The following is a 72,089-nucleotide window of genomic DNA, read 5'->3' on the forward strand; positions in this document are numbered from 1 at the left end:
CTTGTAAGGCCAGCCTAATTGTGATGAGCTTCTTTAGCTTTTGCTTGCCTGGAAAACTCTTTATCTGTCCTTCAATTCTGAAGAAGAACTTTGCTGAGTAGGGTATTCTTGGTTGGCAGTTGTTTTCTTTGAGTATTTTTTTTTTAAAGGTTGGCACCTGGGCTAACAACTGTTGCCAATCTTCCTTTTTTTTTTTTTTTCTACTTTATCTCCCCAAACCCCCCTGTACATAGTTGTATATCCCAGTTGCAGGACCTTCTAGTTGTGGGATGTGGGACGCTGCCTCAACGTGGCCTGACGAGTGGTGACATGTCCGTGCCTGGGATCCGAACCCTGGGCTGCCGTAGCGGAGCGTGTGAACTTAACTACTCGGCCACGGAGCCATCCCCTCTTTGAGTATTTTGAATATGTCATGCCACTCTGTTATGGCCTGCAAAGTTTCTGCTGAAAAATCTGCTGATAGTCTTATGGGGGGGGGGGGTCTCCTTTGTATGTAACAAGTTGTTTTTCTCTTGCTTCTTTTAAGATTCCCTCCTTGCTTTTACTTTTGATACTTTAATTATGTGTCTTTGTGGAAGTCTGTTTAGGTTCTTCTTATTTGGAGCTCTTTGGGCTTCCTGGATTTGGATGTCTGTTTTATTCCTCAGGTTTGGAAAGCATTCAGCCATTATTTCTTCAAGTAAACTTCTGCCCTTTTCTCAATAAACATTCATTAGCTTAATTAATGAATAAAAATTCAAGCATGGTATTGTCCAGAGAGGAAAACTCTCTAATTTTTTTCAGGTCCCAGAAGAGGGATATAGAACAACATTTAAACACCTTGTGCTTAAGTGGGATGATCTAATTATAACTTGATGAATTAAGCGAAATTATTCTAAAACTCATCTGGAATAATAAATGAATAATCAGGGGAACTCTTTTTTTTTTTTTTAAAGATTTTATTATTTTCCTTTTTCTCCCAAAGCCCCCAGGTACATAGCTGTGTATTCTTAGTTGTGGGTCCTTCTAGTTGTGGCATGTGGGACGCCACCTCAGCATGGCTCGATGACCGACGAAACCCTGGGCCGTCTGCAGTGGAGCACGCAAACTTAACCACTCAGCCATGGGGCCAGCCCCACAAGGAAACTCTTTAAATAGAAGAACAAAGACACAGACTTGAGCTATGTAATGTGCATTTGCTAAATTGTTTAAGGATATTTGGATCCACTATAGAAAATAAAACAAACAGAAAGGACAAAACTCGTAAGATGTGTTAAGCACAGATATATTAGTCAACTGTGAGACTTGTTAGACTTGGATGAAGAGAGTAAATCATATGTGTGTGAACATAGAAAGGGATAGAAGGACTAAGCATAAACTAAGTATTTATGACACTCTGAGAGTGAGTGCCTCCTTAAATTTCATACCTTATAAGCCCCTTATAGTCCCAACCCTGTTCCCTAAGCCTGAATTTTCATGATATATTAAATGTATATGAGGTATGTGATATTTATGAGGTCCTAATTCCCTCAGTGACTGGTAACAGTCATTCATTCTGGCCCTATGGGTCCTCTACTCCAGAAACATAGATAAAACCCATGGCCGTTCAGCAGGGTAAATGGAGAACTACAGCTATTGGCCAGGCATATTCACCACTTCACCTCTCTTATGGGGAAAGTGAATGACATTGGCCCAGGCACCTTCCTTCTGATGGGGCCTCTTTGATTCCTCAGAACCACACCATTAGCAGGACTCAGGCAGTGTGGTCTTTTTGTCCACTGGCACTCTACCCTAAGTGTGTTAACCTACTTCATCTCTCACTTTTGCTTCACATCATGTGCTTTAAATTTATTTAATAAACCATGTAATTTGAGTATCTTAAACTGGTCTGTGAGCTTTTCTGTTCTAAGACCTTGGGGATAACTTGCTGGTAGTGTAATTAGAGGCCAACATTGCATCAAAGTAATCTCCCATATAAGATACTACAATATATTACAATATATAGCACAGAGGTTAATAGTACAGGCTTTGGAGCTCTGTCACCAGGGATTAAATCCTGGATCTTCCACTTACTGCTGTGTCACCTAAACTCATTCTGCCTCAGTTCCTAAATTTGTAAAATAGGGATAAGAGCACTAGCTCATAATGTTATGAGGATGATATGTGAGTTCACATGTAATGGGTATAGAACTGTATCTGGCATAGTGTAAACTCTTATTGTAAATTGGATCTGGTTAGACAGAGTAATGGAGTAAAATACAGATTCTAAAAACAGACACAAGTATATATGGTAATTTAATATATGATAAGATCTTTTCAAATTAATGAGGAAAGAATTACAGTTGGGAGTAATCTGCTAATCATTTGGAAAAATGAAAGATCCATCCATATGGCAAACTTATATTAAAATAAATTCTTGATGAACCAAAGATTTCAATGAAAAAACAAACTACAGGAACACTAGAAGAAAACATAGGCACCATGGAATAATCTACAGAATTATGACGAAAAAATATGTTTAGATCTTAAACAGCAAGACTGTAATAAGATCTACAATCAAGACCAAGCGTGTAAATAATTAACATGCCCATACAAGCAGCAATACATGTTTTGCAGGAACACATACAAATCAAAGTGTGTACAAAAAACACTTCAGAATGATTGACCATGGGAAGTGGAGGAAAATTAACGGGGAATGGGGATGCTAAAAAATATCTATTAAAACTAAAAGGAAAATACAAATTACATATAATAAGTATAAAAATTATTTAAATACAGTTGATAGTTTAATTTCTTGAGTTTTTTAAACTTTCAGTAAATATCTTTTAAATAAAATTATTTGTAATTGTGGTGTTCAGAGTTTGTTTGCCAATGTAAACAATTAATATTACCCTTCATATATTTTATGTGTAGATCCAGAAATATACAAATATACAAGTACTGTGAATTGTTTAATATCATAAAATGCTCCTCAGCTGCCACGTGCAACAGTTGTAAATATCATACAAACCATGAATGGAACGTGAAGAAAAGCAAATAAATGGATGTTCAGCACCACTGGAAATGATACCTTCACTATGCAAGCATATGAACAGGTTACCTTGTCTTTTTTCACCTAAGCACTTCCACCATTCATATTCTCCCACACAGTGAAGCATTACCTGCCTCCAATCTTGGCAAGAGCCCGCTCATAACTCTTCAGGACATTCAGATACAGTCATCTTTTGTTTTTAAGACAAACAGCAAAAGATATGGAGAAGTATTCTATGGAGCTTGAAAGGCATTAGCCAAGAGAGTGTACGGTTAGGGTTCAGAGTTTACGGGTTATGTTTACCAGTAGTCGACACTGGACCTTGAGTGACAACGCATCCAGACACTTGTTAATATGTATAAAATATAAGGCCATTTAAGGCGTTTCCCAGGACAGGAAATCCTATTGCCTGAGGCTGAGTAAGTCTCATTTTATGGCCTTACCCATTTCCACTCATCAGCTCAGGGCAGAAGAAAAAGAAAGCAGATAGGTTTGTTACCAAAGTCTGAGGCTTATCAAAGTAGGAATGCATGAGGTTAAGGAAATAACACTTTCTGACAAGGAATGAGGTGTATTTTTGAAATAGCAGAACACAATGTGAAGCCAGAATGAGTCTAATAAACTGAGGAAATTGAGAGATTAAAAGACAGGAAATTCAAAGACTGATGAAGAGCAGATTTGGGAGACATGGTGAAAAAAGTGACTGTGGCCAAAAAGTAGAATTTTAGAATCTTATATCTTAGAGAGGAAATATTTTCAACTGCGAGTGAGGTTATATAACCTGGTAGATGAAGCAGTGTGAGAAACATGCCGGGTACTTAAAAGGGTCATTGTCCTGGAGGTAGATGTCATGGAGGATAATGTCTGGGAATGGAAAGAGAAGACTGAATCTCCTGCTAAAATAAACAAATGAACTTCAATTAAGTAGGCAAAAAGGAGAGATCACCAGCGCAAGTGCAAGTACAGCCCTGCCAATTACGGATAAGGAGCAAAAGAAATTGTTGGGAAAGAGCCCAAAGCAACATGACAGGTTTGAGGTGACAAATAAAAATGGCAAGTAATAGGATATATTGGAATATATGAGGAAGCCATTTGGTGTAAACCTAATTCGGCCTGACCTTGTCTTTCCAAAAGGGCCTGACCGAGGCCGTTGAGCATGCACTGTATATCTGCTTTAGATATTCCCTATGGCAAGAGCAAAAGGCCCTTGAGATAAAGGCGCAACTTCCCTCCCCCTCCCAACATTGGTGTCTCTTTAAGGATTAAGCATCTTTCCTTAGGCTAGAAAGTGATTGCTGCGCTCACCTGTGACGCCCAGCTTGAGACAATAGACTTGCCTCCTGCGAAGCCCACCAAGATAGCAGACCCACTACCTGCTGTGTCCATGAAGCGCTGTGCCAACAGGGCAATCTTGTGACTATTGTGGGAGGGACATTTCAATCATATGTGAAACACCCTCTTTGAGGGTATATAACCACCCTGTTTACCCTCACTTCTTTGGAGTGCTCTGTTCCTTTGTGGAAAGACTCTCCCGGGTTATAATCCTAAAATTTAAGCTCAGAATAAACTCACCCAAATTTTCATTTATAGATTAGTTATGGATTATTTTCGTCGACAGAGTTGAGGGAACTACCGAAAAGGTCAGATTCCATGAGTGCTAAGAGTGGATTTTAAAGAAGTTTTCTCTCTGATGTATTTGAGTAGCAGTCTCGAGACTAGAAAGAAAGGAGGGCTAACAAGCAAGGAGAAAAGAGGGAGATGTAAGACAAATGCAATTCTGCAATTAGCAATATGAGAGAGAATTAACTCCAAAGCTGTCTGGACGTCAATCAACTTTTCAACTGTCTAGAGGTAGAGGCAGAGGAAAGGAAGATCCACAAAGATCCAGTCAAGGTTGACTGTTGGAAAATACAGCCCTATCCAAAACGCAGCTACCTCCGGCACTGCCGCCTCTGGAGGAAGGCTACCTACTGGGAATGGAACTAGTAGGCCATTTGTGGTTTTCTCTTTTCAGTTCCAGACAAATTCGCTATGAAGAGTTTAACTGCTCTCGGAGCCTGGATCTGGACTACATACAGACCCAGCTGGGAGAATTTTAAAGGGAGCTCGGTCGCTCACCCTGCAACCTGAAAGAAGGGCCATCATAACCACACAGGTGAGGTGCGCTGCTGAAGGAAATCCAGACGCTCCTCCGCCCGCCCCCGGTATCCTCTCTGCTCTTCTGCTGAGAAAGGGGCGGCGGCGGTGCCTTAGCCCTGTACTTCCCGTCCTTAGCACGCATTAGAATTGCCTCCTCGACCCCGGAATGCCGTCCCCACTCGCAGAGTTTCAAATTCTGTAGGTCTGGAACGGGGCAGTATCTGCATTTTGACCAGGTTCACCTGTGCCGGTCGGGACCAGCTTTGTGAGCACTAGTTTTAGGGTAGGTCCGGTCAAAGAACCCGGCCCCCTCCCCAAGGTGTAGGCTGGGCTTGCTAGGTGTTCCCAACTAGTCTGGAGGGAAGGGGACACTCCTCGCGCGTCCTCAGCACCCGGCGCGCTGCAGCTGCGGTGGCGGGCCGCGCGGGCTGGGCCGTGGTGGGCGCGGAGAGGGAAGGACCCGCCCTCGCCTGGACCCTCTGGAGGGGGAGTCCGCGGCGGCGGCGCGGAGCAAGCGCGCCAGCCTCACTGTCGCGCCAGCTTCCTGGCCGCGAGGTGGCCCTGCGCCGCGTGGGCCGGGAAGGGCGTCCCTGTGGGGTCCAGCCTCCACATTAGCTGCGCGGGCAGGCGGGCCACGAGGGAAAGCTCTCCGCACTCCAGGCGGCGCCCCAAACCGCGAGCTGGCACGACTCCGGGGCCCCGGGCTCGCTGCCCGTTCCGTGCTCCGCGCGCTGGTCCCACGCTGCGGACCCGAGGGAGAGCGCGTCTGCCCCAGGCTCAGGCTCGGCTGCCCCGGGCGGCGGCGGGGGGCGGGGATGGGGAGGGTCTCCCAGGGAGGGGGCGGGTCCGTGGGGGCAGGACGGGTGCCCGGGCGGTGGCCGGGGCGGTCTTCTTCTAAGCCTGCAAGGCCGCCGCGGGAGCCGCCCGATCGTGGTGCGGAGCTGCCTGGCGCAGGGTAGGTGGGCGCCGGCCTGGGCGCCCCATGGAGCCCGGACACCCAGACGACTACCCCGAGACCCGCTCAGCACCTCCCGCGCTGGGGGGTTCCCTCCCAGTCCTGGGCCCACTCCACAGCCAAGTGCACCGTCGGTGTAGACGGCCTCCTGGGGTTTTCAGCGAAGTCGCCTCAAGTTCTGGATTTTTTTCCTCTGGGCCCTTCATTTAGGTTCCCTTGAGGTTCTGCCTTGTCCCTTCGGTCATCTCCCCGGAAAGCTCTGAGCGTCCTCTGAGCTCACCCGTCTCCCCGGACTCTTCCAGCCCACAGTGAGGAGCTCCCTGTCCCTCGAATCAACCCAAGAGGGTTGTGCGCGCGCTTCTTCCCGGTCTTTGTCCGGTTTAATCTCCAGACCCCCGTCTGTTTCTCCTCTGACCTCCCTGCTTTCTACTCATCCTAGCTCTGCCTAAGGTAATGCTCATTAGGCCCATGGTAAAGCTGAAGCGTATGGAGGCGACATAGATTTTTGAGTGATTCTGGCAACTCATAGAGTTGTTCAAAAGACGTTTGTCGAGCACCTGCTGTGATTCAGGCACTGCTCTGGGTGGTGGGGACACAGCCCTGCGCCGGGCATCGTACTTCCCCCATCCTAGATGTTTGCAGCCCGCCCAACTTTGCAAGGTTGCACTGGGTCAGCCTACCTTAGACTCATAGAATTTTTGGTACGTGAAGGAAAGGGTATTTGCCCCAGGGCGAGCAGCGTAAAGAAAATAATGGACCACCCATTGAGAAGTGTTCTGGGAACTGATGAGATGGCTCCTACAGTAGCACAGAATTGGAAAATTGAGTTGGAGATAAAAATTGGGACCTACCCTACACAGGCGATCCTTCTACATTCCAGCCAGTGTGCTCTACTAAGCAGCAAATTATTCAGTCCGTTCCTTAGCAGTTGAATGATTCTGGCAAATTTCCCAGAGATTCTTCTCTCTTGACAAGCTTCTTTGACTGAGGCTTGATCTTCTCTAAAATGTAACTTGTGTCTGAAAACCCAGTTATTTAGCAGGAGGCCCTTCCACGCAGCTGTTCTCCTTCCGGTTACTGGACACGGCCTTGAGGTACTGTCTGCAACGCGTGCAGGTGGTGCAGAAGTCCAGGGACAGCTATGCAGAATTCTGCCTTCCAGTGGGGCCACCTCCATCTCCCTCACCATCCTCCATGGCCAAGGCCTCTCCCACCTCCCGCCTCCATCGCTGCCTAGGGGCTGTCTGACCTCTATTCCTTGTGTCTGCTTAGTATGCAGGCCTTCCTGGTGAGACTTGTGGGCCTCCTGGGCCTGTCTTCAGGGTTACTGGTAACCGCTCAACTGGGAAGAGACCTCTCAGCCAGGTATGTTTGAGAAAGAAGGGTTGGGAAGTTTCTCTTTACAGTGGAGCTGTGCCCAGGGCCCCTGGGTGTCTCAGGGGTAACACACGTCCTTTGTCCTTGCAGGGTGAATCAGACTTTCCTGACTCCCTACCACATGAGGAACCGCCATGTGGGTCTGAAAGTTGAGGGCTCAAACTTCACACTAGATGGCTTTCCTTTCCTGATCATCTCGGGTACCATCCACTATTTCCGAGTGCCCAGGGACTACTGGAGGGACCGCCTCTTGAAGCTGAAGGCATGTGGCTTCAACACTGTCACCACGTGAGTGCCCCTAGTAATTATTTCAACAATTTATAGGCTGAATTTCTAGTCCTGAGACTTTATTAGGCCAGTCTGAGAGTTCACCGTTTTAGTACTTTCCTCAGTGTTCTAGGATGGCTCGGTTTCCACTTGGTTCCTGAGAATCTCCTGTAACTAGAGCCTGCCCCAATTGCTCCGACAGGCTCTGTCTCAACAGGGTCTCTACAGACTGCACATAAGGGTCTAACTTCCAGAGGCAGTGGCAAGTACAGATGGCTGCAGCCCCAGTGGTCCCTGACTCCTGCAGCCGTCTGGGCACAGCGGGCCTCAGCCCTCCCTGGATATCCTCACTTGCCATGGAAGTCATGGCCCCGGTGATGAGTCCCAGGATAGGACACTGTTGCAGAAAATCTGTCTTTGAAGATGGGTTTCATTGAGAACCAGGCGTGGCAAATAATCTCATCATCCTCATTCCGGAAGCTGAAATTGACAAAAATAAGTAATTTCTTTCTTGCCTTCTTACGCTTAGAAAGTGCTTATCCATTACTGTGTTGATAGTCAGTTTTAGTTATGTCCTCTTTTTCAATGTTTTCCTTTTTAAAATACAGGTTTAGAAGAAAAATATCTGGAATTTCATTTGGTGAACGATGGGGAATGATGGTTAAAGCATTTCCCCCTAAACTGTCATAATACCTTTTACACATCACATCATTTTTCCTCATTATTTTGTTGCTTTTTTGTAGCAGTGATTCAGGCATTGATGTTTCATGAACTATTAAAATCTTAAAAACATTTGTGGACCTAGTAGGACTGCCAAGTTTGTTTGTTTGTTTTTAGTATCCTTGCTTAGAAAAATAAAAAGCATCACCATTATTTCATAAACTGTAAGACATTCTAGGTCATTCAAAGAGGAAGAAGAGCATTATCTCAGAATAAAGGCAGCCTTATGCGTTGAATACATTTAGCATTATAAAAAGACTGCATTGTCTTTTTTTTTTAATTAGTAGCTAGTCAGCCGTAGTCTTGTAGAGACAGACCTAGAGTCGGACAGAATGAGATTTACTGACTTTCAGGAGGGGTGCATTCCAGAGGAATTGTGGAGTGCCAGTCTCAACAAAGGGAAGGGGAGAAGGGACTTCTGTGAGATCAGATTCCTGCCGGGAACTCCACAGGGAGTCTAGGAGCAGCAGGGATAAATCCTGGACTAGTTGTTTCTGATGTAGGATTAGAAGCAGCGGGAATTAACTAGGGACTGGGTGCTGGCATGAGGTGAGGGCAGTTTAGCAATTGGGTCTCCCTAGAAATAGACGGGAATAGCAAAGGGGGTCTGGGGTGCCGTTGGTGAGAAAGCAGTATTCACTCAAAGAGGTGACATGTTACAACTGCTAAACTACGTTGGGGGAAACAGTGTTTCCTATTAACTTTTCGTGTGGCTTTGTCTGTGTTTACTTCCCAGTGTGAAAACAACAGAGCTGGTTTTTCTTTTTTAGCCAAGGTAATTTTCATTCTTTAATCTTGAACAGGTTTTCAATCATTAAAGACTTATGGATTCACAAAAACTTTGCCTCCGAGTCGATAGATGTTGACCAGTGTTTGAGAACACTCTGCCGGGTTTTGTCTCCAGGCTGTCGTTGGTTGCATTGCATGATCTATTTGTTCTTGTACCATCACAGCACTTTTAGTTTATGATATGGTTAGGTATAGATTTTTTTATATTTATCCTGCTTTGTGTTCTCTGAGCTTCCTGGATCTGTGCTTTGCTATCTGTCATTAATTTGGGGAAATGTCAGCCATTATTTCTTCAAATATTCCTTCCTTCCTTTCTCTTCCTAGTCTCCTTCTGGTATTCCCATTACATCTGTGTTATAACATTTAATAATTGTCCCAGAGTGCTTGGATATTATTTTCCTTTTTTCCATTCTTTTTCTCTTTGCAATTCAGTTTAAGAAGCGTTTATTGTCATGTCTTCAAGCTCGCTGATTCTTTCCTTGGCTGTGTTCAGTTTCCCAATGAGCCCATCGATGGTGTTCTTCATTTCTCTTTCGGTGTCTTTGATCTCTAGCATTTCCTTTTTGTTCTTTCTTAGAGTTTCCGTCTCTCTGCTTGTATTACCCATCTGTTCTTGTTTGTTGCCACTTTTTCCTTTAGCATAGTAACCACAGTTGTTTTAATTCCCAGTCTAATAATTCCAAAATATCTGCCATATCTGAGTCTGGTTCTCATTCTTGCATCCAATTGTCCCTTTAGACTGTTTTTTCTGTTTTGTGCATGCCTTATAATTTTTGTTGAAGGCTTGACATGATGTCTTGGATAGAAGGAACTGAGGTAGATAGGCCTATGGTGTGAGGTTTTACGTTTATCTGGCTGGCATTTACACCATGTTTCCTGTTGGCTGTAACTGGTCTCAGAGGTTAAAGTTTCCTCCTGTGTCCTTGTTTTTGTCTCCCCTGTTGTCTTTGTTTTTTCCTGGTGATTCCTTCTTCAGTAGGGTCTGAATCTTATAGTTCCTTTAGCTATAATCCGCTTTTATTATGCAGGAGGCTTATTGATGTGGTGGCAAGGTATGGGCTGAGGGTGAGACTGTGCTTTAGTCCTATGATTAGTTCTCAGCCTTTCTGTGAATCTGGGGTGGGTGTTTCCCATCTGCCTGAAGGCTGTTGTTCCATCATGTGGAAGGCTGGAATGTGCTAGATTTGGATATTTCCCTTTCTCCATATGGATGTCTAGAGAGGTATTTCCCTTCCCCAGGCTGGTTAGGCTCTAGCAAAATGGTTTCCTTTGAAGGCAGAGGTTTTTTGAGGAGAACAGAATGCTCTGGACTTATTTTTAAATGACTGCTTTTCCCCTCCACCGCAGGACACAGGAGGGGATTTCTCTTAGATCTTCGTGGTGAGAATCTGCTAGGGCTTCTGGTGGTAAACTGCATGAAAGTGTGGGGGCTCCCTGCAAGACTGCCCCATCCTTCAGAGTTTGTAACTCTCCAGCCAGTCTATACTGAGCCTCCAGTAATTCATCAGTTGCAGTTTAAGTGTTCCTACCAAGGGTGTAAATTCCAGGCCAAGAGCTGGCAGGATGGAGACCCCAGAAGAGCCAAAGTTTCAGTCTGAGTCTGAAGCAGGAACAGGCCAATGTCCCAGCTCACAGTCAGGCGGGAGGAGTTCCCTCTTACTCAGCCTTTTTGTTCTATTCAACTCTTCAGTTGACTGAATAAGGCCACTCACATCAGGGAGAACAACCTGCTTTACTCAGTCTACAGGTTCAGACGTTGCTGTCATCCATAAACACCCTCACACACACACCCAGAATAACGTTTGACCAATGTCTGGGCACCCTGTGTCCAGTCAAGCTGACACAGTTATACTGGCTGTCTCTCTGTCTCTCTCTAGTTTTCAGGGGAACGGTTTCCCCTGTGACCTCAGTTCTCTGATGGATAAAGAAACATTTCAACAGCTTTCAGCTTTTTCCCTGTTGTGAGGATGGGAGTGACAACTTCCAAGCTCTTTACTTGTTGGACCGGAAACTGGAAGTCTTTATGATGCTTTCTCACAGTTAAAGAAAAACTTGCTCATTTTTTCTTTTTTTTCCTCATTGGGGGGTTTGGACCTACCAAGGATTTGGACCTTACTGTAGTGGATGTCGTTAATTCCTTTTTTCCCCATTCTTCTTTATTTTTAAAGTAATATTTTATTGAAATTTAACATGTATACAATGTATAAGCATGTAGCCCAGTAAATTTTAGTAAAGTGAACATACTTCTGTAACCAGCCCCAAACCTTGTAATATGCCAACATCTCTGAAGCTCTCTTATCCCGCTACACTCATGACCTCCCTCTAAAAGGTAACTACTATTCATTCTTCTAATGCAGATATTAATTTGGCCTGTGTTTGAACTTTATGTAAATAGAATCATACAATATGTACTCTTTTGTGTCTGATATCTTTTTCTCAAGATTGTGAGATTCATCCATAATTCCATATATTTTAGCTTCTTTATTCTCATAACTGTATAGAATGTATAGAATTCCATTGATAATCATACCAAAATGTATTCTTCTTGTGGATAGACATTTGGGTTATTTTTGGGTGTTAGCTATTATAAATAGTGGAGCCATGAATAATTTTGTACTTCTCTCTTGGTGACACTGTGTAAACATTTCTGTTGGATATATATCTAGGAATGGATGTGATGGACAATGGGGTGGGTATATGTTCAGCTTTAGTAAAAATGTCAACTAGTTTTCCAAAGATTCTAAAGACTGTACAAAATTAGTGGCCTTATGTGTGTTCATGCTGTGTTGCAACCATCTCCACTATCAATATCCAGAACTTTTTCGTCATCCCATACTGAACCTCTGGAGCCCCTGAATAATAACTCCCCCTTCTTTCCTCTCCCCAGTCCTTGTAACCACAGTCCTACCGTCTGTCTCGCTGAGATGGACTACCCTAGGCACCTCGTGCACCTGGAATCATGCAATATTTGTCCTTTTGTGTCTCACTTATTTCACTTAGCATAATATGGAAGCTTCATTTATGTTGAGGCGTGTGTTGGACTTCACTCCTTTTTAAGACTGAATAATATTCCATTGTATGTCTATACTATATTTTGTTTATCCACTCATCCGTGGATAGGTACTTGGGTTGTTTCTGCCTTTTGGCTGTTGTGAATAATGCTGCTGTGAACATTGTTGTGTAAATATCTATTTGAGTCCTGCTTTCAGTTCTTTTGCGTATATGCCAAGAGGTGGGATTACTGGATCAAATTGCGATTCTGTATTTAATTTCTGAGGAACCTCCTGTTTTCCACAGGAGCCACACTGTTTTACGTTCCTGCCAGCATTGGAGGAGCATTCCAATTTCTCTACATTCATGCCAACACTTGTTTTCTGTTTTTGTTTGTTTTTTAAATAATAGCCATCCTAATGATTGTGGATCATTAGGCCTCACTGTGGTTTGGATTTGCATTTCCCTAATGGTTAGTGATGCTGAGAATCTTTTCGTGTGTTTATTGGCCATTTGCATACACTTTTTTGAGGATATACCTATTCAAGTCCTTTGCCCATTTTTGAATTGGGTTGTTTGTTTTTCTACTGTTGAGTTGTAGGAATTCTTTATATATTCTGGATATTAATCCCCTATCAGATATGTAATTGCAAATATTTTCTCCTATTCCGTGATAGTGTCCTTTGATGCACAAACATTTTAAATTTTCATGAAGTCCAATTTGTCTGTTTTTCCTTTTGTTGCTTGTGCCTTTGTTGTCATGTCCAAGAAATCATTGCCAAATCCAATGTCATGACTCTTTTCCCCAGTGTTTTCTTCTAAGAGTTTATTTATTTAAATTGAGATTCATAATAGTTTACGTCATTGTGAAATTTCAGTTGTACGTTATTTCTTGTCTGTCACCGCACAAGTGCTCCCCTTCACCCCTGTGCCCACGCCCCACCCCCCTTCCCCTGATAAACACTGAACTGTCTTCTTTGTCCGTGTATTTGTTTATATTCCGCATATGAGCAAAATCATATGGTGTTTGTCTTTCTCAGTCTCGCTTATTTCACTTAGCATAATACCCTCCATGCCCATCCATGTTGTTGCAAATGGGATGATTTAGTCTTTTTTAATGGCTGACTAGTAGTCCATTGTATATATATGCCACATCTTCTTTATCCAGTCATGGGCACTTGGATTGTTTCCTTGTCTTGGCTATTGTGAATAGTGCTGCAATGAACATAGGGGTGCATATGTTACTTGGATGGTTGATTTCAAGTTGTTTGAGTAGATACCCAGTAGTGGGATAGTTGGATCATATGGTATTTCTATTTTTAGTTTTTGAGGACTCTCCCTACTATTTTCCACAGTGGCTGCACCAATTTACATTCCCACCAGCAGTGTGTGGGCATTCTCTTTTCTCATCCTCTCCAACATTTGTGGTTTTGTGTCTTGGTAATTATAGCCATTCTGACTGGTGTTTGGTGATATCTCATTGTAGTTTTGATTTGCATTTCCCTAGTGATTAGTGATGTTGAGCATCTTTTCATGTGTCTGTTGGCCATATGTATATCTTCCTTTGAAAAATGTCTGTTCATATCCTCTGCCCATTTTTTGATTGGGTTGTTTGTTTTTGTTGTTGTTGTTGAGTTGTGCAAGCTCTTTATATATGTTGGATATCAACCCCTTGTCTGATAAATGGTTTGCAAATATTTTCTCCCAGTTGGTGGGTTGTCTTTCCATTTTGTTGATGGTTTCCTTTGCTTTGAAGAAGATTTTTAGTCTGATGTAGTCCCATTTGTTAACTTTTTCTTTTGTTTCCCTTATCTGAGTAGACATGGTATTTGAAAAGATGTGGCTAAGACCAATATCAAAGAGTGTACTGCCTATATTTTCTTCTAGGGTTTTTATGGTTTCAGTTCTTACATTCAAATCTTTAATCCATTTGGAATTAATTTTTGTGTATGGTGCAAGATAGTGGGCTACTTTCATTCTTTTGCATGTAGCTGTCCAGTTTTCCTAACACCATTTATTGAAGAGATTTTCCTTTCTCCATTGTGTATTCTTGGCTTCTTTGTCAAAGATTAACTGTCCATAGATGTGTGGTTTTACTTCTGGGCTTTCAATTCTGATCCATTGATCTGTTTGTCTGTTTTTGTGCCAGTACCATGCTGATTTGATTACTAAAGCTTTGTAGTATGTTTTGAAGTCAGGGATTGTGATGCTTCCAGCTTTGTTCTTGTTTCTCAGGACTGCTTTGGCTATTCGGGGTCTTTTGTTGCCCCATATACATTTTAGGATTCTTTGTTCTATTTCTGTGAAGAATGTCATTGGGATTCTGATTGGGATTGCATTGAATCTGTAGATTGCTTTAGGTAGTATGGACATTTTGACTATGTTTGACTGTGAACATGGAATATCTTTCCATTTCTTTATGTTTTCTTCAATTTCTCTTGATAATGTCTTGTAGTTTTCAGTGTAAAGGTCTTTCACCTCTTTGGTTAAGTTTATTCCTAGGTATTCTTTTCTTTTTGTTGTGATTGTAAATGGGATTGTATTCTTGGTTTCTTTTTCTACTAGATGGTTGTTAGTGTATAGGAATGCAACTGATTTTTAAAATTGATTTTGTGCTCTGAAACTTTGCTATAGTTCTTGATTATTTCTAATAGTTTTCTGGTGGATTCCCTAGGGTTTTCTATATACAGAGTCATATCATCTGCAAATAGTGAAGTTTCACCTCTTTCTTTCCAATTCGTATTCCTGTTATTTCTTTCTCTTGCCTAATTTCTCTGGCCAATACCTCCAGTACTATGTTGAATAGGAGTGGTGAAAGTGGGCACCCTTGTCTTCTTCCTGTTCTCAAAGGGATGGCTTTCAGTTTTGCGCCATTAAGTATGATGTTGGCTGTGGGTTTGTTGTATATGGATTTTATTATGTTGAGATACTTTCCTTCAATACTCATTTTGTTGAGAGTTTTTGTCATAAATGGATGTTGGCTCTTGTCAAATGCTTTCTCTGCATCTATTGAGATGATCATGTGATTTTTATTCCTCATTTTGTTAATGTGGTGTATCACATTGATTGATTTGCACATGTTGGACCATCCCTGAATCCCTGGAATGATTCCCACTTGATCATGATATATGATTCTTTTAATGTAGTGTGTATTCTGTTTGCCAATATTTTGTTGAGGATTTTTGCATCTAAGTTCATCAGTGATATTGGCCTGTAGTTTACCTTCTTCATCTTGTCCTTCTCTGGTTTTGGTATCAGGGTAATTTTGGTTTCATAGAATGTGTTAGGAAGCATTCCATCCTCTTCAATTTTTCAGAATAGTTTGAGAAGGATAGGTAATAAATCTTCTTTGAATGTTTGGTAGAATTCTCCAGAGAAGCCATCTGGTCCTGGACTTTTGTTTTTTGGGAGGTTTTTGATTACTGTTTCAATCTTTGTACTTGTGATAGGTCTATTCAGATTCTCTGTTTCTTCTTGATTCAGTTTTGAGAAGTATCAGTCTAGGAATTCACCCATTTCTTCTAGATTATCGAATTTGTGAGCATGTAATTTTTCATAGTATTCTCTTATGATCCTTTGTATTTCTGCAGTATCTGTTGTAATTTCTTCTCTTTAATTTCTAATTTTATTTATTTGAGCCTTCTCTCTTTTTTTCTTGGTGACTCTGGCTAAGGGTTTGTCAATTTTGTTTATCTTCTCAAAGACCCAGCTCTTAGTTTTATTAATTCTTTCTACTGTTTTTTAAGTCTCTATTTCATTGATTTCTGCTCTGATTTTTATTATTTCCCTCTTTCTGCTGACTTTGGGCTTTGTCTGTTCTCTTTCTAGCTCTGTTAGGTGCATTTCAATATTACTTACTTGAGATTTTTCTTGCTTGTTGAGGGGGACCTGTATTGCTATGAATTTCCCTCTTATGACCGCTTTTGCTGCATCCCATAAGAGTTGGTATGTTGTATTTTCATTTTTGTTTGTCTCCATGTATTTTTTAATTTCCCCTTTGATTTCTTCAATGATCCAATCGTTGTTCAATCAATAGCACGTTGTTTAGTCTTCTCATATTTCTGAGTTTCCCAGTTTTGTTCTTGTGGTTGATTTCTAGCTTCATAGCATTGTGGTCAGAAAAGATGGTTGGGATGATTTTAATCTTCTTGAATTTATTGAGGCTTGCCTTGTTACCCAACATATGGTCTATCTTTGAGAATGTTCCATCGGCACTTGAAAAGGATGTATACTCTGCTGTTTTTGGATGGAATGCTCTATATATGTCTATTAAGCCCATCAGGTCAAGTGTTTCCTGTAAATCTACTATTTCCTTGTTGACTGTTTGTCTGGATGATCTGTCCATTGATGTAAGTGGGGTGTTGAGGTCCCCTACTATTATTGTGTTGCTGTTAATTTCTCCCTTTAGGTCTGTTAGTAATTGCTTTATGTACTTTGGTGTCCCTTGTGTTAGGTGCATATATATTAAAATAAGTGTTATGTCCTCTTGGTGGAATGTCCCTTTTATCATTACATACTGCCCCTCTTTGTATCTCATTGTCTTTTTTAACTTCAAGTCTACTTTCTCTGATAAAAGTATGGCAACACTTGCTTTCTTTTGTTTGCCATTAGCTTGGAGTACTGTCTTCCATTGCTTCACTCTGAGCCTATATTTGTCTTTGTAGCTGAGGTGCGTTTCCTGGAGGCAGTATATTTTTGGATCTTGTTTTGTAATCCGTCCACCTAGTCTGTGTCTTTTGACTGGAGATTCAATCCATTTACATTTATATGTTAGATGAGGGCTTAATGCTGCCATTTTATCTCTTATTTTCTGGTTGTTCTATGTTTTCACTGTTTCTCTTTATATTCCTGATGGCTGTTTCATTTTGTTGGTTTTCTGAGGGGGATTTCTCAGTTTTCTCTCTTTTGTGAATTGTGGCTCTGTTCTGATTCTTTGTTTAGTGGTTACCGTGAAGATTGTATGAAAGATATTGGAGATGAGATAGTCCATTTTCTTAAGGCCTCTTATCTCCATTAACCTAAGTAGGTTCCTTCCCTTTCTTCTCCCTTTCTGAGTAATTGCTGTTACAGATTGTTCTGTGTTTAATTTTGTGAGTTTGTAGCTAAGTTGAAGTGTTTGTCATAACTTTTAATGCTTTCTTTCCCTTTTTCTTTTAAGTTGTAATTGAGTCTTTGCCTCCCTGTTCTGGTAGAGAAGTGCAGGTTTTTGATCATGTCTGTCTATTCATTTCCTTGCTCAGAGCTTTGTAGACCTTTGCCTTTTTGTTGCTGGTGTGAGGGCATCTTTAATTATTTCTTGTAGGGGAGGTCTAGTGGTGATGAACTCCCCCAGCTTTTGTTTATCTTGGAAAGCTTTTATTTCTGCATTATATCTGAAGGAAAGTTTCACTGGATAGAGTATTCTCGGCTGAAAGTTTTTGTCTTTCAGTATTTTGAATATATCATTCTACTCTCTCCTAGCCTGTAGAGTTTCTACTGAGAAATCTGCTGAAAGCCTGATAGGGGTTCCTTTGTAGGTTATTTTCTTCTACCTCACTGCTCCTAATATTTTTTCTTTATCACAAACGTTTGCCATTTTTACTGTTATATGCCTTGGGGAAGGTCTTTTAGGCATTGATGAAGTTGGGCATTCGATTAGCTTCATTTATCTGTAAATCTGAAACTATTCCCATGTTTGGGAAGTTCTCAGCAATTATTTCTTTGAACAAGCTCTCTGCTGCTTTCTCCCTCACTTCTCCCTCTGGAATACCTATAATCCTTGTGTTGCTTTTTCTAATTGAGTCAGATGTTTTGTGAAGAATTCCTTCATTCTTTTAAAGTCTTAGTTCTGTCTCTTCCTCTACCTGTAGAATTTCTACATTTTTATCCTCAAGAAGACTGATTCTTTCCTCCATAAGATCAGTTCTATTTCTTAATGATTCTAGGTTATTTTTTATTTCATTAATTGTGTTTTTCGTATCAAGAATTTCTGTTTGTTTTTTTTGTAGTTTCAGTCTCTTTGGTGAAGAGATTCGTTTTATTGTTGACCTCCTTGAATTGTCATTCTGTGTTTTCTTGTAAGTCATTGAGTTTCCTTATGACTGCTATTTGAATTCTCTGTCATTTAGGTTGTATACTTCTGTGTCTTCAGTGTTCGTTTCTGGAGAATTGTGATTTTCCTTCTGGTCTGAATTGTTGCTACAGTTTCTCATGGTGGTTGATGAACTAATCTTTTGTCGGGGCATTTGTGGTATTCTTAGGACGCAGAGTCCCCCTGTTACTCCTAGGGGGAAGCAGGAGCAGCGTTTCTGGCCCCAGCCAGTCTGCTGGAAGCTGTGGGGGTATTATGGGTGCTTGTCCCACCCTGGGGTGCATTCAGGCACTTGTGTGGACTCTCCTTGTCAGGCAGGTCTTCCTCGCTGGGCTAGGGCCACTCTGTGGCACCTCAGGGGCACTCTGAGCTCCCCCCCTCCACCAGAAAGTGAACACAATTGGGCTCAGAGCTACCATGCCTATTCCTGCAGCTGCCCAGGACACATTCCCTCTCTGGGGGATCAACTGCACTGTGAGCGCTCTGCACGCCTGGGAAGCATTTGCCCCAGCACGGAGATCCACTGAAGTCTCTGTTTACAGTCTGCATTGTTTCTATGGTGCCACTGTGCTTGGCGGGTGGGGCTTCCTCGCTGGGATCCAAGCTAAGGCTGCTCCTTTGCGGCATAGGGATGCGGTGGGCTCCTTCTCTTCTAAGAGTTTTATAGTATTAGTTCCTAGAATGTGAGCTTCATGAGGGCAGGAAGTTTTTTGCCTGTGTTGTTGAAGTTAATATCCTTGGTGCTTATAACAGTACCTGACATGTAGTAAGTGCCCCAAAATTAGATCTGAATGACTTCTGTATATTTCTTTATTTTTTTCAGTTTTTATATTAACTTTATAAAATGAGTTTACTTTGATTTGACATGGGTTATATAGCATGGGGTCTTGAAATTTGATTCTTATAATTAGGAATATAATTTACTAAAAACATTTGATGATGGTGTTAGTATAGGAGTTTGTGTGTGGAGGGCTATTGCAGTTTTCACCAACATTTTCTAATTAGGTCTTCTACTTCTATTCAAATAGATAATTTCCGTTTTTTTAAAAAACATTTACACTTGCTAGAGATTTCCAAATTTCTTTGTACACAATTTTGACATAATATTTGATGAACTGTTTTCATATTGTTTACCATATTAGGCCTATTCCTTTTTTTTTTTTTTTGAGGAAGATTAGCTCTGAGCTAACATCTGCTGCCAATCCTCCTCTTTTTGCTGAGGAAGACTGGCCCTGAGTTAACATCCATGCCCAACTTCCTCTACTTTACATATGGGACGCCTGCCCCAGCTTCACGGGCCAAGCGGTGCCATGTCCGCACCCGGGATCTGAACTGGTGAACCTTGGTTCGCCAAAGTGGAACACATACGCTTAACTGCTACGCCACCAGGCTGGCCCCAGTCTAGTGCTTTTTAATTTCCAATTCCCCAAGTTTTCCTAACTTTATTTTTAAAATTATTTTTCAGCTTTATTGAGGTATAATTGACAAATAAAATTGTAACATTTATTTAATTGAAATTTTTTTGTGTACAGCACAATGAACTTTAATGTCCCCTTTAGGGGAGGGGAGCACACTTGCCTTTTTGGAGACACCCAAAGGTTGTCTGGCACTTTGGTGCAGGAAGGATTTGATCCAATCCTTTGCTGGCTTAGGGAGCTGAAAGGCACATAAAGTTGGTGGCTCAAACTGCTCTGGGCTGGGGTTGAGCAGAAGGTGGACAAGAAGGTGGTTTGTGCAGATGGGCAGAGCATGAGTATGGGCTCAAGTTCTTGTTGGCAGAGGTCCTGGGTGGATGCTGGGGCAGCTAAGGGCAGCTTGAGCACTGAGGCTGGGTAGATGCTGTGGTGGTCCTCATCTGCACAGTCCACCAGTTTCAATGCTCTGGAACCACAGCTGCATCTCTCTCTGGGCCTCCTCCGTAGAGTTGCTGGTGTGGGTGACATGCTGGTGTGGGTGGTGCTGATGTGGATGCTGAAGTCTCCCTGATGGTGCCCAGGGCAGCCTCAGCTGAGTCAGTGTGGACCACAATGGGGCCGTCCCAGACCATGGCCCAGAAGACCATGACCACTGTAGGGCCAGAGCTCCTATAGCTGGTGAGGGATAGGTAGAAGGGCTTCCTCAGGAGTTCGCAGGTCATGCTAGTGCTCAGCAAGTGTGCGTCCCTGGCGCCAATGGCATCTTCAGCCCCACCTGCTTGAATCCCCGCCTTTCAAAGCACTGAATCTCATTCCTGATGACTTGCCTCTGCACCCCATCTGGCCTCACTGTGACCAGAGTCCACTCTTGGGTCCAGGAGGGCCCCCCTGAGCTGGGGTGCATGAGCAGTCTCAGGCTGGGCAGGTGGGCCACACAGCTACCTGACAGCAAGGTGCACCTGAAGAGGCTGCCCAGGCTGCCTGGCCACTGGTTGAGCACTGTGAGGAGCACTGCCCCGATACCTCAGCCCCCACAAAGGAGCAACTGTAATGTATTTAAAGTGTGTAAAGTGATGATCTGATATATGTATATACTGTGGAAGGATTCCCACCCACAATCCAGTCAGTTAACACATCCATCACCTCACTTATTTACCTTTTTTTGTCTGTTTTGGTGATAATACTTAAGTTCTGCTTCCTTAGAATATTTCAATTATACAATACAGTACTATCAACTGTAGTCAACATGTTAAACATTAGATCCTTATACCTTATTCATCATGTAGCTGAAAGTGTGTACGCTTTTGCCAACCTTTCCCATTTCCCCCACTCCTCAGGCCCTGGCAACCACCATTGTACTCTGTTTCCATGAGTTCTATTTTTTTCCTTCTTTTTTTATAGATTCTGCATATAAATGATACCATATGGTATTTGTCTTTCACTGTCTAGTTTATTTCACTTAGCGTGATGCCCTCTGTGTTCATCTATGTTGTTGTGAGTGACAGGATTTCCTTCTTTTTAAAGGTTGAATGATATTCCATTGTATATATGTATACCACATTTTCTTGATCCATTTATCTGACGTTGGACTCTTAGGTTGTTTCTCTACCTTAGCTGTTGTGAATAATGCTGCTATGAACATGGGAGTACAGGTATCTCTTTGATATAATGATTTGTTTCCTTTGGATGTATACCCAGAAATAGGATTGCTGGATCATGTGGTAGTTTTATTTTCAGTTTTTTGAGGAACCTCCATACTGCTTTCCATAGTGGCTGTACCAATTTACTTTCCCACCAGCAGTGCGCAAGGGTTCCCTTTTCTCCACATCCTCACCAACTGTTGTTATCTCTTGTCTTTTTGATAATAGAAATCTTAACAGCTGTGAGGTGATATCTCATTGTGGCTTTGATTTGCATTTCCCCGATGATGAGGGATGTTGAGAACCTTTTCATGTACCTGTTGGATATTTGTATATCTTCTTTGGAAAAATATTTATTCAGGTCCTTTGCCTATTTTTTAGTTGAGTTATTTGGTTTTTTGCTGTTGGGTTGTATGAGTTCCTTGTATGTTGTATATTAAGCCCTTATCAGATTTCCAAATTTTATCATATTTGCAGGTTTGAAAATATTTTCTCCCATTCAGTAGGTTGCCTTTTCATTTTGTTGATGATTTTCTTTACTATACAGATGCTTTTTAGTTTGATGTAGTCCTACTTACTTATTTTTGCTTTTGTTGTCAAATCCGAAAAATCATTGCCAAGGCTGATGTCAAGGAACTGTTTTTTCCAAGGAGTTTTATGATTTCACATTTTATGTTTAAGTCTTTAATCCATTTGAGTTGATTTTTGTATGTGGTGTAAGATAGTGGTCTAGTTTCATTCTTTTGCCTGTGGCTGTCCAGTTTTGCCAACACCATTTATTGAAGAGACTGTTCCTCCCCCACATATATTCTTGGATCTTTTGTCATAAATTAATTGACCATATGTGCATGGGTTTATTTCTGGGCTCTCTATACTGTTCCATTGATCTATGTGTCTGTTTCTCTGCTAATACTATACTGTTTTGATTACTATAGCTTTGTAATATAGTTTGAAATCAGGAAGTGTGATGCCTCCAGCTTTGTTCTTCTTTCTCAAGATTGCTTTGATTATTCAGGGTCTTTTGCAGTTTCATACAAATTTTAGGATTTTTTTTTATTTCTATGAAAAATTTCATTGGAATTTTGATAGAGATTTCTTTGAATCTGTAGATTGATTTGGGTAGTATAGACGTTGTAACAATATTAATTCTTCTAATCCTAGAGCATGGAATATCTTTCCATTTATTTGTGTTGTTTAATATCCACATATTTGTGAATTTTACAGTTTTCTTCTTGCAATTGATTCCTAGTCTTATACCATTTTGGTTGGAAAAGATGCTTGATATTATTTGAATCTTCTTAAATTTATTAAGGCTTGTTTTGTGTCCTAATGTATGATCTATGCTGTAGAATGTTCCGTGTGTGCTTGAGAAGATTGTGTATTTTGCTGCTGTTGGATGAAATGTTCTGTATGTGTCTAATAGGCTCATCTGGTCTAATGTGTCATTCAAGTCCAATGTTTCCTTATTGATTTTCTGTCTGGATGATCATTGTTGAAAGTGGGACATGAATTAAATTATTTTTCACGGATCCTAGATTTGTTGCCAAAGTTCTTATGGAAAGTTCTATGTCTATGTTTTAAAATTAAATTCCTAATTTGTTCTCTCTTTTCTAAAAATATACAGTTATTGCTACAGAATCTTGCAATGGTATACTTCCTTTTTACCCTTCCCATCCTTTGTGCTCTGTTGTGTCATGTGTTTTGTTTTTTATAAACTACAAAATTCATAATACGTTATTATTTTATTTTGCTTTGAACATCTAATTATATTTGAAAGAAATTTAAACTGATAAAAATATCTTATTTACCCACATGTTTACCATTTTTGGTGCTCTTCATTCCTTTGTGTAGACTGCAATTTCCACCTACTATTATTTTCTTCTGCTGAAGAACTTCAACATTTCTTATACTGGAAGTCTGTTGGTCATGAATTCTCTGACCTTTTGTTTTTTGAAAAATTTATTTCATCTTCAATTTTTAGAGATAATTTCACTGGGTATAGAATTCTAGGTTGACAGGTTATTTTTTTTTTTTTAAATTTCAGTACCTTAAAAATGTCTCTTTGTCTTCTGACTTGCTCATTATCTGATGACAAATCTGCTATACTTCTTATGTTTATATATTCTGTGTATAATTTGTTGTTTTTCCCCCTCTGGTTGCTTTAAAGATTTTCCCTTTTTCATTGGTTTTCAGCAATTTGATTCTGATGTGCTATGGTGTAGATCGTTTTTGTTTTTTTTAAAAAAATTCTACTTGTGTTTCATTGAGATTCTTGGATCTGTATGTAGATAGTTTTCATCAAACTTGGTAAAATTTTGGCTCTTTTTCTTTTAATATTTTTGCCTCCTTCCTTTTTTCCAGGATGCCAATTACATGTATGGTAGACTTCTTGATAAGATCCCACATATCATTGATGCTTTGTTCATTTTTATTTTCAGTCTTATTTTTTTCTGTTTTCTGTTTTGGATAGTTTCTATGTTCTATCTTAAAGTTCGCTGATCTTTTATTCTGCTATATCTACTCTGCTGTTATTCTCACCTGGCATATTTTTCATTTCCTGCTGTTGATAGTATTCAGATATTTTTAATTTCAGATCTTATATTTTTAAAATTTAGAAGTTTCATTTGGTTTTTTTTTTATACCTTACGTTTTTCTTTTCATTATGGTTATGCTTTCCTTTACTTATTAAAGATATAGTATATATTTGTTATAGTGTTTAATATTCTTTTCTACTGGTTTCATCCTGTATGTCATTTCTGGGTTTGTTTCTGTTGCTTGATTTTTTTTTTCTGGTTATGCATCATATTTTACTGTTTCTTTGCATGCCTAGGAATTTTTAAATGGATGCTGTGTATCATGAATCATGTATTGTTGGTTGCTGTATTTCATTTTATTCATTTAAATAATATTTATAATCCAGTCCTATAAACTTTTCAGCTCTCTCTTTTTTGTCTAGTGATTGTTTTCCTTTTTCGCTGTTTCAGATGTGGATTTAAATTTTTTAGGTGTTGTCATGAGCATTTTCAAAAAGAAATTTGTGGTTGTATCCCACATTACATACACATCTATCTCACCTGAAGTCCAGAATCACGGAAAAATATTGGCTGCTTGGATCTTTTCTGGGCAAGTGAGGGAGTAAATTTTGAAGCTAATTCATGGTGCACACACATAGAGGTTGGGCTGTGGGTATATTCAGTCTCCTTCACACTAGATGTTGCCCAGGTGCCAGAGGAAAACTGAGGAGTCAGTATGGGATCACAGTGGGTAAGGTGAAGGGTATTTATATTTTTCTTTTTTCCGTTGCAGACATGTTCCCTGGAACCTTCATGAGCCAAAAAGAAGCCAATTTTATTTTATTGGAAACCTGGATTTGAAGTACGTCTTAATGCTCAAGTTGTCTGTTTCTCAGGCTCAGAGACAGTGTTTGACTCTGTGGGGGTCAGCTGAAGCAATAGGGGCACCTTACTTTCTGCTTTAGAACCCTCAGGAAGCTCTGATGATTTTGTTCCCTGGATTGAAGCCCTCTTGAGCAGCGATTCTGTCATTTGCAGTGGAACCCAGACCTTAGTGTCTGTGGTGTATTTTACTCACAGTGTGGTTTAGAAAGTGCCCATCCAGGGGCCAGCCCTGTGGTGTAGTGGTTAAGTTTGGCGTGCTCTGCTTCAGCGGCCCAGGATTTGGGGGTTTGGGTTCCAGGCATGGACCTACACCACTCCTAAGCCATGCTGTGGTGGCAGCCCACATACAAAACAGAGGAAGATGGGCACAGGTGTTAGCTCAGGGACAATCTTCCTCAAGTAAAAAAAAAGGAAGATTGGCAACAGATGTTAGCTCAGGCAAATCTTCCTCACCAAAGAAGAAGAAGAAGAAGAAGAAAGTGTCCATCCAGAATCTGCAGTTTTAATCTATCCTAAGGAACCTTCTGTCTCAGTTATAAGAGGAGATTTCCAGGCAATAGTTTACAGGGTTTCTAAGACATGACATAGTAGATTGATTATTTATTCAAAAATATGTATTAGACGTCTGCTATACTTCTGATATTGTCTTTGGTGCTGGAGATGGACCAGATGATACACTTTGTGCTGTCAAGAGTAAGGATTCTCTGTAGAGAGGAAGCAAACAACAACATACTAATGACACACAACCCAAGCTAGGGGAATGGACCAGGGAAGACAACAGTGAAGTTACAGCTGAAGGAAATTAGAACGTTGAGCAGGGGTTAACTAGAAGGGGCTGCATGGTATTTCAGGGAGAGGGTCCAGCAAGGGCAGAGTCAGAGATGTGAGAGAACAATTTAAATTAATTAAGGAGATATTAGCTGCTATAACAGGTAAGTCTCAACATCTTGTAATGATAAAGGTTTATTTTCATTTAAGTAAAATCTAAAGTAGGTATTCCTGGTGAGCATATGTCTCCTTCCAAGGAATAATTGAGGGATATATGGTCTTTCTATTCTTTCTATCTTATGGCTTTACCATCTTCATCACATACTTCCAAATTTGCCACTACGCTTGTCTGCATCAAGTCGAAGTCAGTAATTGGAAGAAAGAGCACGGAGAATTTTCGGGGGGAATTTGAACACATTGCTTCTGTTCATATTCTGTTGGCTCGAAGTCAGTCATATAGCCACATCTAAATGCATGGGAAACTGGGAAATGCAGTTGAGTGGTGTGGTCAGGAAGAAAAGGGAATGAGTTTGGTGATTAACTTTCTACCACACGTTACATTTTCTGGGAACTGCGAGTAATGTGATCTGGCTCTCCTAATAGTTTTAAGTGGAGGAACTGTCAAAAAATAAAGCTGGAGAGATAGTGGACTACATCTTGGCTTTCTATATCATGCTGCAGAATTTGGAATCTATTCTAAAGGCACTGGGATTCATTTGAAGAATTTTAATTTGGGAAGTTCATATTTGCATTTAGAAAGATCACGCCAACAGTATTTTTAAGAGGCAGAATAACATGGGAGTTAAGGTCTCATTTCTGGAGGCGCTCTGCCTGAGTGTGCTTCTGGTTGCTTCATTTACAATCAATGGGCCCTTGAGGAAGCCCTCACTCCTTTAATCTTTTATTTTCTAATCTGTAAAATGCAGACGATATTGGTACCTACCTCATAGAATTGTCAAACAAAATAGTAAAGAATTGAGTATAGAGCCTGATGCTGATACAAGGTAATAATAAACCCCTGTCTTTGCTGTTGATGGTGATAGTATCATTGACAGTGACTGGAGAAACATTGGAAGAAGGTGAGAATGAAGCGGGGAAAGAGTCAGAAAACCATCGTGATAACTCAGGGGTGAAACGATGGGTTCTTTCACCAACGTGGTAGCCATAGGACTTAAGGGGAGTTTCATGTTTGAAAATGTTAAGTAGGAGGAATCAACATGTTGTGGTGATCACTTGAAGTGAGAGATGGAGCAAGAGGAACAGGGGGTCTGTGAGTGTGTCTTGGGCGCGCTCTTGCATGGTGGCGCCACTGGCCAAGGCAGGCGATGCAGGGGGGAGCTTCGGAGGGAAGGTTGGTGTGTGGTTTAGGATTTCTGCACTTTCACTTCAACGTCCTGCCATCTAGCACCTTGACTGAGTCCCTTCTTCTCGAGTATAGGGCTCCCTATCCCTCTGGGCCATGTCTCCTGTGAGGACCTTGGTAGACCAGGCTCCTCAGAAGAAGAGGCCTGGAGGAGAAACAGCAGTGGTTTCAGGCCTCAGCTTTTGATGTGAAATTGTCTTTATTGCTTCACTTCCCAGGGCTTTTCTATTCGTGGCTTCGGAGGTGGGGCTGTGGGTCATTCTGTGTCCAGGCCCCTACATCGGTAGTGACCTAGACCTTGGAGGCTTGCCCAGGTAAGTTGTGCTCTAAGGCCCCCGGCTGTGAGTCCATGTGGGCCCCAAGCACATTCAAATGTGAGTTAGAGCAAAGTGTTTGTCTTGGTTTCTATGTACATTGTCTGTTGGCACTATTTTTTCCATTGAATGACATAGAAAATGAATTTTAAAATATTGGGAATTACATAGTATTTGTTTTTTATAAACCTCCACCTTATGGCACCATCATCTCTGTAGTGCCAATGAGGTAAAGTACTTTTTTTTAAAAAATAAAAACTAATGGCTACCACCTTAGCAATATCTTTGTAGGTTCTAGTTTTTTGTGGTGGAAGTCCCAATAGCAAGAAATTGGGTTATCTCTTTCTTTTTTTTTTTTAAGATTGGCACCTGAGCTAACAACTGTTGCCAATCTTTTCTTTTTTTTTCCTGCTTTGTCTCCCCCCAAATCCCCCCAGTGCATAGTTGTATATCTTAGTTGCAGGTCCTTCTAGTTGTGGCATGTGGGATGCCACCTCAACGTGGCCTGACGAGCGGTGCCATGTCTGCACCTGGGATCCGAACCACTGAAACCCTGGGCCACTGAAGCGGAGCGCGCAAACTTAACCACTCGTCCACGGGGCCGGCCCCTCTTTCCTTTTTTTTAAAGATTTTATTTTTTTCCTTTTTCTCCCCAAAGTCCCCCAGTACATAGTTGTATATTCTTCGTTGTGGGTCCTTCTAGTTGTGGAATGTGGGATGCTGCCTCAGCGTGGTTTGATGAGCAGTGCCATGTCTGTGCCCAGGATTCGAACCAACGAAACACTGGGCCGCCTGCAGTGGAGCGCACAAACTTAAGCACTCGGCCAGGGGGCCAGCCCCCCTCTTTCCTTTTTTTTAAGTATGCTTTTCGGTAAGGAAGATTGGCCCTGAGCTAACATCTGTTGCCAATCTTCCTCTTTTTTCTCTCTCCCCAAAGCCCCAGGACAGACTTATATATCCTAGTTGTAGGTCATTCTAGTTCTTCTCTGGGGGATGCCACCACAGCATGGCTTGATGAGGAGTGCGTACGTCCATGCCCAGGATCTGAACTGACAAACCCAGGCCGTGGAAGCAGAGTGTGCAAACTTAACCACTTGGCCATGAGGCCAGCCCCAGATTCTCTCTCTATTTTTTTTCTTTTTGAGGAAGATTAACCCTGAGCTAACATCTGCTGCCAATCCTCTTTTTGCTGAAGAAGACTGGCTCTGAGCTAACATCCTTGCCCATCTTCCTCTACTTGATATATGGGATGCCTACCACAGCATGGCTTAATGAGTGGTGCATAGGTCCACACCTGGCATTCGAACCAGTGAACCCCGGGCCCCTGAAGTGGATCATGTGAACTTAACCGCTATGCCACCAGGCCAGCCCAGGTTATCTCTTTTTAAAGAGGGTTTTTTTTCCTGTTTTTCTTTTTGCTTCTAATCTTTTTTTTTTTTTTTTTTACTGTGGTGAAATACATGTAACATAGAATTTGCCATTTAAAGTGTGCAATTTTGTGGCAATTAAGTACATCAAAAATGTTGAACAACCATCACCACTATCTAGTTCCCGAACTTTTTCATCACCCAAAAAGGAAACCCTATGTCCAGCCACTCCTCCTCACTCCTTCCTCCCAGCCCCTGGCAACCGCAGATTTGCTTTCAGTCTCTATGTATTTGCCTATTCTGTGTATTTCATATAAATGGAATTGTGCAATACATAACCTTTTGTATCTTTCATCTTTCCCTTAGCATAAGGTTTTCAGGGTTCTTCCATGTTGTAGCATGTACCCGTTCTTCATTCCTTTCTTATGGCCAAAGATTATTTCATTAAAGAGCATTTTTTAAAAGCTTTGGAACAGCTTTATAAAAATCTCACTCCAGACTAGGGGTTGGCAGACTTTCTGTAAAAGGCCAGACAGTAAACATTTTCAGCTTTGAGGGCCACATGTGGTCTCTGCTGTGACTGCTGATGCTGCTGTTGTGGCAGAACACGGGGAGACAGCCGAGAACGCATGGGCGTGGCCGGGTCCCGATAAGACTGTGTTTACAGAAACAGACAGTGGCTCTGATTGGCCTGTGGGCTGCAGTTTGGTGACCCTGCTCTAGACCGTGTCATTGTTATACAACCCTCATTTGTATTCTGAGGAAAGAGGTGGTGGCTAAGGTGCTGAGCAATTTGTAAGTGGAACACAGACTGCTTTTTCTTAAAGATGGGTTAAAATCTCACAATATACTGTTCCAGGGTGGCTGTGCAAATTTGGGCTGTCCATGTTTTCCAGCCTCATATGCTTGAACATTTCTTATTGCTACCTCCCACCCCGAGTCTGAGCCTTGCCTTTTTAATCCTAGCTGGTTACTCCAGGATCCAAAAATGAAGCTGAGAACAACTTACAAGGGCTTCACTAAAGCCGTGAATCGCTATTTTGACATGCTGGTTCCCAGGATAGCACCACTCCAGGTAAAACCCAGTTCCCTATCTCTATGACCCAGGAGGTTTTTAGTATATGTCCCCTGAAATAAAACCATGGTGTCATGCCTACTCATTGTTTAAGTACAAATAGTGTGCCACTCTATTTCTAAAATGGCTGGAAAATGTAAAAAGGACTACATACTAGGTAGACAATGAGCAGAGGAAAAGGACAAATGTATAATATTTGCTAGGTGTCAAGCTTTGCACTAGGCAGTTAATTATCTAGCATATTTCATCCTCACAGTAATCATTTGAAGGAGATTGAATGGAGGCAATGAACAGGCTTGTACATGGCCACGAGACAGCTTCACATAATGTGAATTTACTAGGGACAGAGTTGGTTCCTAACGTTGTGAGTATACAAGAGTTAATCAGGCTCAGGGAAGCCATTAGAACAATTCAGTGACTGAAGAGCAGGAGTCAGTGTGCTATGTGGAGGATTGTAGGGATAGTCCTTTACAGAAATTAGAGCTGTGCTCTCCATTATGGTCACCATAGCCACCCGCAGCTATTCAAACTTAAATTAATTAAAATTAAATAAAATAAAAAATTCAGCTCCTCATTCACACCAGACACATTTAAGTGCTCAGTAGCCACACGTGGATGTATGGCTGCAATCACGGGACATTTTCATCACTGCGGAGAGTTCTCCCAGGCAGGGTTGAACCAGACTGCTCACCCCAAATCAGCACTTCTCAGCCTTGAACCTGCCGGAAAACCAAATAGTCTTCAGAAATTTGCTTGTTGAGCATGAAATCAGGGCCTAAGGAGGTTGGGAGGTTTCAAAAGCATTTTATTGTGTCCTGATGAATCAGCACTTGCAACTGAGTTTCCTTCTTTTAGAACTTTCCATTCTATTTATCATAGGCAGGGTCTCTTGCTTCAGGTAATTCCAGGTACTGTCAACTTCTGACTCTTTCCTCTTTCCTTTTCTGTTCTCTAATCTGCTAGATTCCTCCTTGGATGAATGAGAAGGAGGAAAAGAGAAGCAGGTTTTGATAAAATTTTTCAGTGTTTGTCAGCAGAGGATGAGATTTAAAGGTTTGAGAAACACTCTTTTAGGCTTTGTGTCCTCTTTTCTCCCCTATCAGAGTACGATACAGCCAGTTATTCCTTGCTTGCTAAGTATTCTCCCATTTCAACTCTCCACCCAGAGTTTCTCCTACGTCTTGTTGATCACAGTTTTTGGTGTGCAAACACTTCAGTCACACTTATGCATAGCCCTAGCTGTTGCCCAGATTCTTACTTGCATTGTTGGCATAGAGTTTAATTTTTAGAGGTCAACACTATTTTTTCTTATTTCTACATGCTGGGAGGGGTACCTTGTGGTATGTGTGTGTCTCCAAGAGTAGGTTGAAGAGGTGCAGAAGTGGGCACAACGAAACTTGCCTAGGATGTGGTAGGTGCACAATATGAGGAGAAAACATGACAGCTGCACTGGAGAGAGCTATTAAGATAGGAATAATTGAGCTTGTTAACATAGACAGAAAGGAACCAAGAGGGAGGGAAAATGAGAAGATGTTTGCAAGAGGGCATAATTAAGAGAGCATAAGGTGGTGTGACCCAGTACAAAGTTAGGATTAATAGAGAACCATGAGAGGGGCTGGCCCCATGGCCGAGTGGTTAAGTTTGTGCGCTCCGCTGCAGGCGGCCCAGTGTTTCGTTGGTTCGAATCCTGGGCGCGGACATGGCACTGCTCATCAGACCACGCTGAGGCAGCGTCCCACATGCCACAACTAGAAGGACCCACAACGAAGAATATACAGCTATGTACCGGGAGGCTTTGGGGAGAAAAAGGAAAAAAATAAAATCTTAAAAAAAAAATAGAGAACCATGAGAAACATCAACTTTTAAGAGGTGGGTAGGGCAAGAGGCACTCACAAAGGAGTCTGAGAAGGAGTGACCAGAGAGGCAGGCCAGAAACTAGGAGAGGACATGTTACAGAAGACAGCAGAAGAGAGGGTCTCAAAAAGGAGAAGATAGCCAAGAGTGTCAAATGTTGCTGAGGGATAGATTAAATTAGGATTAAAATTTACTGTTTGAATTTAGCAAGGAGAAGGTCAATGTTAACAATGAAGGTGGAATGGAAAGAGTAGAAGTGAGATGACAGTGAGTAAAGGAGTAGATGAGAAGATAAGTCAAGAATGAGTGAAGAAATTTTTCACAGTTTGTCTATGAAGGTGAAGAGGGCAAGAGGGTGGTAACTGGAGGTGGAAGTGGTCCGGGCAAGTCATTTTTAACATAGGACTTTGAGTCAATTTAAATGATGGTTGGAAGGGTTTAGTAGAGAAGGAGAAGATACAGAAGACAGAGGAATACTCCAAAGAGCAAAGTTCCTGAGAAGTGGGAAGGAGATGAGATCTAGTACACATGAGGTAAGACAATGCTTAGATAGGATGGGGGCCATTTTACTAATTTAAGTAGTACTAAGGCAGAAAGGGTGGAAGTGGAGACTTGAAACCTCATGCTTAACCCATTGAACTAGGGGGAAAATGATGGGCGTTAATTAATTAGGGAGTACTAGGAAAGGTAGGATTCTAAGAGCAGTTGACCTTTGGTGACTGCTGACTGTAGAGTGAGAGAAATTGCCTGAACTATAGTTAAATTGGTGTTGAGTTTAATAATATTATTTTTATGGCACTCTAAAAATGTGTATGCAACAGCAAATTGAGAAAATCCAGCCTTTCCCCACTAGTAGCTTCACTGTTAAACTCTCCTCTCCTTGACCTTCAGTACAAAAACGGAGGCCCCATCATTGCTGTGCAGGTCGAGAATGAATATGGTTCATATCATCTGGATAAAAGATACATGTTGTATATTAAAAAGGTTAGTACTCCTTTAATTTTTCTCCATATTTACATACTTCTTTTTTCACTTTGTTAGTTTGCGGAGCAAACATATCCTGAGTAGCTATAGCTTGCATGGTACCATGGGATATGAGGATGAATAAGACCCAGTGTAATTTTCCCCATGCTTTTACCTCCTAGAGAGGGGACTGGGAACTACCTACACAACTCCAATGTGAGGCAAAAGTGATGTCAAAATATTTTTTCTTTCTGTAGATGTCACAGCTCTCTTTTGGTTAGTGTTTGTGTAATACATGCTTTTCTGTCCTTTTCCTTTTAATTTTTCCATATCCATATATTTAAGGTACATACCTTGTAAGCAGTCTATAATTAGAATCTGTTTTTGTTAATCCATTATGAAAATTCTTGTTGTTTAAATGAGGAATTTGGTTTGTTTACATTTAATAAAATTACTGACATTTGCATTTAAATACCATCTTGTTATTTTCTTTCTATTTTTCTTGTTCTATGGTCCTTTTTCTCTTCTTTCTTCTTTTGGATTGAGTATTTTTTATTATTCCATTTTCTCCTCTATTAGCTTGTTATCAGTTTTCACTTTTCTTTTAGAATTGGCCATAGAGACTAAACTATTCATCCTTGAATTATTAATGTCTAATATAAGTTAATATATTTGCCAGTTCCAGGGCAAAGAAAGCACCTGAAAACAGTTTAATTGCATTTTCCTCCCTTCTATCTTAGATACTGTTTTGTTGTCATTTCTTTTAATGCTATATATATTTTAGACCCACAAGACATTATTATTATCATTATTATACAGAGTCATTTAGATTTACCCACATAATTTACTTTTTGTTGCTTTTTCCCCCTCTGCATCTCTGACTTGATCTCTCTTATCATTTTCTTCTGCCTGAAGAGCATCTTTTTGTAGTTTCTTTGTCACAGATATGCTGTTCTTTCACTTTTTGTTTCTCTGAAAATGTGTCTAGTCCACCATCCTTTTGAAAGATATTTTTGCTGTATGTAGAATTCTAGATTGGCAATTATTTTCTTTGAGGATTCTCTGGTATACATTGTTTCTATTAAGAAGTCAAGTATAGATGAGATTATTGTTAAAATGTCATTTTTCTTCTGGATTCTTTTAAGATATTTTTCTTTTATTTTTAGCAATTTTACTAAGATTTGGCTAGGTGTGGGGTTTTTTGACTTATCCTGCTTACACTTTTTGCCCTCATCAATTTGTGGCTTGAAGTCTTTAATCAGTTTTAGAAAATCCTCAGCAATTATCTGCTCCATTTTCTCTCTCCTCTCCTCTGGGACTTCAGTTACAGAAATGTTAGATATTTTCATCATATCCCACATGTCTACCATGCTCTTTTCTGGATAATTTCTTCTGTACTATCTTCTAATTTACTAATTTTCTCTTCAGCTTTGTCTAATTTGATGTTAAACCTGCCCCATTAAGTTCTTAACTTCAGATATTGTAATTTTTAGTTCTTGAATTCTCATTTGATTATTTTCTATAGTTTCCATTTCTTTGCCAAAATTTTCCATTTTTCTTTAATTCCTTGAGCATATTATAGTTATTTCAAAATGTATGTCTAATAGACCTAATATCTGATCTCATATGTCTGTTTCTTTTTTTTCTTCTCCTGGTTTCAGTAAAGTATTCTAATGATTTTTCAATCTAACGTCAGACATTTATTTATGAAAACACTATTGAGATCATTTGAAGCTCTTGATAATCTTTCAGATGGCTTTATTTTTGCTTCTGGAAGGTAATTGCAATAATTTGGAGCTGAGCTTCAGTCCTTATGAGAGCAAGTCTAATTCTTGTTCACTCTTACTCCTGCAGGGCAGCCCTTTGGGTCCCAGCTGAAAGACTAGGGTTTGTCGTGGCCCCTCCACCTTGGCAGTCCCTGAGCTGCAGTTTCTTTCCCCCAGTCTCATAAAGTTCAGTTCTGGGAAATCTGTTCAGCTTCTCAGTCTCAGCTGATGCTTCAGGAGTCAGCCAACAGCTCAAGGGAAAAGCAGTGAGCAATGCTAGGCTCACCTCTCTAACTCCCGAGGAACTCGGCTCCTCAAGTCCTGCCTTCATATATGTCTAGTATCTTCAAATACATTTTTTAAAAATATTTTTGTCCAGCTTGTCTAGTTGTTATTAGAAAGAAGGTTAGTCTGAAACAAAACCACCAACCCTAGAAGTGGAAGCTGTGCTGCGATCCCTGTGAGTAGGATCTGTGAACCTCTCTTTCATTCTCAAGTGTTCTAGTTTAGATGAAAGCTCCGTGGCCACCTACCAGTTGGCCACATTGCTCACTGGGGCCAGAGGCTTGAAACGCTGCTCCTGACAGGACTTGTGGTGGCAGAGGGTGGCCTGGGATTAATGTATGACGTGCTGGCTCCTTTCACTTATTCAATTCATCTCGCAGTCTTCCCTGTTTTTCAAAGAGTGCAACAGAAGCAGACGACCTCCTATACCTAACAAGCATGGGGTTAGCATGGGGGTTATTGCAGGGGCAACTTCACTGTCGGGATGTTCTGATCAAAGGCCCAGGAAGCATACCTTCGGCTTTTCTCAGTACCCATGGCCATTGTCTCAATGTTTTACTCCTCAAGTAGATAAGTTCCTTAGCCTCTTCTCTCTGTCTTTGATTTAGAATCTCCCTAGAGTGACTTTTAAAGTACGGACATTAAAGGCTCTTGTAGCAGTAAGAGTGACCATGGATTGACTAAGCCAAAACTTACCAGAGTTGCCATTGACCAAAGGAAAATCAGCAGTTGTATGTGTGTTCCCAAATCCGTCCTACAATTGGGCGCATGGGGTGTAGTTAATTTGAGTGAAAGTGTGGAGGAGGAGGTTTATCTGAAGCTGTCTGGTATACTGGAGAAAATCCAGGATTTGGGTCCTTAGGGGAAGGCACTGTATTAAGCTGAATGCAAACAGTCCCACTGCCTCTTCCTTTAGGCTTCACGTTGTTATTGTTACTTTGGCCTTGCTGAGTGTGGCTGAGGCAGGAATGATGTTTTTGTTCTAATTTACTAACTTACAGGTAATCAGATGGGATAATTAGACCTTCTTTTCCATTCCTCAGCTTTATTCCAGTATTTTTATTGCCATTGCTTTTTCTAGAGAGAAGCAATCCCATGGCATCAGGGGCAGTCACTTACCTTGCTGAATTTCCCCACAGGCCCTGGTGAAAAGGGGAGTGGATGTGCTGCTCATGACTGCTGATGATGGAGAAGGACTGATAAGAGGCCACTTGGAAAAGGGTACAATTTTGTTTTTGCCCTATTTCCTCTACTACTTGAGTCTGAAACAGACAGGGGTCCTTCTGATGCTTCATCTTTCCCATTTCCCAGGGATGGGGCCCCATGGCCTTTAGGTAAAAGTGGCGGGGCTGAATTAAGGAGCCAGTCCCCACCTTGCTGCTCCACTAGCTTTTACCCTCAGAGCCCCAACAATTCAGAACACTTACTCTATCCTCTTCAATCTTCGATGGCTAAAGTGGGGCCTGGCTGGAACAGAGTGAAGGCCATCTCTGTCATTGCCAAATGGCCATGACTGGGTAACGGAAAGTGGATACAGTGTCAGAGAAACAGTACTGCCTCGGACCCACCCCAAGAGCTTAGGGGCAAATAATCTAGGAAACAAAGCAGTAGAGAAACATGGGATAGAATTATAGGGAGGAAATGTGGGTCGGTACACAGCAATATGGAGAAAGGAAATGTGCTGACAACTAGTGCCAGAGAACAACACTTTTGGAATTCTTTACCCCAGTCTGCCAGGTGCTTTCTCCTCTGCTGGCCTCCCCCCCGGTCATTTGGTGGCCCCCTTCCTCTTGTGGTGGAAGAGGCAGAACAATATTCAGGGTTAGAAGTCAGGAGACCTGTAGTCGAATTTTAGCTCTTGGGTTCTACACCTCTCTGGGCTCAACTTCTTGATTTGGCCTTCATTTATTTGGTAACTAATTAATTAATTAATTATGGTAAATATACCATAATGTGGTATATTTAACTGCCCCGATTCTCTGGGTCATTCATTGCAGATGATAAATGAAGAGATATATTTGGAAGCACTTTGTGAGTGCCTGTGTGCATACAGTTGTAGGATCCTATCTTTATTATTGACCGTAAGCCATGAAGTGGAACGTGAAATATCTGTGAGGGGTATGTGCAGGATATGTCGAGGCCCAGCTCTCCATCCTGGGTCTAGGAGTAAATTTTCTCCCTTGCCTCGCAGTGCTTGGAGCTGGACCTTATGCAGAGTTTCTCCTTTTCCTCCACAGTGATTGCCACTGTCCACATGAAGAATATAAAGAAAGAAACTTATGAAAAGCTCTCTTCAATTCACGTAAGGACATTTCAGGGATGGGAGACATTTTGATTCTTGCTCATGCCTAGGACCACTTAGCTCATTTGTTGCGGAAATTCTCAGCAGTGATTAGTTCAGTTAAACCTTGCATTTATTATGCCCTTGAAATGCCTGCTCTGGGTGGTTTCAGGTGCAACTAAATCAAATTCACATGCCCACAGTGCTCGGCCCGTGGCCCCTTCAAAGGACACAGGATGAGAAACATAGCCTACTAGCAGGGCAGCATCAGTGGGAGTCCTCACAGTAGGCCAGGGACCTTGCTCCCAGGTGACACCTCAGGTTTCAGGGAATGGGAGCACACACATGAGTGGGAGCCACTCCTGGCAGAGGAGCCTCAAGCTCAGTATAGGAACCAACCAGTATCCTTTATCATAGCTCCATAGGCATAGCTTCCAGGTCTGCTAAGGGGAACTCTTGGTTTCAAGATAGACAGTACTCGGGAAGCTATGGCTCCCATCAGGAATTTTTACATCATTCATAGTCCTCCAGTCCAAAGGCAGTTTCCTAATCAGAGGTCATTTTTACCATAGCAATCTGCCTGATAACGTGGGTAATATTCTACCTTTATCAGGTTTTCAGTGGACCTAAAGTCAATTTGCATGAGCAAAGAGAAAGAATTTTGTTAACCCTTTACTCATAGCCCCATTCACCTTTAACTACTTATGGTCCAATGAGAAACACAAGAAATACAAGTAAGCAACACAAGATAGGAACTGCTAATTGCAGTAAAAGTATTAAGGGGTAACTGGAGGTCAGCGGGTGGCATAGATTTCTATCTCAGAGGAGATCAGTGGTTACTGTTTCATTTTGCACAGAACTGAGCTATATGGTATTAGGAGTAAAAGAAGTATCTGTTAATTACTATCAACATAAAGCAGTGTCTGGAATTCTGAGTTAAATCCCTAATCCTGTCCTCCCACAGTCTGGGACAGCACTAAGATTTAGAGAAGAGTACAAAGGGCTGAGAATCCAGCCGCGTACTGACAGGGCCAACATCAGGAAATGGTGCAAGTAGTACAGAGATGTGCAGGGGTTAGGCTGCGTGCATTCCAAGAGAAGATGAAGAGGGAATATAATTCTTGGGCAACGTAAACACTCAAATGGATGCTAACATCGTGATCATAGTGATGATGTTGGTGATGATGATGATGATGATGATCATGATGAAGGATGAGAAGGAAGAATTGGGGGGCAATAAAACCAGTGGAAAAGGCAACCTATGGAATGGGAGAAAATATTTGCAAGCCATGTCTGATAAGGGGTTAATATCGAAAATATACAAGGAACTCATATAACTCTATAGCAAAAAACCAAATAACCCAATTAAAAAATGAGCAAAGGACCTGAATAGACAATTTGCCAAAGAAGACATACAAATGTCCAACAGGTACATGAAAAGGCACTCAACATCCCTAATTTTGGGGGAAATGCAAATCAAAATCACAGTGAGATACCACCTCACACTTGTTAGGAAAGCTATTTTCAAAAATAAAAGAGAAAACAAATGCTGGTGAGGGTTAGAGAAAAGGGAACCCCTGTGCACTGTTTGTGGGAATGTAAACTGGTACAGCCACTATGGAAAACAGCATAGAGGTGCGTCAAGGAATTAAAAATAGAGCTACCATCTGATCCAGCAATCCCACTTCTGGGTGTATGTGCCAAGGAAATGAAATCAGTATCCTGAAGAGATAGCTGTAATCCCATGTTCATAGCAGCATAACAATCGCGAGTGTATGGAAACAACCTAAGTGTGTGGTGACAGGTGAATGGATAAAGAAAATGTGATGTATATGTGTATATAAAATGGAGTGTACTCAGCCTTAAAAGAGAAGGAAATCTGTCACTTGTGACAACATGGATGAACCTGGAGAGCATTATGCTAAGTGAAATAAACCAGACAGCAAAAGACAGATAACAAATATCATATGGTATTGCTTCTATGTGGAAGGTGAAAAAGGAAAAGGAAACTCATAAAACCGAGAGTAGAAAAGTGGCTGCCAGAGCCTGGGGGGAGTGTGTAGGGGAAACTGGGAGAGGTTGGTAAAAGGATACAAAGTTTCACTTATGAGATAAATAAAGTCTGAGGATCTAATGTATAGTATAGTGACTATAGTTGATGATACTGTATGGTATAATTGAGAAATGTTAAGAGAGTAAAATGTAAATGTTCTTACCAAAAGAAAAAAAAAAAGAACTTGAGAATGAGTCTCACATTAAAGGTAAGATTCATTTGATGGCATCTTTAAAATTTAGGAGTATTTTCATGTGAAAGGGAAATTCTTTGTAGTCCTGGAGAACAGAATTAGTTTCAGTGGGTAAAATGAATAACAAAACATATATTGCCCAATATAAGGATTGTAATTTATAGCAATTTGAATTTTTCAAAAATGGAATGGACTGCCTTGTGTGGCGATGAATCACATGAAAATACAGTGGCCACAGAATGACTGTGTTGAGCTGGCAGTGCCTATCGAGGGGAGAAGTGATGTTCTAGACAACCTCAAAGAAAAAGTCTTTTCTAATGTAAGAATCTATGATTTGGGGATTCTGTGAAGTTGAGAGGAAGGAAGCTGAAGGGGCTTGAACCACATGGCTTCAGTTTCATAAGCCTTAAAGGAATGAGAACATTATTTTTGGAATTCAATAGAATTTTTAAAAAATGTTAAATATGCCAGGCCTGAATGTAAAGAATGCCAGGCAGAAATAAGTGTAAAGATAAGTCAAATCACATGATTTTGTGGTGGATCAAGTTGGCAGTGTTCTTTTTGGCTTTCTTGGAATCATTTGGCAGCTTAGTCCTGAACATGGATGCTACAGGGGGCTACATGTAAGGGCTCCAGAGGGAGATTGTGGTGGCAATGAGAGCACAAATTCAAAGGATGAGTTGACTTTGCAGTGAGAGAAGGAGCCTGATTGAAAAGGCTCACTCCGAGTCCAAGCCTGAGTGGAGAGGCTTGTTTATCCCAATGGCTTGGGAAGGTGAAGGAACTAGACATGACACGAGGATGGCAAAAGAGAAGAGTGAGAGCTGAGAGATGTGGGGGAATTCTGCGATTTGGGAATTCTCGTTTATGAGATTCAACATTTTTTGGCGGTCATTTGTTGAACATTTTTAGTGCTTCCTCTGGGTCAGCCACTTTCTTAATAGATAGACTTCTACTCCGGTCACTCAAGGGAAGGAAGAGAGTCTGTTGTTCTAGAAAGGGAAATGTGGCCATGGCAGTTGATTTTACCAAAGCCTGAGTGAGACGGCCAGTGAAACCACATAAGGAATAATGAGACCAGGAAATGATGTGAGAATGGGAGGGTAGAACTCAGAGAGTTTGTGAGCAGTCAGGGGCTTCTTAGAGTTGTAAAGGGGGTTTGTGAGAACTGGGCCTTACAATTCCCTCCTAAGCAATTCAGGGCTTATAAGTTGCACCAAACTTTATGAAATTGGCCCTTCATTTTCTTCAGGGTCGTAGCCCCATATTGATGATGGTATATACAGCAAACTCTTTGGATGGATGGGGCACTCTCCGCCATACTCTGGATGCAAATGGTGAGTACTCCTTAGTCCCTTTCTTGGGAGAATAGATGATACAGATGGCACTGGCCTGTTTTTTTCTGCTCAGTAGAGTACTTGAGATTTAGGGGACAAGGCCACAGATCTTATAGCTTCGTAGGTATCAATGTGATGAAGTAGACACCTTACGTCTACATCTGTGCAGGTAAAATGACAGCATAGAATGGGCCCCCCAGAGGTCATTGTAACTGAAGTTGAAATTTTAGCAGGGTTTCCATTCTTATTACATGTTATTGAGGCTGTTAAAGTAATTAGAGTGAGTTGTTCTGACAGATGGAGCAATTCAATGGAAGTATGTTGGGTGGAAGTAGAATATTGTCTGGTCCCAGATTGTCTGCCATGTTCTTCCTGGAGAATTGATGAAGATCATTCAAATGTGGTTTGAAGGTTAACGTTCCTGGTGCCGTGCTTTCAGATCAGTCACTGTGAGAAGTTACTAAGTGCTTCAGAAACACTGGGCTGGACCTACTTTTACCTAAGACAAAGATGCGCAAACAGATGTTGAATATACAGTTTGAAAAATCCCCCAAGGGGCTATTAATTCTCTCAAATTTTAGTTCTCTTCCCCATTTCTCCTTTTCTTTCTCCCTATATGCAGTGTTAATGAAAGACGTGCGTGAAATGTTCAACTTGAGGTTCTCCCTCAACTTCTATATGTTCCATGGTGGCACCAACTTTGGCTTCATGGGTGGAGCTGCATCTTTACAGAATTATCTCCCTATGGTCACCAGCTATGGCAAGTACTTCTCCCCAAAGTTGCCTCCAACCTAGGCCACCCACCGTTTGAGACTGGATCTTCCCAGGGTGGGCCTCTGAGAACGGTCTCTGGAACTGTTCCTCTGTTTTGCCTTTAACGGATGCTGGGAATTGAGGGTTTGATATTTGTTCTTTTGACAGTACTAGAATTTATCCACCACTAGAATCTAGGCTGTGTGAGACTTTACAAGTAGAGAAATCAGTAGCTTAATCTTGTCTATCCACTGTGCAGACCCTTGCTCTTAGAGATTCACTGCAAAACCCATTACTTTGGATCTCTTACTAGCATCAGGGTATTCGTTAACAGGTTTTCCCCAGTCTCCAACTCTACTAAGAAACCAAGTGAAAAGTCAATGATGAAAGAAAGAGAGGAGTTCATTTAGAAGTTGAATAGGAAGGAGAAGCCTCTGGAGTAAACAGCTCTGGGCTCTCACCCAGGGCTTCTTAGATATCCAGGGATTGGTGCTATTTGCCTCCAATAGAAAACATGGAGAGCATGGCAGATGTCTCTTGATTTGGACTAACTGGGACTTGGCATTTTCTTGTCTAATGCCAAAAGTTTTTCCTCCCAAAGCTGCTGTATTAAGGATCCTTTTGCTCAGTACTAAGCTCTCATCTCTTCCCTTGCTGAAGCTGGGGCTTTCTTGGGGAAAGTGACAAATTTCTTTATATTTTTCAGATTATGGGGCACTGCTGACAGAGGACGGAGACTATACACCTGAGTATATTTCATTTCAAGAGTTGTTTAGCTCTGTTATAGGTACCCAGCAACAACCTCAAACTGCATGATAACTCAGCCCCTCAAGTGGTCTCTGTCCTGTGAAGAGGGGGGTGAGGGAATGGATAGAGATGTTCTTTTGGGGAGATGTCCAGCTTGCTTAGTTTATTTGATCATAAGGCACTGGGGATTCAAATACACTCAAGATTCAGGGCCCACCCTCTAGGTGCCCAACATCTAGGGCCATGTAGCTTAGTCTTGGCTGTGCATCAGAATCCTCTGGGGAACTTCTAAAAACCAGAGGTGCCAGGCCCTTCCCGGAGGTGTTAGATAATTATGTCTTTGTGAAATGGGAGAAGGGGGCAGAATCTGAGCATGTGTATTTTCCTGTTAGATGTTAGGAGATTCTGATGAGCAGCCAGGGTTGAGAACTACTGGTCCAGAAGGATTGATGTGCCACTTCCTTTTCCAGGACAGCAGGGCAGCTTGCCTGGGAGCCTATAGATATGAGAGGAATCCCACGCAATTATTGCCTGCCTTATGACTTCCTGGAATTAGGAAGCCATGCTCTGTGGCTGGGCCCTTCATTCTTTGTGGCTTTGGGATAGCAGAGTACATTGTGTCCTTGAATGGGGATGGGAGAGGACCTTGGAATGGCCCAACCTCCTGTTTTTCATTGCAGAGATTCCCAAGCTCTCCAGAGAAGATGCTAGATCTAAGGCTGTATATAAGTCAGTGACAACAGCATACTACATGTCACTGTGGGACATCCTGACCTACCTGGACGAGGTAAGCATTTCCTGGGCATAGAAGCATGGGATAGTTTCTGGACAGAAGAGAGAGGAGGGAAAGAACAGGGAGTAAATTATTGAGGCACAGAAAGCAATCCTTAGCAGTTTTAGTTCCTTCTCCTACTTTTACAATTCAGAATAAGAAACCTAGAATAAGACAATTTGAATTTGAAGAAACAGTGTAAACATTGCAGGATCCTGGGAACATTTCATTTCACAGCCTAGCTGAGAAGAGATCCCTGTCTTCTGAAGATGGTTAGGATGACGGTACACTGGCTGGATCTAGGGCAATCATTTTTAAACTTCTATTTTAGTAGAGGGACTCTTTCTTCAAACTCACTGCAGAGTTCAATACATAAAGCGTGTGCTAGTGAAATCAGGGGTGGTAGTTCTGAGGCTCTGTCCTTTCATCCTCCCTAAGGGTCAGCCATCCCTTCTCTAGGATGATCCATGTGCCACTTCTGACTTACTCCTAGGATTTGAAGGAGCACAGTTTGAAAACCACTGGTCTAGAGGAAAACCTGCGTAGTTATTCATACAACACTTACTAAATATTAATGTTTGAGGAATTGCGTTATCAAGATGTTGTTTCAGGGAACTTTCAGTCATTGGGTAGGAAAGGGGAGTAGATCAGAGATTGGAAGGTTATAGGTTTTGTGGTAGAGGAGTGACAGCAGCACAGCATTGTCAAGGGGACCCAGTGCTGGTTAAAGAACACAAGTCTGAAGTCAGACTGGGTTTGAATCCTTGCTCCAATATTTCACTTAGGCAGGTCATTTAACCTCTTCTACCTAAGCTTCCTCATCTGTAAAATGAAGCTAATAATTTCACTTACCTCATAGGATTGTGTGGATTGAACAGTTAATATCTGTATCTGGCACTTAGGAAGCACTACATGTGTGCCAGCTGCTGTTGTTATTGTAGGCATGTGTTCAGAATGCTGGGCAATCACAGGATCCAAGATTATATCCCAGTCGAGGTGATTTTGAGATCCAAAGGATGAATGGGAGCTAACACGATGACAGCAGGGCAGAGTGGGAGACGGAAAGCAGTTTGAGGTACAGTGGACACCATGTGTAAAGTCTTGGAAGAAACTGCATGTTTGGGGAACTGCAAATAGGACTGGAGTGAAAAGTCTATGTAGGAGAGTGGCGCATAGGGATCCAGGTACCATATATTGGAGTTCCTTTGTGGTTTTGTTTCTAACTTTTCCTCGTGGAATTTTGAAAACATAAACAAAAGCAGAGAAAATAGTGGTGAACTCCCATGTGCTCATCACCCTGGCTCAGCTTGATCAATATGTGGCTAATCTTGTTTCGTTTATATGCTTATTCTCCCTCCCCCGACTCATTACAAGATTATTTTAAAGCAGATCCTAAACATCATGTATTTCAGCTGTAAATAGTTCAATATGTATCTCAAAACATAAAGATCCTTTTTTAAAAACGCAACTACAAAATCATTATCACCCTTAATAGTAGTAATGATGATGATCATGCTAGTAATAATAATAATCCCTTAAAGTCAGTGATTTCCTGAGAAATATTTAGCAACTGGCTCTCTGGAAGAAAAAACTCTGATTAGTAGTGTTCGCCAGTTCCTGTGGTGTACATATTCCTGTCGTGGCTAATTTCAAGCTACTAACATGAGGACACTGAATACAGACTTGGGGAAAGATGTGCACGGTTGGCTCTTTTAATCTAGTACAAACCAGCTATAGCACACCACCACATAAAATCATAAAATATCCAGTGTTCAAATTTTCTCAATCATGTCATAATTTTTTTTTTTTAGCATTGGTTTGTTAATAACAGGATCCAACTTAGGTCAATCACACATTGCATTTAGTCGATATGTCTCTTTTAATCTAAAGACTTTTTCACCTTTTAATTACATTTATTTGTTGAAGAAGCTGGATTATTTGATCTATAGAATTCCCTACATTCTGAGCTTTGCTGTTTAGATCCTCATGTGTCTGGTAACATGTCTTGATAGTGCCTGCATTTTCTGTAAACTGATGGTTAGATCTAGATGCTTGATGAGAGTTAAGTTCAGTGTTTTTTTTTTTTAATTGTTTGCAAGTGGAGCTTATTGTTTGCATAGGTGGAGCTATTACACTTCTTATGCATTATATCTTAGGCACATAATGGCTGGTTGTTTCTGTTTTCATAATTGATCAGTGGGTTCAGGTATTGTTAGTCCAATCTGTTCATTATTAATTTTCCCATCAGCCTTTTACCTAATGATTTCTGCAGCCATCAATGATTATTACCTATATCCAATACTTCTTTAAGGCTTTTAAAATGGTATCATTCTAATTCTATAATTCCTTCTGCATTTATTCATTTGAATTCTTCTACATAGAGGAACTGTTCTTCGCCAGTAGATTTGGTACCTTGATGTATAGTTTGTACAGAAAAGTCAGGATAAAAGTTCAAGTATTTTGTCAGGATAGTGAATTTATTCCTGGATATCCTCCAAAGATGGCCAATGAGTTGTTTTGTTGTTGTTGCTCTTTGATTATAAACTCACAAACTTTCAACATGTCTAATATGTTTCTACCCCACTATTGTCATTCTTTTTGGTGTTCAAATTGTCCCATCTTATACCAGCAGCAGGAGATCCTTTCAGTCAGCTCCTGTGTCCTTTTGACATGGCTCCATTAGCTTTTGATGTCTTCTTTGCTTTTTGGTTCCCAGGGTGTTTCAGGCTATTTGGCTCCACAGATTTGGAATCATCCATTTCTCCAAGGAGTTCTGAAGGGCCATGTTTTTACACTAAGAAATTTGAACATTTCTCTGAAAGTTATGGGTGGCCATTTTAAAGCAGGGCTGGGAATCAGATGACCAGCTTTGCAATCAGAAGGATTTCTTTGGTAGCTCTGTGGGGAATGGATTATCTTGGGACCATGCTAGAGCACTGGAACCAAATAGAAGTGTACTGAAGTTGAGCTTAGATAGTGGGAAGGAAGGAGAAGGATTAGTGAAACAGATATTTAGAGTCAGGCTCTAATGGAGGTGGTGACTGGTTGATGGGGGATGTTCAGGAAGAGGAAGAGAGAGAAGACATTATCCATGCTTTTTACCTTTTTGACTGGATGGTTGGTATTGCTGTTTTGAAAAGAAAAAGAGTAGGATGGGCAAGTTGTGGTAAATACCATTTGGGAGATATGGCATTGGAAATGTCTATGAACCTTCAGATGGAGAAGTCCAGTGGACTTGAGGGTAGACAGACATGGAGTGCTAGATGAGCAGATTCATGAATAATCATGGTCAGTTATATCATGGGTTAGGATGGGTTCTCTTAGATAGTGTATAAAGGGAAAAGAAGAGAAGGCCAATGATAGACAGAATCTGGCACACTTGGGTTGGGATTCCTAAAATCAGGAGTCTAGTCCAGGCTTCATTGTGAATTGATGAGCAAGTTCAACAAATGATTCCCCTTTTTTGACTTCAGCTTTTCCAGCTGAAAAATAAGAATACACCACTAGTTAGCACACACAGAGAAATATGAGGCTGGTTTGGAAAACAAAAAGGGCAATTTATATGTGACACTTAAGCATGTTTGTCATTACTTATTCCTTTTTTGTACTTCTGTCCCCAAGACTCTGGGGGCCATTTATTTGGAGAAGTGGGCCTTCAGTGGGGGTTTCTAAAGTTTTTTTCTCCAGTCTGAACCTTCGGCCTGGTTTTTGCTCATGTTTCTTCCACAGCCCGTCAGGTCTGCCAAGCCAATCTGCATGGAGAAGCTGTCTGTGAACCAAGGGAGTGGTCAGTCCTATGGGTACATACTTTATGAGACTGTCATCACCACTGGAGGCCTCCTCGCCTCAAGGGGTCATGTTCAAGATCGGGGTCAGGTATGGGACAATGGATGGGTCTCAGTGGCACTTCTCTGCTGGTAAGACCCAGTGGTGTTGCTGAGGTGAATGTCTAACTGATAGTCAAATCTCTTTTTGAGCTTCAAAAACTCATCACGGTTTCTTCACCTCCGTCCCTTCAGTGACGCGTTTTCTACGTGAGCTACTGCTCTCATCGGTATAAGGTGTGTAACCATCCTTGGGGAGGGCACTCACTGAACCCTTGTGGGAGTTGATAGTGTTTTTTAAGGAGACTTGGGAAGAGCTTCAGAAGTCCCTGTACTTATTGTATAGCCATCCCTAACACTTACGTAGCACATTACAGTTGGCTCTTCTCGTTTAATTCTCAAAACACCCATCTAAGACATTTATTACAAATGAGGAAACCTCAGAGATGTTAAATGACTTTCAAAGGATCTTTGACTAGAAAGTACCAGAGCAGGGGTTAAAGACTTGATCATCTCACTCCACGTTAAAAAGCTGTTTTCTCCAGGTCTTGATGAAATTTCCTTGCTCTTTCTACTCTCTTTGCTGTCTGTATCACTATCTAAGGCTTCAAATACTCCTTTGTGACTCCAACACTCCCCTACCCCTCGTTAGCTGCAGACACCTATTACTTGCTGCACACTGAATTTTTGTTTTCACTAAGATGTATGTTCCATTGGCTTCTCAAACTCATTATGTCGAAAGCAAATTCATTAGCTTCCTAAATAAACTTCACCCTATATTCCTCCCATCAGCTCATGGACCATAGCCTCCCACCTGAAAATGCTGCTGCCGTCCCTCCCCTCCCCCTCTCTTCACACCTTACTTTCACCAGGCCCCTGTGTGGCACAACGTTACTCAACTGATCTTTGAAAATCCGTGCTGTTGTTGCCTTGTAATTGTCTCTGTTTCTTGCTTCTGCTATTGTTAGAACCTCATAACTGATCGTCCTGTTTCAGAGAGCTCATCTCTGTCCTCTTCCTCACTGAAGCCCTCCCTCATAGTGCCACCAGAGTTTTCTTTCCAACATAGAGATCGCAACATTGCCACTTCTGCACTGAAAATCTCCCATTGATTTCCCTAGTCACTAGCATCGTGTCTGTGAAATAGCCTGGATTCTGCTGTTGGTTAGGACTTGTTATTGCCTTCTCTGTGCTTCCACAGCAGTCTGTCTGCAGTTCCACATTAGCTATTGTGGAGTGTCCTAATGATTTCTTGGTGTAACTCTGAGTTCCTCAGTGGTGGGAGTTGTGTTTTAACCTTGGTGGCCCCTTCCCCGAGGAAATATTTAGTTATTCAGTAAGTGTTCAATAAATGATTGCAGAGTGTATAAAACTTGTAATTAGACTCTACTAAGCTTAAAATGTGAATTATGTGTGCTGTATAATATTAACATTTGTGTGTTTCTAATACTTGTGACTTTTAATTTTTATAGTTTCCTAGTCAAATTTTATTTGAAAAATTGTGCTCTAACTCAATCTAAGGGGCAAGTTATGTCTTATTCTCTGGTCCTGCATGGCTAGAGCAGAGTCTTCTGGGTGGCTTAATCTGGGGCTGAAGCAATATAGTAGGTAATAGAAAAGAAATGGATTTACTTTCAGGACATCCCTAAAATCAGATGTAGTGGTGGCAGCAGCCTTTCCGGGTAAGAGTCTGGGACACCCTGGCAGACTGGACTCACTAGGGAGATGAGCTCCCAGGGTGAGGTGCGCAGGTTCCTGCTGCGCCTAGAGCCCCCACCTCCCCTTTGGCCATCATTTCTTTCACAATATTTGTTCATTCTCTACCTTCTTTCCTCATTCCATGTAGGTCTTTTAAATTTCTTTCTTTCCTTTCTTGCCCTACAGTGGAGCCAGGGCCCAGATTTAGTATCAGGACCCCATTCTCCTATGTGTCATGACTGTACTGCTGTAAACGTGCTCTGTTTTTCTGAACATGGCCACCTTGTTCTGGGAGACAGAGCTAGTCATTGCTTTAGAATTTGCTCTCCTTTGCTTTTCCAAGGCCCGTCTTCCTCCTTTCCTTATGAGGACCTAATAGTGCTTTTTTCTTTCTTTGGCAGGTGTTTTTGGAAGAGAAGTATATAGGAATCCTGGATCATTCCACTAATCAGCTGACTATTCCCAAGGAAAAAGTATATAATCCAGTGTTAATGGACTAATAGTTCTAGTGCCTACCTAGGCCTAGGCTCAATTGTAAGCGTGGCCTGGCCCTGGGATGGCCTGTTTTCTCTTCCACTGTCCTTTGGATTGCTCCCCGTATAGGAGCCCAACAGGGATGAGGGAGAGCTGTGTTTCTTTGAGGTACAGGTATATATGCTTTGAGTGAGCAGAACTTTTCCGTGTTGGATATTTTCTGCTCAAAAAATTCTAGGTTGGTCACCACCCTCAATAGAGTCTCTGGTAAAATGTTCAAGTGACTATTTCCTGCAAGGGCTGGCACAGGAGGGTGGGGGCAGGGCTCAGTAGGAGGAACAGGAGCCCAAGGGTTGACTTGACCCAGAGCTGGCGGTCTGCAGGGTTCGGAGGTTTGCTCTCTGTCATCACCCTGCTTATGGCCTCCTCTTAGTTTCATGGGAGGCCTAAGGGGTCTACAGAAGAGTGCCTGAGTGGTCCCCACTCTGGCTGGTCTGTCTTGGACAGGGCCAGAAGGATTACCTGACATTGAGGATCCTGGTGGAGAATCAAGGCCGACTCGCCTATGGGCAGGATATCAATAAGGAGAGAAAAGGTGTGCACCAGAATGGAGAAGCTTGAGACCTTGAGGCACCAAATTCCTATTGCTCTCAGCTATGGCCAGGCATACAGTGTGGAAGAAAGTGGGATCTCTCAGCCAGTGAGACATCCTTGTGTAGAAACTGTGGCAAGGTCTTGCTTCGATAGGAAAGGATGATGATGTCCTTTCTCCTAGGTTCCCCCGAATTGATGTGTTTTCTAAGTATCATGCCAGCACACCTTTTGCCCTCTTCTGGGTGGGTTTTGAAGAAACCTGTAAAAATGCCCTTGGAAAATAAAATGGTTCGAGTCTCTTCCTAGGAACGTTGGTTTTCCTTCTCTGGAGCCCAGTGCCTGCATCTTGGCTTCACCCTGGGCTCCTAGGCACAGTCACATACCTTCCTTCTCCTACTCTAGGTGCTCCGTCCTACCTGAGAGTTACAGCTAGCCTGAGCTGCCATGCTGGCAAGACCTGGCAGGAGTTGCAGGGACTTCTGCACTGTTAATGTGCAAGCTGTAGGCACAACTCTAAGAGGTGTACATGGACACTCAGAAGGAAGAATCCGTGTAGGATTTTGCAGAAACTTTCCATCCTATGAGTCCAGGAAAATATCCTTCTTCAGGGGGAGCCCTGGCCACAGCCTGTTCACATCTCTGCATTCTTCTCACCACCTTCATGCTCCCTTTCTTCCCTCTTCTGCAGGTTTAACTGGGGATATCTATCTGAACAATTCTCCATTAAGAAACTTTAAAATCTACAGCCTGGAGATGAACCCTAAATTCCTAAAAAGGTGGGTGCCACACCATTGATTCAAGGTGATTTATCAAAGATGGTAAGCATTTAGAGATGGAAAGCAGCTCAGAGACCATCCAGACTAACCCCCTTGGTTTTCAAATAAGAGAGATCGTGATCCAGAATGTTGAAGGAAATAATCCCAAGTTTCCTGGTTGTTTGGGGCAGAGCAGTGACCTTCCCTTCGTTCTCCCAGCTCCTGGTCTGCTGTTTCATTTCCTGTATCATTGCATCCTGAAAGGCATATGTCTGTGCTACAGAAAGGATACTGGCCTTGGGCAGAGAAGAGACTTACCTCAAAAGTCACAACTGACACATTATAAAGAAGGGCATGACCTTCCCACTGGTGCTTGACTCTCTCTTAGGGGCCTTCCTAAAATCTGGAAACCAGTGATTCACAAACTTCAGGGCCCTGCCTTCTTCCTCGGCATCCTGAGAGTTGGTAATTACCCCAAAGACACCTTCATAAAACTTGAGGTTAGTGCTGTTTCTCCTCTGTCTGTGTCCCCCCACAACTTCTCATCCCATAGAAACTTTGTGAAAAAGCTCTCTGGTGCATGGGCCCTGCCCTGTGTAAGGAAATCTAAGCTCCTGGGGACCTCGACCACTCCACAGCTGTCTGGGAGGCGGCCCCTTCCCTTGTGTTGACTAGGGTCGGGGGGTGGAAGCTAAACAAGCGTGACATGGATGTGAGTGGTGTGTTCTGGTGGGGACAGCTGTAGAATCACTGCACAGGGAATTTAGTGAACATGGCCCACTAGTCTCCAGCCATAATCCAAGACGTTGAGACCCTCAATCCCCCAGGAACTCACCGTCTAGCCTGTGGTGGGGTGTTGTAGGTGAGATTCTGATTATTGCCACACCTGAAATTCTGTATGTTTTGGACCCAGCATGTTTTGCTGAATTCCTGATGGTATATGGAATGCCCTTCCCTGATTGGGGCAGATACTGGGAGATGAGTTTTGAATCAGCGCCTTCCTTCTTGGGGCTTGGATGTTGAGCCAACCCCAGGCCAGGGGCAGTAGCACAGAACTCTCCAGGTCATCTCCCATCTAGGGTTGCAGTTGGTAATCCGTCCTGTCTGAGTGTGTCTATGACTATGATCTGGTGTGTTTATGGGGTGTGTGTTTATCTTAACCCCTTGCATCTGTGCATGTAGAACTCAAATCCTGAATCCACCATTCCAACCTTTTTCAGGACTGGACAAAAGGAGTAATATTCATCAATGGACAAAACCTGGGACGCTACTGGAATATAGGTCCCCAGGAGACCTTTTACCTTCCAGGACCCTGGCTTCAACCTGGGTCAAATGAGGTGAACTACCCCCACCTCACCTCCCACCTGCCAGCCCACTCTGCCTGGACTCTGCCTTGCCTCAGAGGCAGAACTTGAATCTCACATCCACCTCACCTTCTTCTTGGCAGATCATCGTGTTTGAGGAATTTAAATCTGGCACAAAGATCCAGTTCACAAACATGTCTCATCTAGGTACAGTATTCTGGAGGGTAATTTGCAGCATCTGGGACAATAGTGTGGTTCTTTCTAGTTGTGATAGAGAGAAAGAAGGCGGAACGTGCACCATCTCCCAGGAACCTGAACCCTTCCTCACTGCCCTTGCATGAGAGCCAGATTTCCTCTTCTACTTGTCACAGCTCCACTCATCCCCTCATCCCCTCCCATTTTACGATGACCTAAATAGTCCACTCCTGTAACAGCCCTAACCCAACTCCCTCAGCCTCCCTTCCTTCCATACATTCCACTGTGCCTCTGGATCCCTATCTCATTGCAAACCAAGGTCCTAACATCCTCCAATTCTTAGCTTTTCTGGAACTTATCATGTTTCCTAATGCTTTTTCTCGTGATGCCATGTTTGACAATTCCAAGGCACTTTTTGTAGCACCCTTTCTCAGGTTGCCATGGGCAGGGGATTCATGGCGCAGTCACAACAGGTGGAAGTGTTGCAGACTCTCTGTGCCTGCCCGTGGTGGATGTCTGGTGTCTGTGTGCTCAGACTCCCTTGCTCCTTTGTTGGTAGCGGGATCCAGATATCCTTTTGGAGAATCACCCACGCTCCCTTCATTAGAGTCTCTAGGGACTCAAAATCCATCTGCCCTTCCTCCCCACCTGCAACTGTCCCTCAGTCCCAGGAGTGGGCCTGTGATGTACGATATACCACCCAGACTTTCTTTTCCAGGATATTGAATCCAGAGTGCCGTGACATAAAGTAGGGAATTGATTGAGCTGAGTCATTTCAACAATGGGGCCGTGAGTAACCTTCCAGTCCTGGCACCCTAGGTCGCTGGAACTACCCTCGCTTCCCCATTTCTCCCAAGCCCCGCTCGGGGTCTACCATCCACTTCCCAATCCATCAGTACGTTCCTCTTTTGGCATAAGTTAGTAAAATAAACCTACTTAATGTGTACCCTTTGTCATATTGCTACAATAAAAGCTGTTTGACCACCAAATAAAATGTTGAAAAAAATGAGAAGATGCTCAGAGTACTTGACCCCACAAATGTAAATCTGAAGCAAAAGTGATCTTTCCAAGAAGTCCAATAAAATATGAAAGTTAATGCAGGAAAATATAGGCAGTTCATATACATGCTTTGTGTTTTCAGTGTCAAAAAAAGTGCTTTCCTTTTATTCCCCAATTCTTGTTCTATACCTCTGCTTTTTCATACTCAGGTAAAAACCCAGCTTCGAGACTTATGCCAGCCAACTGCTTCATCAGGTGCCTCTCCTTATCGCCTTACCATTCTTTCCCCACCTCCTGGTTATCACCTTTGGCACCTGATTCCCAGGTCTTCTTGATTCCCTGTTCTACTCCTAGTCCTCCTAGGAGTGGCTGCAAGCCTTCTGAGCCATAGCAAAGAGCAGAGAGAGCTGTGTAAGTGCCTGGAGTGCATCAAGTTGGTGGCACAGCTTGGGCTGGCAGAGGGGAGATCGATGGAGCTTTGCTGTTTCAAGCCACTGCAAATTCCAGTGCAGTATAACCAGGCCTGGGGTTAGCTGACAGGCTTCTGAGGAGCTTGAAAGAGTGGGTCACCCCAGAGGTGAGTCGGCAGTGCGTCGAGGGCTGCTGAGGGGACTTCCAAGCCAAGACCTAAAGGAATCACAGCCAGACGTCAGAGGTTCTGTGAGCTCCAGTGGAAGCCAGGGTCAGGCCGGTTGTGCACGGGGCTGCAGTCAGCCCCCAGTCAGCCCAGAGAGTCAAGATCATGAGGACGCTTTTTAAAAAAAAAAAAAAAAAAAAAAAGATTGGGGGCTGAGCTAACAACTCTTGCCATCTTTTTTTTTCCTTATTCTTCTCCCCAAAGCCCCCCAGTACATAGTTGTACATTCCAGTTGTGAGTGCCTCTGGTTGTGCTACGTGGGATGCCACCTCAGCATGGCCTGATGAGCAGTGCCATGTCTGTGCCCAGGATCCAAACTGGCGAAACCCTGGGCCACCAAAGCAGAGCACGGGAACTTAACCAGTCAGCCATGGGGCCGGCCCCGGATGAGTATGCTTCTTGCATCTATAAATGCCACAGGGCCAGCAGCCCCCATGGGGACAAGGACCTCCACAGTCCCAGGAGGTCATAGGGCAAGAGCTCCCTGCTCAGTGCTTCCTTTGCTGCTACACCCCACTCCACACCTCTCAGTTGAAACCCAGAGAGGAGAAAGCAGCAAAAGTGGCAGCATGGCTCCTTTTTTCTCTGTCTTGCTTCTCCTTCCCACCCTCACCAGAGCTGACAAGTGTCAGGTGGCCCCATATCATGGCCTGTTACTTCCATTGAGCATAAAATTTAGTGTGCATTACAGTCACCTGGAGGGCTTGTTAAAACTCAGATTGCTGGGCCCCATCCCCAGAATTTCTGATTCAGTAGGTCTGTGGTGGGGCCTGAGGATTTGCAGTTCTACCAAGTTCCCAGGTGATGCCAATATTGCTGGTCTGAGGACCCCCACTTTGAGACCCTGTGTCATTGTGTAGGATCTCAACCTCGGCACTGTTACTCTTTGGGGCCAGATTATTCTCTGTGGTGGAGCCATCCTGTGCATTGCAGGATGTGGAGCAGCATCGCTGGTCCCTTTGTACTAGATGCCAGTAGCACCTTCCCTAGTTATGACAACCAAAACTCCCTCCAGATGTTGCCCGATGTCCTCTGGTGGTCGAGATCCCTCCAGGAAAGAACTCCTGGCCATAGAGCATACCTGGTTCTCTTGATCAGAAGTGCTACCTTCCCTGTCCTGCAGGAAAGCACTAGGAGTTGGGGCCTCGTGGGTTGAACCTTTATAAATAAAATGCAAGGATGAATGAATTTGGGAAATCCTCTCTCAAGACGGTAGTCTATCTGTGACTTTATTTTTCTTCTGCATAATCCTGGTTCTGAATGACAGAAACAGCTTATTCTGTCTTTTTGCACTACTTTTGAAATAAATTTTAATACTCCCATAGATGAATGGATTCTTAGGGTAAATTAGGGTAAAAGTCATATATGAAGGAGGCTGAAGAAAAAATCACATTACATGGTAACAAATATACACCTGTAAACAAACAAGCAGGATATGGCGTGATGCTACGAATTATGTACATAAAAGGGAGAGCTCATTACTGCGTCAGGCCCTCTTTCCCGGTCTTCACGATCTCTTAGGGTTCAGGTAACATGCAGAGGACTCACATCAGCCAAGTACTCTCACCTAATCCATGTTCTCCTACTGAAAGAAGCTTTAAAGGCAATATAATCTTGTTTTTTCCTGATAACTGGGTGTTAGTGCCGTAGGTAGAATACCAGGTTGATTGTAGACAAAATATAAGAGCTACAGTTTCTCTACCCAAGTGAGTTGGAGTGTGAATGTCTGTCCTTCTTTAATCATCATCTTTAGGGTCCGTCAGTGTTAGGCATAGAGGAGACACTCAAGCAAGCAAAATTGAGTCACATTGACTACTTCCACCTGGATTCTGTCAAAAACCTCAGCAGGGGGACTAAATGCCTGTTGTATCGAAAGTGAATTTTGATTCTGTTTTTTCAGGGGCAGATTGAAGAAGTTGGTGAGAACCCTGCTATTTTCTCTTGTATCATACCGTGGTCCTTGCATAATTGGAAACATTTCAGTCTGCAAGCTTCCTACCCTTCTAAGCACAGGAACACAAATCTGTCTGGTGGGGGGGAGTGGAGAACCTGAAACCACTTGTAACCTGTTAAAAGCTTAGCTGATTTCTAGAAGCCCTTCCCCTTTCTCCTTCTCCCCCTCCCCTCACAACCTAAATTTACACAGAAAATGCAAGTTCTGCTCATTTTTGACAAATGCATAGAATGAGAGAAAGGTAATCTGTACGGGGGCCTGGAAGGTCTTGTTGCCCCTCTGTAGACTTGCTGTCCTTCAGATCATTCCTTAACCTCCATTCTCATGCCCTTGGGACGCCATCGAGGGCACAGGCAGCAACAGCCAGTTCCACATCCTCCTGCCACCTGAAGTTGGCAGGTAGCTGACTGACCATCCCCAACTTGCTTACTGACATTTGGATGAGCAAAGTCTCCCTTGTTTTGACTGACTAGGAGAAATCCTGAGTGGCAGCCCTCCAATTCCAAACAGACTGCAGAACTGACCCAACAGAGAACCTTGCATTCTGGGGATGGGAATGGTAGATTTATATGTCACCTAACCATCAGAGCACCATCCTGGGAAATCACTTCAGTGGCTGTCACACAGGGGCTAGCTGGCAGTTGCTCCATGACTGCAGCAAAGCCCAGAAGGAAGGCTGCTCAGGGAGCCGGGCAGCTGTGCCCTCGAGGACCTGGGACGCGTCTCTGCTTGATGATACCTCTTGTAGTAAGAATTCTTTCAGTTAAAAGCAGGGCATTTCCTCTTGTTGTTTTGCTTAATAAAACCTATGAGAAGGAAAACTGAGCCCAGGTCTTCTGGAAAGAAGAGATTTTGTGAAGTAATTGGCCCAGGATCTAAACAGAGTTAAGAAGGGGCCTGGTGCTGTTCACCCGTGTGAGGCAGTGGTTCTTCACACCTTGTGTGCATCAGAATCACCTGGGGAGTGGATAAAACATGGTGGTCCAGGCTTATGGAAGGAGCCTAGGGCCAGGACCTCCGTATGTACCATGGTCCCCAGGGGATGCTAATAAACAGCCGACTTTGGGAACCATGGCACTAGGGCGCTGTTCTAAACTTGGTGCACATTGGAATCATCTGGGACATTGGTAAAACTAATGTTTGAGTCCTACACCCAAAAAATTTGATTTGATAGGTATGGAGTATAGCAAGATATAGAGTTTTTAAAAAATTTTAAATATTTATTCATTTAAAAATAATAACAGTAAGGCCACTATCTGTTTTATGAAAAGAAAAAAAAGGCATATTTTAAAAAATTCAATGAGAAGGGCTGGCCCCGTGGCCGAGCGGTTAAGTTCGCACTCTGCTGCAGGCAGCCCAGTGTTTCGTTGGTTCGAATCCTGGGCGCGGACATGGCACTGCTCATCAAACCACGCTGAGGCGGTGTCCCACATGCCACAACTAGAAGGCCCCACAACGAAGAATATACAACTGTGTACCGGGGGGTTTTGGGAAGAAAAAATAAAATCTTTAAAAAAAATTCAATGAGAAATACGTCATTGTTTTACAATTAGGCTTAATAGATGACAGCTGGAGTCTCAGAACTGCTTTTACAGTCAATCTGTTGTGATCTGTTGCTTTGGTTGAAGTGTGTGAAGAAATTCCCCCTCACGCAGACATGTAACTGGAAAAGGAGGGGTATTTTAACAGCCTTTATAGATAATTATTATGGATATTCTTCTTTAGTACCACCCCCAATTTTACAAGAAGTGATTTCTTAAAGCTTGGTTGAAATATGGAATCTAAATTCACACAGATCAACTTTTTGAACTCGGGTACGTTGGAATCTGTTGGTCTGACTTTGCGTGGATCTTTTACTCCACTGTGGTCTTGGAACAGCACGCTTTGATTCACTGAATTGTGCAGGTCTTCAAAAGATTGACACATTTCATTATCCAGCCTGAAAAAGTTCTGTCACTAATATCACCACTAATCTCATGGGAAAAGTCTTTTAATATTTGAGAAGTTGTCAAGCTACTGGTGGTGGATACGAGTTTTCCACAGCACTAATTTTTAATTGAAAGCTCAAGTTTCTTTGTAAACAACAAATACTATCAGTTGTTATCCTTCAAGTGACAGGCTTGCTTTGTTCATTTTTTTTCTCTTTTTAAATGATAGTTTTATTGAGATATAATTCACATAAGGCAAAATTAACCCTTTTAAGGTGTAAAATTCAGTGGTTTTTAGTACATTCAGAGCTGTGCCCCAACCACCGCTGTCTGACATTAGAGTGTCTTTGTAGCCCCATACCCATTCGCAGTGACTCCCCATCTCCTCCTCTTTCCAGCTTCCCGCAACCACTAGTCTACCTTCTGTCTCTATGGATTTGCCTATTCTGGACTTTTCCTGCAAATGGAATCATGCAATATATGGTCTTTTCTGATGGGCTTCTTTCATTTAATGCTTTCAAGGTTCATCCATGTTGTAGCATGTATCAGCACGTTGTTCATTTTTTTCGTTGAATAATATTCCGTTGTATGGCTGTATACTGCATTTTTTTTACCCTTTCATCAGCTGGTGGGCATTTGAGTTGTTTCCACTTTTTGGCTAAGAATAATGCTACTATGAGCATTTGTGTGGACGTATGTTTTCATTTCTCCTGGGTATGTACCTAGGAGAGGGATTGCTGTACTGTATAACTCTACATTTAACATTTTGAGGAACTGCCAAAATGTTTTCCAAAGTAGATGTACCGCTTTACAATCCCACCAGGCATATATGAGGGTTCCAGTATCTCAACATCCTCACCGCATCGTTAGCTGTCATTTTGATTTCAGTTATCCTAATGGTTATGAAGTGGTACTTCAATGTGGTTTTGATTTGCACTTCCCTAATGAATGATACCTTTGAGTGTCTTTCATGTGCTTATTGGCTATTTGTTTATCTTCTTTGGAGAAATGTCTATTCAAATCGTTTGCCATATCCTTTACTGTTTTTAAAATTTGGGTCGTTTGTCTTTTTATTGCTGTGTTATAAGAATTTGTATATCTTAGATATAAGTCCCTTATCAGATACGTGATTTGCAAATACTTCCTCCCATGCTGTGGGGTTTCTTTGCATTTTCTTGATAGCAGCATTTGAAGCACCACAGTTTTTAATTTTGATGAAGCCCAGTGTTTTTCTTTCCTTTTGTTGCTTGCGCTTGATATCATTCATGTCTGGGAAACCATTGCCTAACCCAAGGTCATGAAGAATTTACTTCTCTGTTTTCTAAGAATTTTGTAGTTTTTCTCTTCCATTAGGTCTATGATAGATTTTGAGTTAATTTTGGGAGGTCCAACTTTTTTCTCTTGCAAGGGGATATCTGTTTCTTCACCACTTGTTGAAATGACTATTCTTTCCCTATTGGATTGTCTGGGAATCCTTGTAAAAAGTTAACTGACCACAAATGTATGGGTTTATTTCTGGACTCTCAGTTCTGCTCCATTCACTTTTACATCTATCCTTAGTCCAGTGCCACACTGTTCTTATCACTGTAGCTTTGTGGTGAGTTTTGAAGTCAGGAAATATGAGTCCTCTGATTTTGTTCTTCTTTTCCAAACTTGTTTTGGCTATTCTGGTGGACATAGAGATTTTTAAAAGCTTTTCAAATGTTTCCGCTGTGCAACTAAATTTGAGAATCACCACTTCTATGGGCCACAAACTGTTTGAATATCCCTGTAACCTTCCTAAGCTCTCATCGCTTGTAAGTTTTTCAGTTGTGTTTTAAATGTTCTATCTGAAAATCATGATGGTTTCTGTCTACTTTTCAATATTTTTATCTTGTTTTTCTTTTCTTTGTATTGTTTAATTGGCTATAGTGACAGCAAAATTGTTGCCCATTCAATAGTCTTTCCCCTTTCTTCCTTGCTAACAGACTGTGATTTTGTTGGGAGGCAATGCGCTCAGCCCCAGACAGCGGATCCTAATTGGACTAACCCAATTTGGTAATCACTTTACCCTTTGCTGGTCATGGGTTGATAGGTAGGCATGTGACCCAAGTCTGGAAAAACTTGATAGGGCTTTTTGGGAAGGATTTTCCTCACTGCCCCTGCCTTCTGCCTTCCTGCTAGAGATACCATATATAATACTTGATGCATGGAGAGGAACCATCAAGAATGGCTGGCAGGAAGATAAAAAGCTCAGGTCCTCAGTGAGCCACTGACCAAACCTGCCATCATTGACCCTGGCAACACAGACCTCCAGATTTTTGTTTGTGAGCTACTGTTATTTGAGGTTATTGTAGGCTACTTGCAACCACAAGCATCCTAACTGATAGAAATAGAACTTTCAGAAGGATGTTAAGTAACACTGTGTGACCCACTCTGGAGACAGTTCATTTTGAGTTGTGTCAGGTAATTTTTCCCAGTAATAGGTAATGTTCCTAAATCTGATATACTAAAAAAATAAAAGTTTTTACATCTACCAATTTTAATTGTATGAATTTTAATATGCTTTCTTAATGCGAGAGAATGGGTAACGCTCCAGTGTGTGCCAGGGCATCATCTTATTCTTTCCATGCTGCCATTGTAGTGAGCCCCCTTGGGTCCATGGGAATGTAATAGACATGAGGACATCACATCTAAGATGGTTTGGTAGCAAAAAGCAAAGAATGGCTGCTTCAGACCATTATATTCTAAGGCAGGAATTTTAAATCATTTAGCCTTTTGTGGGCTAAAACTCATTAGAAGTGAAATTGTAACGGAAGAGGCCCAGCCACATCTTCCATTTTTGTTGTTCTCAGCATTATAAACTCATTCCTCTAACTGCCTATTTGACAGCCCTACTTGGATGCCCTGCCTCATTCCTTCAACTTGTTACTCTCCCAGTCTTCATCACTTTGCTAATGGCTGGACGCTGGAGGTCCTGTTGGACTCCTCCTTTCCCGTTCACCCCACAGCTGATCCATCAGCATGACCATTTGCTTCTATCCTCTGAAATGTCCAAGTGCATTCACTTTTACCAGTCTTTCCTGCCACTGCTCAGCCCAGGCCTGTCCTCTCTAACCTCAAGCATTACGATAGCCCTTAAGTTTTCTTACTGCTTTAATTATTTTTCTTTTCTTCCTACAGCAGCTGGAGTGATCTTTTAGAAATGGAACTCTGATCAAGCCATCCTATCTTTAAAACCTGTCAGTGACTTTCTGTTGCATTTCATATAAAATCTCCACTCCTCCCGTAGGCTTCTGGGCTCTGCTTGGTTTGGATTCTCTCAAACTCTGCCCGGCCTCATTTTATCACTCCCTCTGTCTCTCACTACATTCTAGCCATACGGGGTTCCTGTCTGGTCCTCATGCACACAGCGCCATCCCCCTTGGGGCCGCAGTACTAGCCCTCTGCTCTGCCTGGAATGATCTTGCCTGACCTCTGAAGGCTGCCCTCCCTTCACTCACATCTCCTTCCTGACCTGTCTACACCAGGACCACCCTTTCTCACCTGTCCCGTGTGTTTCCTGTGCAGCCTCACCGTCATCTCTCATTGTTCTGTAGTCCCTGTCTTTCTCTCACTGGTCTCTAAGCCCCAGGAGAGCAGGGACTTACTTATCTGTCCCTACTTACTGTTGTCATTCCCATTGTGTCCCAACTCTTGCTCAGTTCCCGGCACATGATGAGTGCTCAATAAATATTTGTGGAATGCCGTGATGAGGTCTACTTTCTTAAGGACCAGCATTTTGTAGAAAGTCTATCTCTATTCCCCCCACCCCCTTAACTGCCACTGCCCTGAACAGTCTAGTCTAAAAGAGACTTGATTCGTTTATCTTACTGCCTTATATGATTAGTATTGACAGTGCAGCTTCCTTTTCTTTTCTCTCTGATTATCTCTTTAGAGAAGTGTCACCTGATGGATGTCAGGTGTTAGGTCAGGATGAAGCAGCTGTTTAAGGCTGAGAGTATTCTGGAAAGGAGGCGGAGGGGTGGGTGGGGAAATGAGCCTGTTCAGACCAGTTTTGCATCATGATCCTGATTCTGGTTCTTTAATTCTTGGGTATCATTTGCTCCAGGTTTGTAAGCTCTTATAACAGGCCTAAGTGCCTTGCTGCTCAGGGTTCTTAAACCAAAATGGATGCATTTACATTTTAAGACTAAAATAAGAAGAGCTCACTGTCAAAATCTAAACCGTTAAAAAAATTTCTCTCTTTCTTCACTTTCTGCCTTTTAAATTACGTCAGAGTTCCTTAATGCCCTACAAAACTTTTTCTTTTTGAGGAATAGTAGCCCTGAGCTAACATCCGCCCCCAATCCTCCTCTTTTTGCTGAGGAAGATTGTCCCTAAGCCAACATCCATACCCATCCTCCTCTACTTTATATGTGGGACACCTGCCACAGCATGGCTTGATAAGCAATGTGTAGGTCTGCACCTTGGATCTGAATCTGCGAACCCTGGGCCACTGGAACAGAGCACGTGAACTTAACCACTATGACCCTGGCTGGCCCCCTATAAAACTTTTTACAGAAATGGAATACCAGAAATTTAATCCACACTGGAGTGTAAGCAGAGGGACAAGTGTTTGTGGGGTTTTAGGTTTCTTAACTTTTGATATCTCTCTAGGTTCTGTTGTAAATAAAATTTTTCCTTGGCATAATAAAAAATTAAAGCTGTAGTGTGAGTTTTGCAGCCATCATCATGTCTGTAAGGTGCTCAGTTCCTAGCCCTTTCCTGGGAGTCTGTCATGTTATACCTTGGGCAGCAATAGGAAACATCAATTACGTGTGGAGTTAATCATTTATTTTGGAATTGTAACAACTCCACACTCTTCTCTCTTCTAAAATTTTGCTTTTCATACTTTTTTTTAACAGAATTTATTACAATATCTTTTACACATGCATTAAGCTTTGAAATAAAAATTCTATTGTTCGTGCATCATATTTTCTTATTTAAAAAATTATTAAAATACAGATAAATATGGCAGTCCCTGCCTTCTGGTCCCTGACAAGATGCTGCACTAGCAGGTCCCTCAGCCCAACCACAGAGATGCACAGAGGCTGTAACCAGCTGTGTGCAAGCCCTCTGGCGACCAAGTTAGCCGACCTGGTGTGGAATGAGGCAGTGGCCCGGAGACAGAGAAGCTGGCACCAAGATCAGAGGATGGGGCAGTTGAGGAGAGCACTTGCGTATGATTTTTTTCTCTCCCCTACTGCTCCACTCAGCTTATTGCCACCTCTTTGAAGCTCTGGAGTTAAGAAAATAATGGGCCGTATTTCTTGAGTATTTATTTTGGGAGAGGAACTTCAAGTGTAGCATTTTACGACAGCAGTTTAGTGTGGTGGTCACTTGAGGTGCAAGGGCTGCACGGCGTCAGCAGCTGCTTTTCAGATGGACATCGTTGACCTGCCAGGCGCCCTGCAGTCGCCTGACAGGCTTCTCTGGCTCTGGGCCTCATGCAGAGCTGCGGCCCTATGAGTTCTGTTAGTAGTTGGCACACTTCCCACGTGGGTCCAGTTATGAGGACCAGTTGTTTGGTGGATGTAGGAAGCATGAAGCTCCCCCGACAGCACCTGGCATGTGATCAACACGGCATACGTGTTTGCTCTTATTGCTCTGTATTTCAATAGGTGCCAGAGCGAATCCTGCTTTCTTATTGGACCGCGTGAATTTTAGAGTTACTTTGACAAATGCCATGAATTCTGGGATTTTGGTTAGAATTACATTAAAGTACACATTACTTAAACTTCTTTTTAATCAGGTGAAGTATTTCCATCCATAACCATGGTATGTTTTTCTGTTTCTTAAAGTCTTCTTTTATGTGGTTCAATTGAAGTTTATATTTTTCTCCATAATAGTCTGAAAATTTTTGTTAGGCTTATTCCAAGAAAGTTTATAGTTTCTGTTGTTATCATGAACAATATCTTTTTCCTATGACATGTTATAATTGGTGCTTGCTATTGCATGGGCTCTCTGTTAGTTCCTATATTTCAACCTTGAATCTAGTAACTTATTAATTTCTAATAGGTTGTCAACGGATTCTCTTGAGTTTTGTATAATGATTATGTTGTCTACAATGTCAGTTTTGCATTTTATATTTCAATCTTTTTTCACTTATTTTTTATTATTTTATTGGCTAGAACCTCCAATATAATGTTGAAAAGTAGTGACAGTGGAGGTCCTTGTGTTACTCCAGAATTTAATGTGACTGTTTCTAAACTTTCACCATTGAGTGAGATGTTTGGTAGAGGACTGGTCAGTGACATTGGGTGTCTACCTGAGGAGAGGCGACTCTGGTGCCCTGGCGCTCACCTCCTCCCCTTTCTGTGGATGAGCACAGCACTAGCTTGGCAGCCCTTTGGTTGCTCAATAGAACCAAGGCCTGGTGGGATCCTGAGTTCCCCTTTCTAACAAGACGCTTCCCGGCCCAGGGAGCTCCCACTGTGGCATAGTTACATAGAAATGCTCTGCCTCCCTAGCCCTATAAATGCATACAGATTTACAGGAGTAGGCCCTCTCTGTGAGACATTCCCAGGCACGTGCAGACCGTCTATGTCTAGCCTAAGCTGTGAGAAGATGAAAGTTGGGGAGGGGATGAGTGCACTCTGCTGCCTCTCTGCTTGGCCCCTCCAACACCCTATATTATGTCTGCATCACGGAGTACTGGTGGTGTGTGTATGGGGCTCCTTTGCAAAATGTTTGGGATGATCAGGACAAGGATTAGGTCTAGGACTTGGTACCCTCTGCTTTCCACATACCAGAGCTTACGTGCCTGCGATTTTGATGTCTTTGTGTTTGTGTATCTGGACTATAATTGCTGTTCTTTTGTTGACCTGTATAATATGATATGGTGGTTCTTGGTATTAGAGTCCATGGACTTATGTTGATTACATCTCTGTGACCCCTGGCTTTTGCACCTGTAAAGTCAGTCAAATACATGGCCAGGAATGGCCTGTAAATCTTGCCAAGATTGCACTTTTGAAACATTTCAGACCAGGAGAAGAAAGTGTATTGGTCTTTTCACACAAGATTTAATATAGGCAGGGATGCTATATGACATTGTTTCCAAGTTCAACAGCCATTTCTTGCCAGTGAAAACCACTGCAGCTTGGAGTTTTACTAAAGACTATAGAAATTTAGACAAGGAAGTGGCACTGCAGTTCCCACTGCACTGATATCGTAACAAAGACTGAACGCGCCACTATAGTCGGCACTTGGTATGCAGCCTGGACATCGCTAGTGCTCTGCTAGAAAGAAAATCAAAATCAGTTTGCCTTAACCCAGAGTGGTGTAACAGCAGCACATCATCAGAGTGTTGAACAAACCCTACATAATGTAAACTGTTGGTGGATGTTCAGAGGTTCTATTACAATGATAATAGCTTTTGCTTAGAAAAGGGCTTGCGTTGTACTACGTGCCACCCAAGCACAGCTGATTAAGAAACAATGGGCAAGGAATGAGGACAAAATCCAAGACCCTCCTCCCAAGTCACCTTTTTGGGAAATCATTGGGCTGTAGCCTGAAGAGACATTCTACAACCAATTAATGATAAACTGCTGGGCCCTTTAGCCACTAACTACAAAGAAAAAGGCCCAGCACTTGACTGGCCTCTTTGAAAATTGTAGATGGTACATCTCATACAAGGGAATTTTGCTAAGTAAACCATACTGAGTTACTAGACAGATGGTCAAATTTCAATAGGACCCCCTCTGGCCTGAGCACTGGAAATAGTCCAGAGAGAGTAAATCAGTCCCTGCCCCACTATTTCCTGTCTCCACTGAGCCCATAGAATTGGAAGTGTTTGTGGCTATCTCAGAGCTGATTGGAACCTTTGGTGATAAGGCTCCACTGGTACTGTTAGCCTTTGTGTTTTGGGACTTAAGGATTTCTTTCTTTTCTGAGAAGCCATGGAAGACAGGTTGCCCCACAGAAAAGTCATGGTTCTCTGACCCAGCATTCTCATCTTGAAAAAGATCCTCCCATAACTAAATTTCCATATGGTGAGGAAAACTCCAAAAAGTTCCATTGTGATATGAAAGTGATACCTCCTATTATGAGCTACATCTGACGCCAAAGACCAGAGTTGCTTCATATATAGGGGGCGTTCTCCCCACCCCTAAGTTATCTTTGCCTAATATATTACTAGATTGGGGTCTTGCCTACAAGACTTAATGCCTGAAAAGACAGCCTGATCATAGGAGAAATAGCTTGCCTCAAGATGGAAATATTTAATAGAATGTTGCAACCATCTATCCTGGTGACGATGACTTGCCAATAGCCCACAACACTGAATATTTTCACGGTAGGCTGAACTTCAAATGATGTTTCTAACTATAAAGCACAGGCTGGAATACCTTTACATGGACATTACCTTTAGTGGACCAACACTAATGTCTTAACTATAATACAAGACTGGATTACTAAAGGCTTCTCTATGTTAACAGAGACAACTTATAAGGTACCCAGTTTTTATGTTACATGTGCATGTGGCAGTGTACGTGTGCATGAAGCAACTCAATCTAAAGAAAGGTATCTGGACTGACAAGGCCAATCAAACATGTCCAACCATCATCCCTCTCAATGAAACCACTGTAAAGGACTGGGATGCCCCAAAACAGGTTTTTTGACATGTATGGGAGCTACCGTTCTCTCCAATGACAACCTCCATGGAATCAGCTCATCTGGCTGTCTTCAATTATTTATATGTTGCAGGCAACTGTACTGCCCTAGCCTTGGCTGAGCCCCAAGGTGCCCAGAACTCAGGGGATGGGGTACAAGGAGAATTTGAGGAGGAACAGAACTTCCTCTTCCTTTGTTATGGTGCTGTACCCACTTTTTTTTTGTGCCTCATTGACTTCAGCAGACAGATGGATAAAAATCATATTGTGCTTTCTTTGACTTCAGTGGGTGGTCTGACAGTTCATATTGGTTAGAGCCAAGGCACTGGGAAAGACTTGAACTTGGACGTTGACTGCCTTGGGTGGTCCTATGGCTACCCTTTTTGGCCCCCAGAGGTCACTTGTAATGACAGCACGGCAACTGTGGAACTCATTACTCTTGGGGGAAAAAAAGAGAGATAGATTCTCTTATCCCCAAGAGGGGTTAATAAACTTCAAATGGTTGGGCATATATAAGTGAGAACTTGGAAAGTGGGATGGAGGTAGAGGGGGAGTGAAAAACTCTCTCTTTTCCTATTACAGAAGTGAAACTAATAGCACCAAACAGCTTCCACTAGTGTTCTAGGTGTGGTTCATTATGAGAACTCCTTGTGATGCTGGATATGTCACTTTCATCTGTCCCAGACCCTGGGATATCATTGATGTCTCACTCCTGGACAGAATTGTAGCAACCACTATGTGGTACATGAATCAGAACTGATGAAGATAGTAATTGTATTTTCTGAGCCCCCAAGGACCTGGCAATGCACTGATAGGAGATAAATCTGAATGGCCCTGGAGGGTCTTGTCTTCCTCACTTCTAGCTAGCTTAGCAGAAAGATAGCTCCACAGGTCTGAATTAGTTCAATGGAAGGCTGATATCAGCTGAGGTTTTTCTTTCTAAGAAGGTCACTTCTTCAACCAGGGCACCTCTGTTATTATATAGACACATAGGTGTTTCCTGTCCTCCTGACGTGTAAATATGTAGAGCACTATAGGGTGAGGCCATGATGTGCACCGACCACCTGGCTTCTGCTCTGGGATGGTAAGAGATTGGGAGGATTGTGTAAATTCTACCACTTCTCTGCTTGTAAATTTGCTCCCAGTAACACTTACTGTATCTCTGTATCGCACGGCACTGGTGGTGCGTGTTTGGGATTCCTTTGTGCCACACTCCCCAATAGCCAGGCTTCCACTCCTCCTGCTGTATAAAACTTAGTTTTGTTGTGGAATCTACACCTTTGGAAAGATAACCCTGACTGTTGTGCACAGCAAAATTCTAATTGATGTAAGCCAATCATGGTCATCCTGTTGTGATTGTTGGTGTGGGTGTGGAGGTGGGCCTGTGCTCCCATAAGGAACGGTTGAGGCATGAGGGAAGCTGCCTAGGGCCTTCTGGAAAACTTTCTCACTTTTAAAAAGAGACACAAAAACAGATGTTGATGCTGATGTGACAAGTCTGTGTTGGATGCCTGGAGCCATTGCAGCACCATGCCACTGTGAGGGGGACCAGCGTAGGAACAGGTCAACTCTCCAAAGGCAGCAGAGGATAGATGGAATGTACCCCTGGAATAACTGATCCTAGAGTCCTTCTCACCCAGATTTCTCATTTTGAGAGATGACAAAATCTTATTCTTTAAGGCGGTTGAATAAAAACTTTCTGTACTGATACGGTACTTTATTATGTAAAACAATTTCCACTCTGTTTCTAGTTTTTAAAAGTGTTATTTTTAATTTTACATGTGTGTTAAATGCTTCCTGCTTCTATTGAGATGATCCTGTGGCATTTTTCTTTTGATTTGTTAATGCAGTAAATGACATAGATAGACTTTCCTGTGTTGAAAATGAACACTTGCTTTGCTCAAATAAACCCTACTTTATTGTTATATTTTGGCTTAAATTTACCCTATGCACTCTGCATCTGTGTTTATTAGTGCATTTACTGCAATTATCTTTCTTTTCATGTATTCCCCTTGTTCCCTTGGTTTGCATCAGAAAATGAGCTTGGTAGATTTCCACCTCTTCCTGGTGTCCGGAACAGCTTGTATGACATAGAGGTGATCTGTTTCTGTAAGCATCTCCTGTAACCGTGTTTGGGCTCGGAGCTGTGCACTTCTGAGACAGACATCGGTGTGCAGGGCATTTTCCAGGACAGCTTGGATGGCCACCTGCCCCTGTTCATACACAGGCAGCTGTGGAGAACTGCTGGACACCTGCCCCCAGATGTGGGGAAACGCAGAGAATCTTTGCTTCCCCTGTGTGGTCTGGCTCCAAAAAGCCATCACAGAAATCTTAATGTGTAGCATATCCAATTTCATTCAGTTCTAACTATTTAAAAATATGTATTCTGATTTGTTTTTTAATCCAATGATTATTTTGAAATGTGATTTTCATTTCCAAATGCATGGCTTTTTAGTCTTTTTGATGCTTTCTCATTTAATTTTTATGTATGGAAAATGCTTTTCATAAAATGTCAATTATTCGAAATTTTCTGAGACTTCTTTGGAACTAACATATAGTCAAATATGAAAAAATTGGTGTATGAGATTGTTGTGGCTGTAAGAGCCTCTATATATCTATTGGCTTAAGCTTATTAGACACATTATTCAAATTATTTATTTTTGGTCTGGTTGAGGTAAATGTTTTCAGAGAAATACATCTTAAAGTCCCCTATATAACTTTAAATTTGTCATTTCTCCTTGTAATTATGTTACTTTCTATTTTATATATTTTGAGACTACAGATGGTCCCCAACTTGCGATGTTTCAACTTAATGATTTTTCGACTCTACCATGGTATGAAAGCGATACACATTCAGTAGAAACCATACTTTGAATTTTGAATTGTGCTCTTTTCCCAGACTGGTACGATCCTCTCCCATGATGCTGGGCAGTGGCAGCCACAGCCGCCAGTCAGCCCCGCGATCTCGAGGCTGAACACCGATACACTTACATCCGCTCTGGACCCGGACAGCCATTCTGTTTTTCATTCTCAGTACAGTATTCAATCAATTACATGAGATATTCAACACTTTACTATAAAATAGGCAATATATTAGATGATTGTGCCCTACTGTAGGCCCCACTAAGTGTTCTGAGCACACGTAGGGGAGGCCAGGCTAAGGATGATGTTCAGTAGATGACGTGTGTTAAATGCATTTTTGATTTGTGATATTTTTAATTTATGATGGGTTTATCAGGACATAACCTCCTCATAGGTTGAGGAAGGTCTGTCTGTACACTTAAATTTGTACATGATCATGATTATTATGTTTTCCTTGCAGATTTCCTTTTCTCATTTAAGTAATATTTCTTAACTCAAATCCCTTTTGCCTTAAACTCTATCTTGTCATTTATTGAGTATTACTATACCTACTTCTGGGGAATCATATTTGTTTGCTTATATATTTTTTCTGCAGTCGTGTCAGTGAATTCTGTCTGATGTAATCTTAGCCTTGGCCTAGCTCAATACCCTTGGACCTGACTCCCATACATGACCCCAAACTCCTGTTGATGCAAACTCGTAAAATACTGACCCTCTCTAATCCGTGGACTGTTTCTTTCCTGAACCAGACCTTGCACTTCCCTACTGGGCTGTGGTGGGGTCAGGAATGGCTGATTTAAGGAAGGATAAAGGGATTTGCTCTTGGCTGCATCAGCATCTTCAGGTGCCACGAATCTTACTCCAGCAAAGGCTTTCTGATTTTCTGTCCTTTCCCCGAGTTGGACATTCAAAACTGTTGTCTCTTCTCCATGTGTACTATTCTTGGGCTGCACACACATCCTGCCCACTTCACAGTCTTTGTAGTCACCATGGAAACCAGTGCCTGGCCCCTTGATCTCCTAGTACCTGCCTTCCACCTGCACTCTATCTCATGCCTCTCACAGTGACAACTGGAGGAATCGTGCCACCCGTCAACACCAACAATGCCCCATTTCCTTCCACCACCAAGAAGGTCATCCATGTGCTTATTAACCTTTGTAACCGGTCCCAAAACCTTTTTTAAAGGGTCTCTTTTCCGGGGCCGCTTGTGTATCAATTACTCTACCAGTTAGGTTTCCAGCAGGAAAGAGGGTCACACTCAGAAGGGGTGATTGAGGTGAGCACAGTTAGGGTTAAAGTCAAAGAAAGCCAGTGAGGGATAATGAAGGACCCTGGGCTGCAGCCGCAGGAAACAGGGAGCCACTCCCCCCTGAAGCCTGAGGGTGGAGAGAGTGAGCTATTGCCAGAGGTCAGCAAGATCTGCAGCTGGAACGTCAAAATGCTCCCTCGCTAGGCTGACCCTCGGCCTTCTGCAGCGCCTGGATTTCCCCACTCCAAGCTTGGGGCTCCCGGGGTGCCTCCTTTCTGTTATGGTGACAGGCTGCTGTGTGGCCATTCTCAGTGACTATTTCCTCATATATGATGCCATTTACTTTCTGTCTTTAAGGGATTCCTATTTTCTGGAGCATTTTTTCCCTTGCTTTTGAGTTTAGTTATCTATTTACCTATTGAAAGTAGAATCTATCCTGATCGTTTCCACTGCTTGGTGCAAGGCAGGAAGACTGTAGGCTGGGTTCATTTAGCTAACTTGAAACTAGAACTCCACCTACGTTCCAATAATAATGTAAACATTTACAACTTTACATTCCCTTATCCATAATTCCGACATCCACAAAACTCTGTAAAACCTAAAGTATGTTTTTTTCACTCATCTGGCGGCAAAGCTTGATCCAAAGTAAGTTAATTTAGAAACAAAAACCTGTCAAGAATTGACATGACACTTTTTTAAAAATTTTTATTTATTTATTTTGGACAAACAAAAATGTATTTATTTAAGGTACACAATGTGATGTTTTGATACGTGTGTGTGTTGTGAAATGATTGCCACAAATGAATTAACATATCCATCACCCCCCATAGGTACCTTTTCTCATGTGTGTGGTAACATGCACTTAAGATCTACTGTCTTGGCAAATTTAAAGTATACAATACAGTATTATTAACTATAGTTGTGATACTGTTCATTCGGTCTCCAAAACTTGTTTATCTTTTTTTTTATTGAGTTAATGATAGGTTACAATCTTGTCTGATTTCAGTTGTACATTAATGTTTGTCATTCGTGTTGTAGGTGCACCATTTCACCCTTTGTGCCCACCCCCCACCCCACCTTTCCCCTGTTAGCCACTAATCTGTTCTCTTTGTCCACATTTTTAAATTCCTCATATGAGTGGAGTCATACAGAGATTATCCTTCTCTAACTGGCTTATTTCACTTAACATAGTTCCCTCAAGGTCCATCCATGTTGTTGCAAATGGGATGATTTTGTTCTGTTTTGCAGCTGAGTAGTATTCCATTGTATATATATACCACAACTTCTTTATCCACTCATCTGTTGATGGGCACTTAGGTTGCTTCCATGTCTTGGCTATTGTAAATAATGCTGCAATGAACATTGGGGTGCATAGGACTTTAGGAATTGCTGACTTCAAGCCCTTTGGATAGATACCCAGTAGTGGAATGGCTGGATCGTATGGTAGTTCTATTTTTAATTTTTTGAGGACTCTCCATACTGTTTTCCATAGTGGCTGCACTAGTTTGCATTCCCACCCGCAGTGTATGAGGGTTCCATTCTCTCCACAACCTCTCCAACATTTGCTACTATTCGATTTAGATATCTTTGTCATTCTAATGGGTGTAAGGTGATATCTTAGTGTAGTTTTGATTTGCATTTCCCTGATGATCAGCGATGATGAGCATCTTTTCATGTGCCTATTGGCCATCCGTATATCTTCTTTGGAGAAATGTCTGTTCATGTCTCCAGCCCATTTTTTGATCGGGTTTTTTGATTTTTTGTTGTTGAGTTGTGAGAGTTCTTTATATATTATGGATATTAAGCCTTTGTCAGATATATGACTTGCAAATATTTTTTCCCAGTTAGTGGGTTGTTTTTTTGTTTCAATCCTGTTTTCATTTGCCTTGAAGTCCCATTTGTTTATTCTTTCTATTGTTTCCCTTCTCTGAGAAGACATGGTGTCCAAAAAGGTCCTTGTAATACTGATGTCAAAGAGTGTACTGCCTACGTTTTCTTCTAGAAGCCTATGGTTTCAGATCTCACCTTTAGGTCTTTGACCCATTTTGAGTTTATTTTGGTGAATGGTGAAAAAGAATGGTCAATTTTCATTCTTTTACATGTGGCTTTCCAGTTTTCCCAGCACCATTTGTTGAAAAGACTTTCTTTTCTCCATTGTATGCCCTCAGCTCCTTTGTCGAAGATAAGCTGTCCATAGATGTGTGGTTTTATTTCTGGGCTTTCAATTCTGTTCCATTGATCTGTGCACCTGTTTTTGTACCAGTACCATGCTGTTTTGATTACTGTAGCTTTGTAGTAAGTTTTGAAGTCAGGGATTGTGATGC

At 42.1% G+C, this 72,089-nt stretch overlaps 1 protein-coding gene across 1 annotated transcript; it reads left to right on the top strand.

Annotated features, from left to right (window-relative positions):
- Nucleotides 1-6,016: 6,016 nt before the first annotated feature.
- On the top strand, nt 6,017-52,450 carry LOC103566904 (beta-galactosidase-1-like protein 2). Its single transcript, XM_070623514.1, has 21 exons — nt 6,017-6,104; nt 7,377-7,469; nt 7,572-7,769; nt 24,680-24,748; nt 27,121-27,216; nt 29,550-29,658; nt 32,404-32,496; nt 35,666-35,747; nt 36,764-36,828; nt 40,306-40,390; nt 41,013-41,150; nt 41,850-41,930; nt 42,571-42,677; nt 46,392-46,538; nt 48,586-48,657; nt 49,166-49,253; nt 49,941-50,028; nt 50,396-50,507; nt 51,228-51,344; nt 51,455-51,518; nt 52,225-52,450. Exons 2-21 carry the CDS (start codon nt 7,378-7,380, stop codon nt 52,230-52,232), a joined length of 1,911 nt encoding a protein of 636 aa, XP_070479615.1. The 5' UTR covers nt 6,017-6,104; nt 7,377; the 3' UTR covers nt 52,233-52,450.
- Nucleotides 52,451-72,089: the final 19,639 nt, after the last annotated feature.

The sequence above is a fragment of the Equus przewalskii genome, chromosome 6 (assembly GCF_037783145.1).
Source record: "Equus przewalskii isolate Varuska chromosome 6, EquPr2, whole genome shotgun sequence".
NCBI lineage: Eukaryota > Metazoa > Chordata > Mammalia > Perissodactyla > Equidae > Equus > Equus przewalskii.

Excerpts from the sequence above, each read along its gene's own strand:
- LOC103566904 (XM_070623514.1), top strand. The coding sequence starts at position 7,378 with ATGCAGGCCTTCCTGGTGAGACTTGTGGGCCTCCTGGGCCTGTCTTCA. Across the intron at positions 36,829-40,305 it reads AAAAGCTCTCTTCAATTCAC|GGTCGTAGCCCCATATTGAT; the intron begins GTAAGGACATTT and ends CATTTTCTTCAG. Across the intron at positions 40,391-41,012 it reads CCATACTCTGGATGCAAATG|TGTTAATGAAAGACGTGCGT; the intron begins GTGAGTACTCCT and ends CCCTATATGCAG.